A 72,089-nucleotide genomic window follows, 5' to 3' on the forward strand; every position below is an offset into this window, starting at 1 on the left:
CGGGCACAGCATTGGTTAAAGGCTAGAGCACAGGCCTGGGAGTCAGAAGTCATGGTTCTAATCCAGGATCCACCATTGTCAGAGATGTGGCCTTGGACAAGTCACTTCACTTCTCTGTGCCTCAGTTACCTCATCTGTAAAATGGGGATAAAGACTGTGAGCCCCACGGCGACAACCTGATTACCTTATATGTACCCCAGCACTTATACGAGTGTTTGGCACATAGTAAGTGCCTAACAAATACCGCCATCATCATCGTCATCATCATTCCTGGCTCTGTCAGTCTGATCTGTGATCTTGGGCAAGTCATTCCATTTCCCTCTACCTCAGATACCTCATCTGTCATCTGTACAGGATTAAGGCTGTAAGCCTTACATGGGACAACCCGATTACCTCGTATTTACCCCAGCACTTAGAACAGTCCTTGACATCTAGTAAGTGCTTAACAAATACCAGTATTATAATAATAATAATTATTATTACCCCAGTGCAACGAACAGTCACTGGCACAGAGTAAGCACTCAACAAATACCATCATTAAATCATTATTAAATGCCTATCCACTGGGACAGATCCAAAAAATTATGTAGAGGGAAAACTGGAAATATTGAACAACTGGCTGGATGTGAGGAGTTGAATGAAAGTTAGGAATCAAAGATAATGTCGAAGGTGCTGACGCGGAGAATAGCAGGCCTCTAGATTTCTCTCTTATGGGTCTCCTGCTCCTGGAAAGTATAATAATCATAATAATTATCACACTTCTTACGCACTTACTATGTGCCAAGCATTGTTCTAAGTACTGTGGTAGATTCAAATTAATCAGGTTGGACAGAGTCTACTCTCCCACATAGGGCTCACACTCTTAAATCTCATTTTACAGATATTACAGATGAGGCAACTGAGGCACAGAGAAGTTAAGTGACTTGCCCAAAGTCACACAGCTGACAAGTGGTGGAACCAGAATTAGAATACAAAACCTCTGACTCCCAAGCCTGTGCTCTTTCCACAATGCCACGCAGCTTTTCATCCATCAAATCCTGCCTTGACTACTGTATGTCTCCTTGCCTGTCATTCTACTTCCCAAATATCTTCTCTCCAGTCTATACTTCTCTCTGCTGTTCAGAAAGTCCGCCTAAAATATTCTGTGTGATTCTCTTCAAACCTCAAAAACCTCCCAACTTCATCTTCACATCCAACAAAAGCCTCTCTCTTTCTATCTCTTTCAGTGGTATCCCGGGGTGTAGAACAATGCTTGACACTTAGTAAATGCCCAAGAAATGCTATAATTGCCGATTAATTATGTAGCTTTCCATTCTCTGTCTTCTTCTCTCTTCCTTTAGCGGATTGCATTAATTCAGGCTCTCTTTCCTGTTTCGCTTTTCAGTTAGAGTAGAATGATTGTGGTATTTGTTAAGTGCTTATTACTTGCCAAGCACTGTTCGAAGCACTGGTGTAGGTGTGAGATAGCCATGTCCCACACTGGGCTCACAGTCTAAGTAGGAAGGAGAACAGGTATTGAATCCCCATTTTGCCAATGAGGAAACCCAAGCACAGAGGAGTTAAGAGACATGCTCAAGGTCACACAGCAGGTAAGTGGAAGAGTTGGGATAAGAACCCAGGTGATTAGAACCCAGGGCCTCTGACTCCCAGTTCCATGCAATGGAACATTCTATTATGCAATGTTGCTTTGGAGATGTAGGGACTGCCTCATATTCAGGCCCTTAGCTTCCACAGTTTGCCAGAAATTTCCATCACAATGTAACATCTTTGAATACAGCTTGCACCTAATCATTATAATATGTAAGGCAGTTTTTAGAAATAATTGTAAGGATTAAAAGAGCCAGTGATTTCCGGTCCACCACCGCACACTCAATCAGCTCTCTCCATTGCAACAAACCTCTCTGCTATCCCATTACCACACAGCCTGCACACTTTGGTCATCTAAGGCCAATCTGCTCACTATAATTTGATCTCATCTATTTCACCTCTGATCTCATGCTTACATAATTATAACAATAATATTGATAATGATGGTATTTGTTAAGCACTCAATATGTATAAGTCTCCTTGCCTGTATTCCTTCTTCCTGAATCTCTTCTCTCCAATTTATACTTCTCTTGGCTACTCGGATCATCTTACTAAAGTATTCTGTTTGAATCTCTTCACACCTCAAAACCCTCTGATCTTCATCTTTACATCTAAGAGAAGCTTCCACCCATTGGTTTTAAGGTTCTCCACCCTCTCTCTCTCTCTCTCTCTCTCTCTCTCTCTCTGTCTGTCTGTCTGTCGGTCTGTCTGTCTGTCTCTCTCTCTCTCTTTCAGTGGTATCCCAGGGTGTATATCAGTGCTTGACACATAGTAAGTGCCCACCAAATGCCATAATTTTTCATTATTACTGTAGCTTTCTAGACTGTGAGCTTGTGGTAGGCAGGGAATGTGTCTGATGTTATATTGTTTTCTCCCAAGCACTAGTATAGTGCTTTACACTCAATCAGTACTAATTAATTAGGATTATTAATAATAATAGTAATAATAACGATAATATCTGCCAAACATTCATTCATTCATTCAATCGTATTTATTGAGCATTTACTGTGTGCAGAGCACTGTACTAAGCGCTTGGGAAGTACAAGTTGGCAACATATAGAGACGGTCCCTACCCAACAGTGGGCTCGCAGTCTAGAAACTGTTCTAGTGTTCTAGAAAGTGTTCTAGAACACTGTTCTAAGCACTAGGGTAGATACAATCTAATCAGGATGGACACAGAGGCTGACTGGTTGAGATGATAGGGTTGTTCAGCGTTTCAGGCTCCTCCCAGGATTTGTTCCACACACTGGTGCAATGTCTGGACGGAGATGGTCCTAACCCCAGGACGGCAAAGGGAGCGGGCGACGGGGCAGGTTTATAGGGATGTTTTTGCCTGATGCAAGAGTTACGGGTTCCACCTGGTGATTATGTGTAAGTCGCTGTGAATCGGGAAATGACTCGACAACACTAAATAATAATAATGTGAACTGAGAGTCCTCTTCCTCCCCACTCTCCTGATCCCCGTCCTGCTCCAAGAGAGGCCGTGATCACAGTCATTGAGGAATAATGGCCTTGTATGCTGAACCTGCATACTCATAATCACTGGACAAACAACTGTTGGTAACTGTTGGAGAACATTATACTCTCTCGGGTGCTTAGTATAGTGCTCTGCCCAGAGTAAACATTCAATAAATACCATTGTTTAACTAATTCCTCTGTTATTCCTCTGATTCACTGACTCTGCCACTTACCTGTTGCATGATCGTGGGCACGTGTCTCCAGTTCTCTGGGCCTCAGTTTCCTCGTCTATAAAATGGGGTGAAATATTTGTTCTCCTTCACCCTCAGACTCGGAGCTTCATGTGGGATATGGACTGTGTCTAACCTGATTTTCCTGTGTCCATACCAGAAGTTTTTCTCAGAAAGTAAAACCCAGCTTCTTGACTTCCAAACCCTCGTCAGATGTGGGTGGGAAATTTAGCTGGAGCTATTCCAGTTGAAAGCTGTGAATGACTTACCTGAATGGGACCCACAGTAGGAGTGAACTGTCCCGGATAGAGTTGTGAGTTGTACTCCAAAAATTGTTATTTTTAGTAGTAGTAGTAGTAGCATTGGTAGTATTAACATTATTAGTGCTTGTTACTCACTATGTGCTTGGTATTTTACTAAGCACTTGGGTGGATAAAAGCAAACTGGGTGGGGCACAGTCCCTGCCCCTCCTACATCCTGATAGGTCTGCTGCTCCCCGGACATTATCACCTTAGACACTCTCGTTACCCGTTTAGAGACCAGTCCTGCATTCTGATACCTCCTCTGATTCCCGAACATTATCATTTTAGGTGCTCTCATCATTGGTGTAGAAGCCAGACCTATGCAGCCTGTCCTCGTGGATACAGCACGGGCCTGAGAGTCAGAAGGACCTGTATTCTAATCCAAGCTCTGCCACTTGTCTACTGTGTGACCTTCGGCAAGTCACTTCACTTCTCTGTGTCTCAATTAACTAACTCTTTTGTAAAATGGGGATTAGGACTGTGAGCCCAATGTGGGACACAGACTGTGTTCAACCCAATTACCTTGTATCTACCCCGGTGCTTGGTATAGTGCCTGACATATAGTGAGTGCTTAACAAATACCACAATAATAATAATAATAATAATAATAATAATTATTATTATTATTATTATTATTGATTATTAATTATTATTATTATCCCTGACTATTAATGGCTTAGACTCTCTTTTTCTCAGGATATAGACCGGTTCTCATTCTGACAGGTCCTCTGATTCTCGGGCATTATCTGCTTAGACATGCTCGCTATTAATGTATAGACAAATCTTACATTTTGAGCATTTGCTATCCACTCCCCTCCCCTCCCCCACAGCATTTATGTACCTATCTTTAGATTAGGCATTAGAACTTAATTCATATTAATGTCTATTTCCCACTCTGGACTGTAAGTCCGTTATGTGGTGGGAACATATCTGTTAATTCTGTTGTATTGTGCTTTCCCAAGAGGTCAGTGCACTGCTCTACACATGATAAAGGCTCAATAAATAGCACTGGTTGAAAAATCCTCTGTGTCTAGGACCTTACTGGTTTAAATCCTTCAAGGACGCAATTAATAGCATTTATAGAGCACTGAACTAAGAGCCTTGGGGAATACAATATAGTAGATTAGGTAGACGTGATCCTTGACCAAATCTGTGCAATATTACTCTTTTATGCTTTCCGAAGTGTTTAGTTTAGAGTGCTGGACATGGTCAGCATATATTAAATGTCATTGAATCTGGTCTGATCTGATCGCCCTGAAGTGCAGCATGGCCTGGTCAAAGGAGCAGGAGCCTGGGACTCAGAGGACCTGGATTCTAAGCCCAGCTCTCCCAGGTGCCTGATATGGGACCCTGGGCAAGTCATTTAACCTCTCTCAGCCTTGGTTTCCTCATCTTAAAATGGAAATTCAATGCCTGTTTCCCCTCCTACCTAGACTCTGATAAAGGACTGTAGTGACCTGATGAACGTGCATCTTCCCCAGAGCTACAAACAGTACTTGAGCCAAAATAAGCACTTAAGCAAAATACTAATAATAACTGTCCCCTCTCTGGTTCAGTGCTAAGTTCCTCTTTGATTAAAATCAATAATTCATATTTATTGAGCGTTTACTACGTGCAGAACACTGTACTGAGCACTCAGTAGAGTATAGTCCAACAGAGTTGTAAACACATAACCTGCCCACGTTGAGTTAAAGAGTCTAGAAGATCTTTAATGTAGATTTCTTTGACAGGGAACCACGCTTCCCCACACACCTAGGACAACCTCCCCCTGATTTCCCCGCCCAAATAAAGGATAATAAAAAATGTGATGTATTTTCTAATGGTTTTTAAGCTCTGCGCACTGTGGTATGGCTCTTCTCCCCTCCTGTTCTCACTGTCCCTGGGAGAGGGGGCCTGAGACAGACTTTCCTCACATGGGGAAGGCAGTCAAGTGATGGAATAGGGGTCTCGGGAACATATGGCTTGGGAGCCAGGGCCACGACAAATCCGGGCTCCCCACGTACCCAGAAACAGCAGAATAGGCAGCTGGGAAGAGACAGTGACAGTTATGCCATCTATCCCCAGTGACTGAGGTTAGGAAGGGTGAGGAGACTGAGGCTGGTGGACACCTGTGCGACAGAGGGGACCATGCATCTCACGGCCCTAGGTCTCTTTATTTTGTCATGGGATCTCTTCGGTGCTTACTCTGGGTCAGGAACTGTTCTAAGGGTTAGGGTTCATACAAAATCATCACCGGGACCTAGTCATTTTCCCACCTAGGGCTCACAGTCTTAACCCTCATTTTATAGACGAGGAAACTGAGACCCAGAGAAGTAAAGCGACTTGTCCGAGCTCAAATGATGGGTAAGGGGAGGAGCCAGGATTAGTACCCGAGTCTTGTGGCTCCCAGGCCCGTGCCCTGCCCACTAGATCACACCACTTCTGATTAGGTCACACTGCTTCTCATGGTATGGGCTCTCACTGTGGGGAGTGAGGAGGGAGTTAGGATCCCAGCCCCAGCCCCAGGGTTGCGAGTCCAGAGTCCACTGCCCACATCAATTGAACTCTGCCTCTGGACTCCCAGATGGGAAGTTTGGGAAAGGGAGGACCAAGGCAGGAAGCTCCTTTCCCAAGAGCTTAGTAAAGTGTTCTGTGCTCAGCAAGTGCTCAGTCAATATGATTGAATGAATGATTGATCAGGGCAGGGCCTGTGGGAAGCAGGAAACTCAGGAAAGAAGCGAGAGGGCTGGAGTGCAGGCTGCAGTAATGGGTGGAGGGGTGCAAAGGAGAGGAACATACAACGATTAGGTACATGGTCATACTTTATTGGAAGTAATATCTGCCTCCCCCTCTTGACTATAAGCTCAATGTGGGTAGGGAATGTGTCTGTTATGTTATTATAGCGATAATAATAATAGTATTTGTTAAGTGCCTACTATGTGTCAGGTTATTCTCCCTGGAAACTGTAGAGTGTTCTGCACACCGTAAGTGCTCATTTAATGCGACAGAGCGATTGGTTGGATGAGGGAGTTAGGAAGAGGGCAGAGCTGGGAGGAAAGGGATCAGAGACCTAGAATGGGGACTGGTTCAGGTTTGATGTGCAACATCCCACTGATCTAGGGCTTTACCAAAGACCAGGGTGGACTAGTAAGGATTGGCTTCTTTCTCCCTCAGTCTGAGGGAGATGCTGCCCTCGGCCTCGTCCTGGGGACAGAGATTGGTACACCGCCCATCTGAGCTCAGACCTTCAGGACCGATGATTGACTGGAGGTCGGGGATAAAAGGAAGGTAAAATGTGGAAGATTTGGGAGCCAAAGTGGGAAATCACCTCAGGTCTTCTAGGGGTCACCATGGGGTCGCGTGTCGGTGGGAAAGGGCTGCATTTGAAACCTTGCTTTTGAGGGCCCACCCCCCTGAGCCTGGCCGCAAGCATCTCACGCAATGGTGCCCTGTTCAAAGATTGCCCTGCCGCCAAAGAAGCCTCCCTCTTGTGTTCCTCTCCGGCCTCAGGAGGATCACGTAGACCATGGGCCCGAAGATGCAGCCAAAGAGCCCAGCGCCAGAGGCCAGGATGGAGAAGACCTCCACGACCGCCATGGTCTTGCCCCTGGTCCTCAGGTCAGTGGGCAGGAAGGAGACCCAGAAGCTGCAAAACATCACAGTGCTGAACGTGATGAACCTGGTCTCGTTGAAGCTGTCCTGCTGATTCCGGTCCAGAAAGGCCACTCTGATTCTGACCAAGGCCAGGAGCCCCATGTAACCCAGGATGCAGTAGAAGGTGACGGCTGAGCCCTCGTTGCACCGGACAATGATGACTCTGGGATCAGGTGCCACGTTTATGTCGGTGAACGGTGGGGAGGTCCCCAGCCAGACCATGCAGATGCCCACTTGGACCAGGGAGCAGATGCAGATGATGGAGGAAGGCGTCCTGGGCTCCAGCCACGTGCTCATTCTGCCCCCCAGTCCAGTGATCCTGAAGGCCAGGACCACGGGGATCATTTTGGCCAGTGCCGTGGAAACGGCCACAGAGAAGGTAACTCTGAAGACTATCTGTCGCAGGGTGCAGGTGGCCGGGCTAGGATGCCCGACGAATGTCATGGAGGACAGAAAGCAAAGCAGGAGGGCCATGAGGAGGGTTTAACTGAGACCGCAGTTGTTAGCTTTCACGAGATAAAGACTCCCAAAACCAGGGTGGTGAGGAGAGAGATTCAGAGGGGTAGAGACACCAGAACCATTCCCAAAGGCTACTTGTAGGAAAGGAAGACCACAGCTTTCGGGAAACACCGAACTCTTTAAGGATTTGGAAATTCATCTTTGGAGCGCTTAGTGCAAAGATCCACATCTGAAAAGAATGAATGGAATTTTGGTAGAGGCATGAAATTCTGGTCACTGGGAGAGGGAAGTCTATGATACAGGTTTACAGAACACAGAGAAGAGTAACCCGAAGAATCAGATGGATGGAGGAGCTGCTTCTGAAAGACTGAAACATGTTCACTGACTCCATTGTATAGTACTCTCCCAAGTGCTTGGTACAGTTCTCTGCACAAAGCAAGTGCTCTAGAATTACCATTGATTGATCAGAAAGATGGTTTTGGTTCAGTCTTCCCGGTCGCCCTTATATTTGAATTTGTCCTATGTGCTGCCCTCCACCCCACTCAACCCCATAGTCCTCCTGTCCGTGTCTGTATTGTATTTTAGTGTCTATCTCCCCCTCTAGAAGGTAAGTTCCTTGTGGGCAGGGTACATACCCACCACATGATATACTCTCCCAAGCACTCAGTACAGTGCTCTGCACACAGTAAGTGCTCCAATAATACAGTTGATCGATTGATTGTGAACAGGGAACATGTCTACCAAATCTGCTGTATTGTACTCTCCCAAGCACTGAATATAGTGCTGTGCATACAGTAGGTGCTCAATTAATAGCATTGATTGATAAATGACAGGGACATAAAAGAAGCCTTCCAAATAGCAAAGGCTGTGGGCCTGTCAGAGTCCCACCAAGGGAATGTGTCTGTTCATTGCTGCATTGTACTCTCCCAAGCGATTAGTACAGTGCTCTGCACTCAGTAAGTATTCAATAAATACAATGGAATGAATAACTGAATGATTAAATGAATGAACCACAACGAGACAGTAGGGTGAGGAGGAGGATGGGGGTTTTAAGTACCCCACGACCCCCACCTCCCACCTGGCCTAGTGGATGGAAGTGGGGCCTGGGAGCCAGAAGGACCTGGGTTCTAATCCTGGCTCCGCCACTTTTCTGTGGGTTAATTTGGGCAAGTCACTTCACTTCTCTTTACCTCATTTGCCTTATCTGTAAAATGGGATAAAGTGAGCCCCATTTGTGTTAGGGACTGTGCCCAAGCTGCTCACCTTGTATCTCCCCTAACAGTTAGTACAGTGCCTGGCACATAGTAGACACTTAGAAAATGTAATGATAGCAATAGTAGTAGTAATATTAATAATAATGATAAAAATAATGATAATATTAAAACCTCCAAGCATCTTGGGGCTTCTGTCAGATTCTGAGTCTCAGATCAGAGTTATTGTGGCATTTGTTAATATTAAGTGCTTACTATATGCCAAGAAGTGTACTAAGTGCTGAAGTAGATACAAAATCATTAGTTCCCAAACTAGGCTCACAGCCTAAGTAGGAGGGAGAATAGGGGTTGAATCCCAATTTTGCAGATGAAGGAACTGAGGCACAGAGAAGCAAAATGACTTGTCCAAGGACACTAGGCTGATAAATGGTGGAGCCCGCATTTGAACCTGGGTCCTCAGACTCCCTGGCTCGGGTCTCCTTTCCCTAGGCCTCAGTGGCTGCTACAGGTATATTACAGTGTGGTGTACAGGAAGAACTGCACTCCTGCAAATCAGAGAACCGGGGTTCAAGTCCCCGCTCTGCAAATTGCCTGCTGTATAACCTGGGGTAAGTCACTTCACTTCTCTGGGCCTTAGTTTCCTTAACTGTAATTTGGGGACTCAATTCCTGTTATCCCTCCTACATAAACTGTGAGTCCCACGTGGGGCAAAACTGTCCAACATGTTTACTGCAGTACTTAGAAACATGTTCGGTTTTTTTTCTTCTTCTGGTATTTGTAAGTGCTTACTATGTGCCAGGAGCTCTACTAAGCACTAGGGTAATTGCAAGTCAATCAAGTGGGAAACAGGTCCTGTCTCACCTGGGCCAGACAGTCTCAATCCCCATTTTACAGGTGAGAGAATAGAGGCCCAGAGAAGCAAAGGGACTTGCCCAAGCTAACAAAGCAGACAAGTGAAGGAGCCGGGAATGGAACCCAAGTCCTTCTGACTCCCAGCCCTGTGCTCTATCCACTAGGTCATGCTGCTTCTCAAAACAGCTAATAAACGCTTAACAAATATCACAATCATTATTGTTCTTATCGTTGTTATTTCATGCTCTCAGAAAGCTCACCTGGAATGCCCTGTCCAGCCCACAGCTGTTTGAGCAAGAATCACGATTTCAGTGGACTCCTATCGGTCTGATTTCTGATCTCACCCTCGGCACAGGTCACGTAGTCATAGCAGCAGGTGGCTTTGCCTTCGCAAGCTTTTTCCTGATTCCTGGCCCCCAGCTCTCGTGGACCAGTGGTATAGTCGAAGGAGCAGAGGCCTTGAGTTAGAAGGATCCAGGTTCTAATCTCACTACTGTCACTTGTCTGCTGGGGGACCTTGGGTAGGTCACTTAACTTCTCTATTCCTCAGTTCCCTCATCTCTAAAATGGGGATTAAGACAGTGAGGCTTATGTGGAACGTACACTAACACTTATTACAGTGCATTGCACATAGTAAGCACTTTACATTGACCATTAATAATGATAATGATAATAAGGATAAGAAAAATATTTTTATAGATTACAGCCCATAACTGTGACCTGGGCAGTTCCTTCCCAAACGAGTTCCCATTCGGTAGACTCATTTCCAACGCTCACCTGGAATAGCTATGGCCAACATACCGACTACAAAGCAGGCAAGCGACAGAGTTGGGATTAGAACATGAGAAGAAGCAGTGTGGCCGAAAGGGGAGAAAACGGACCTGGGAGTCAGAGGACCTGGGTTCTATACCCGGCTCCACCGCGAAGCTGCTGTGTCACCTTGGGCAGGTCAATTCACTTTTCAGGGCTTCGGTTCCTTCAACTGCAAAAATTGGGATTCAATTCCTCTTCTCCTATGACTGTGAAACTCATATGGGAAAGGGACTGTGTCCCATCTGATGATCTTGTATCTACCCCAGCGCTTAGTACAGTGCTTGGCACCTAGTAAGTGCTTAACAAATACCACCACAATCATTACTCACAGGTTCTCTGACTTGCAGGCTTGTGCACTTTCCACTAGGGCAGAGTGTTTCATCCCCAACACTGGAGATTCTCCAGAGGGCACAAGGGCTTGTTGACAAAGGGACACATAGCTTGAGGACACTTCGTGGAGTTGTGTTTGAAGGAGTGCCTGACCTTTTCTAGAGACTGCTTCGTCTCCCTGTTCAAAACTGTCGAGTAGCCAACACTCCCTTCTCTGCATGGAGTAAGCACTCCATACTTACCAGCATTGCTTGGTTGATTGATTAGTGTTGTATTGTATGAGAAGGAGCCTTACCCAGACTAGGAATACTCAGACCTATTTTTGGCAAGATAGTCTGTTTCGTTTAATTTATTTCATGCCAGGTCTCGCTGTCAATCCTATTTTCTTTCTGCTTTGTTAGCATCACTAATACTACCTATCTATCATCTATCTATATATGTAACCAAGTATATGGTATCTATGATATGATATGATATATCCCACATATCATAGATACCATATACTTGGTTACATATACATATATATATATATATATACACATATATATATACATATACATATATGTGCGTATGTGTTGCTATCATATATCACTATATAAAGGGCAAATATGTATATAAATACGCATATACATATGTAGTGATAGATATGGTAAGTAATATATCAATCTATCTAACATTGTCTTCCATATTCAAATAAGACACCACCAACAGTGAGTTTTATTATGGTATTTCTCAAGTGCTTATTATATGCCATGAACTGTACTAAGCACTGAGGTAGACACAAGCTCATCAGGTTGGACACAGTCCGTATACCACATGGGGCTCACAGTTCAGAGACTTGTCCGTGGTCCCTCAGGAGAACAAGTGCAGAAACCTGAATAAGAACCCACCCCTCTGATTCTCATGCCCGGGCTCTCTCCACTAGGCCATGCTACTTCTCTTTGGAGTCATGGGACCAATCAGACTTGTTGTCAAGAGAAATAATTTTGGAACTTTCATCTGATGTTGAACTTGTCAGAGATGGATTTTTTCCCAAGGCACCCCACCCCCACAACCCAGACCAATGCCCTGCTCCCAACTTTGCTGACACAGAATCCCCAGAAGGGATGAGACAGGGAATGATAAATGTCTGAGCCAGGTGGACGCAGGAGCACATCCTAAGAGCAATGATTCTTCTAGGATTGGGAGCTCGCTCTACTCAGGGGAAGGACCAGGGTCTGAGGAGAGGGAGAGGAGCGATCAGAACCTGGGGCACCCACGTGAACCGTAACAAGGGGGACCCTCACTGCAAGAGTCAGGGATTCTTCCATCAGGACTCGGACAATTTAATTATACCTTCTAGACCTCTCTCCACCACCAATCAGGAGGAGCCAAAATTACACACAAAATTAATGCCACTGTCGAGGAAACCTAGAATCTGTAGCCCTGAGGCCAATCACTGGAAATGGCAAACATCTTCCTGAGCGGGCATCATCCTCAGTGCCAATTCTCAGCCGGACATTTGCCAAGCTATGACAGTGATAAGCAACGTGGCCTAGTGGAAAAAACCAGGACTGAAGAGTCAGAGGATTAAGGTACATATACCTGCTCAGCCAATGGTCTGTGGTGTGACTTGGACAACTCACTTCCATTAGCTATGCCTCAGTTTCCTCATCTGTAATGTGGTAATAGAATATCTGTTCTTCCTCCTAGTTAGAATGTGAGCCTCATATAGGACAGGGGCTGTGCCTGACCTGATTAACTTGTATCTCCCCGAAACATGGAACAGGGCAATGATATAAGTATTTACACACACATCAGGAACACCATCACTGTCCCACATGGAGCTCACAGTCTTAATCCTCATTTGACAGATGAGGTAACTGAGGCACAGACAAGTGAAATGATTTGCCCAAGATCATTCAATGAGATATATATATATATGGATATATAGATATACAGATGTACAGATGTATCTGTATATCTATATATCCATATATATTTGATAGATTTAGATATATATACTCATATATACATCACTAATTATTTTTATCACTATACATATGTGTGCATATGTATACACATACCTATATATGAAAGTATATATGGCTACATACATATATATAAATACATATAATGATAAAAATAAATGCATCTAATATTGTCTTCCAAATTCTAGTAAGACTCCACTGACAGTGGGTTTTTTAAGGTACTTGTTAACTGCTTACTATATGCCAGGCACTGTGCTAAGTGCTGGGATTGGTACCCAGCACATCAGGTTGGGCACCATTCCTGTCCACATCGGGCTCACAGTCCTAATTCTCATTTGACAGATGAGGTAACTGAGGCACTGGGAAGTTAAGTGATTTGTCCAGGATCACTCAACAGACAGGTGGTGGAGCTGGAATTAGAACCCAAGTCCTCTGACTCTCAGGCCAGACTCTCTCCACTAGGTCGTGCTGCTTCTGTACAGTTTCATGGGACCAATCGGGCTTGTTGCCAAGAGAAAGGATTTTGGAGCATTCCTCTGGTGTCGAACTTCTCAGAGATGAACTTTCTCCCTAGGCACCCGGCCCCCACTAGCAAAACAAACGTTCTGCTCTGAACTTTGCTGACCCAGAATCCCCAGAAGGGTTGCGACAGGGAATGAGAAATCTCTGAGCCCATGGACGCAGGTGCATGTCCTGAGGGCAGCGATTCTTCTAGGTCTGGGAACTCACTCGAATCAGGGAAAGGAATGGAGGCTGAGGGAGAGATGGAGAGGAGAGGTCAGAAACCAGGGGCGCCCACGTGGCCAGTAACAAGGGAGACCCACACAGTAAGAGCCAGGGATTCTTGCATCAGGACTTGGTCAACTTTTAATTATGACTTCTAGTACCTGAAACCAGACCTCTTTCCTCCAGCAATCAGTGGGAGCTGCGAAATCCCACAGCACAAAATAAATGCTGTTCTCAAATAAATACAGAAACTGGAGCCTCGAGGCCAATCAATGGATATGGCAAACATCTTCCTGAGCAGACATCAACATTAGTGAACCTTTGCCAAGCTGTGAAAGAGAGAAGCAGTGTGGTTTAGTGGAAACAGGGGCCTGGAAGTCAGAATACTTGGGTTTGAATCCCTCCTGCGCCACTTGTCTGTGATGACACCTCGAACAAGTCATTTCTCTTCTTTGTGCCTCAGTTTCTTCAACTGTAAAATGGAGATCGAATACCTGTTCTTCCCCCTAGTTAGAATGCTAGCTCCGTGTGCCACAGAAACGGTGCCCTACCTGATTTACTTGTATCTACCCAGGCACTTAATACAGTGTATTGCACCTAGTGAGCGCCTAACACCATTAATACTGATAACGATAATGATGATAATACAAAACAGATTGCTTTGGATTACAACCCGTTACTGTGTCCTAGGCAGTTCATTCCTAACTTGGTTCCCATTCAATGGACTCATTCCTACCGTTCATCTGCAATAGCGATAGCCAATGTACCGACTCCACAGCCGGCAAACTGCAGAGTGGGATTAGAATGGAATGAGAAGCAACGTAGTCCTAATGGAAAGAGCTCGGACCTGGGAGGCCGAGGACCTAGGTTCGAATCCCAGTTCAGCCACATAGCTGCTATGTGACCTTGGGCAAGTAACCTCACTTCTCTGTGCCTCAGTTTCCTCAACTGCAAAAATGGGATTCTATACCTTAATACGTTGATCTGAGCACTTACACTATCTTACCTTGATTACTTATTGCCTTCCTTGACTCAGCTCTCTTGTTCATACCACATATTCACTTCATCACTAAATCCTGTCAGTTCCACCTTCAAAACATCGCTAAAATCCACCCTTTTCTCTCAGAACAAGCTGCTATCCCTTTAATCCAAGCACATATTCTGTTCTGCCTTCATTACTGTATCAACCTCCTTGCAGACCTCCTTGTCTCCTGTCTCTCCCCACTCCAGTCCATATGTCACTCTGTTGCCCTGACCACTTTTCTACGAGAACATTAATTCCCCACTCCTCAAGAACCTCCAGTGGTTACCCCTCTACCTCCACATCCACAGAACCTCTTGACCATGAGCTTTAAAGCACTCAGCACCATGCCCACTCCTACCTCACCTTATTACTCTCCTACTGTGGCCCAGCCCTTACACTCCCCGCCTCTAATTCTAACCTTATCACTGTACCTCGATCTCATCTATTTCACCGTTGTTCTCTCGCCCACACCATACCTCTGGCCTGGAATGCTCCCCATCTCCATATACGACGGACATCTACTTTCCCTCTCTTCAAAACCTTACTGAAGGCACAATTCTTCCAAGAGGCCTTCCCTGACTAAGCCCTCTTTTCTTTTTCTTCCTCTCCCTTCTCCTCATCCTGACTTGATCCCTTTATTCATCCCCGCCCATTAAGTTCCACAACCCTTATGTTCATATCTATAATTTCTTTATTGATATTCAGCTCGTTGTGGTAAGGGAATGTATCTATTGTACCATTCCATTGTACTCTCCCAAGTGTGTAGTATACTGCTCGGTACCAGTAAATCCTCAATAAATACCGCTCAATAAATACATTCGACTGACTGATTGACTGACTCCCTGTTCTTCCCTTTCAGACTGGAGCACCTTGTGGGATATGGGCCGTGTCCAACCTGTTAAGCCCGCATCTGCCCCAGCACTTAGTAAAATGTCTGGTACATAGGAAGCACTTAATAAATATCATTCAAAATATAATCACTGGAGATGCAAATCTTTCAGACCAAAAGGGAGAGATAAGAATAGGATGGGAATGGAAAAGATGGATCCATAGATGAGGTGTGCTGAGGAAAGTCTAGGAGAGAAATGAGTTCAGGAAACAGGAGTTTCTCAGTCCAGTCTTAGTGTTCAGGAATTGCAGGTCAAAAAGCAGAGAGAAGATCATAATAAAAGGAATAATAAAGAAGCAGCGTGTCCTAGTGGATAGAGCATGAGCCTAGAAGTCAGACGACAAGGGTTTCAATCCTGGTCTCCTGTGTGACCTTGGGGAAGCCACGTAACTTCTCTGGGCCTCAGGTACCCCATCTGTTAAGTGCGGATTATCAATCAATCAATCAATCAATCGTATTTATTGAGCGCTTACTATGTGCAGAGCACTGTACTAAGCGCTTGGGAAGTACAAATTGGCATCACATAGAGACAGTCCCTACCCAACAGTGGGCTCACAGTCTAAAAGGGGGAGACAGAGAACAGAACCAAACATACCAACAAAATAAAATAAGTAGGATAGAAATGTACAAGTAAAATAAATAAATAAATAGATAAATAGAGCAATAAATATGTACAACCATATATACATATATACAGGTGCTGTGGGGAAGGGAAGGAGGTAAGACGGGAGGATGGAGAGGGGGACGAGGGGGAGAGGAAAGAAGGGGCTCAGTCTGGGAAGGCCTCCTGGAGGAGGTGAGCTCTCAGCAGGGCCTTGAAGGGAGGAAGAGAGCTAGCTTGGCGGATGGGCAGAGGGAGGGCATTCCAGGCCCGGGGGATGACGTGGGCCGGGGGTCGATGGCGGGACAGGCGAGAGCGAGGTACAGTGAGGAGATTAGTGGTGGAGGAGCGGAGGGTGCGGGCTGGGCAGTAGAAGGAGAGAAGGGAGGTGAGGTAGGAGGGGGCGAGGTGATGGAGAGCCTTGAAGCCCAGGGTGAGGAGTTTCTGCTTGATGCGCAGATTGATCGGTAGCCATTGGAGGTTTTTGAGGAGGGGAGTAATATGTCCAGAGCGTTTCTGGACAAAGATAATCCGGGCAGCAGCATGAAGTATGGATTGAAGTGGAGAGAGACACGAGGATGGGAGATCAGAGAGAAGGCTAGTGCAGTAGTCCAGACGGGATTATGACTGTGAATCCCAAGAGGGGCAGGGCCTGTGTCCAAACTGATTTGCTTGTATCTATCCAAGCACTTAGTGCAGTGCCTGGCACATAGTGAGTCTCTATCAAATACTAACAATGCTAATACTACCAATACTATCACTATTACTACAACTACTACTAATGATAATAATGATTTAATCCTTTTATGGAGTAAAACACATAACTCTATCCTGAAGTGGGTCCCATTCAGAGGAATCATTCCCACCGTTCATCTGGAATAGTTCCAGCCAAATTCCCCACTACACCTGACTAGGATGCGGAAGTCAAGAGGCTGGGTTTTACTATCTGAGGACAACTTCTGGAATGGACACAGAAAAATCAGTCAGACACAGTGCACGTCCCACATGAAGCTCGCAGTCTGAGGGAGAAAGAGAAAAGTTATTTCATTCCCATTTTACTGATGAGGAAACTGAGGCCTAATGAAGTGAAGTAACGTGCCCACGATTACACAGCAAGTAAGCGGCAGAATCAGTCCATCAGAGGAATAATAGAGGAATTAATCCAACAGTGGTATTTATTGAATGCTTACTCGGTGCAGCACACTGTATGTGGAACTCAGGGAAATACAACACAACGAAGCTGGAAGACACGTTTGCAACAGTTGTTTGTCCAGTGATCATGGGTACGCAGGAGCAGTTTACAAGGCCGTAATTCCTCAGTGACGATGATCACGGCCTCTCTGGGATCAGGGTGGGGGCCAGAAAAGAGAGGAGGAAGAGGAGTCTCAGGTCACTTACGCCACTGAAAACAAAGATGATCAGGTGGAACCAGTAACTCTTGCATCAGACAAAAGCAACTCTATAAATATCCCCCTTTGTCTGTTCCCTCTTCCATCCTGAATTGAGGATCGTCTCCATCCAGACACTGCACCAGTGAGTGGAACGAATCCTCAGGGGAACCAGAAGCACTGAACGGCTCTCTCATCTCAACCGATCAGCCTCTAGATCAACCTGTCCCTTGGTGAGTAGTTTCCTCTTTGTGTTTTAGGGCTGTGGCCATGAGGTTTAATATTCTTTGGACCACCCTATTCTCCCAGCTGTGTGGTGTCCAGTGCAGGATGATCAACAGTCCCTGCACCTTGGAAAGAAATTATTCTAGCGGCTACTACCAGGATGGAGATGTGGTGATTGGAGGACTCTTCTCTCTGGATGTGATTTCAAGTAATTTTGGTAACTCTGAGAAATTCACAGGAGAGCTGCCTGTCTTAGCCGAGTCCACAGAGTAAGTGTCTGTGTTCCCCGTTAAGTAGGATGGGCAGGAGCGGAGAGGGAGTTGGGACCATTGGATGGAGAAGAATGGAAGGGCAGTGGGCACAAGGGCTGGGACATAGATGGTATTAGCGTCCACAGCCAGGAGTCAAGAAGCAGATCTCTAATGATGTTGTTCAGGAAACTCAAATTCAATCAATCAGGATGTTTATTGAGCATTTACTGTTTGACAGAACATTGTACAAAGAACCTGGAAGAGTACAATACAACGAAGGTAGCAGGCATTTTCCCTGCCCATAAGCACGTCATATTAAGCATTTAGTTCAGTGCTCTGTATACAGTAAATGCTCAAAGAATACCATTGATTGATTGAGTATCCTGTGCAGAACAATGAACTAGGTTTTGGGAGTAAGAGAGTATAACAGAGTTTGGAGATACATTCCCTGCCCAAAAGGAGCTTACAGTCTAGAGGACTCAGAAAGTCTGTAGAATTTGTTGGAGTCAGAAAGAGATTTCAAAACTCTCAATTCCTTTCTTTACTTTCTTTGCTCCTCTAGTCTGTAATCTCTGTGTGGGCAGTGGACATGCCTACCATTTCTGTTGTATTGTAATAATAATCATAATAATGATGTTATTCATTAAGTGCTTACTATGTGCAAAGCACTGTTCTAAGCGCTGGAGAGGTTACAAGGTAATCAGGTTGTCCCACGGGGGGCTCACAGTCTTAATCCCCATTTTACAGCTGAGGTAACTGAGGCCCATAGAAGTTGAGTGACTTGCCCAAAGTCACACAGCTGACAAGAGGAGGAGCTGGGATTTAACCCCCTGATCTCTGACTCCAAAGCCCATGCTCTTCCCACTGAGCCACGCGGCTTCTGCAATTGTACTCTCCCAACCGCTTAGTGCAGTGATCTGCACTCGGTATGTGCTCAATGAATATCACTGATTGACTGATCCATAAGTCAGTTGTTATTTAGCGAAGCAGCATGGGGGTAGTGCCCAGAACACGGGCCTGGGAGTCAGGAAGTCATGGGTTCTAACCCTGTCTCCGCCATTCATCTGCTGTGGGATCTTGGGCAAGTCATTTCACTTCTCCTTTCATTTCACTTCGATCTACACGCACTCACTTGGTGACCTCATTCGCTCCCACGGCTTCAACTATCATCTCTACGCTGACGACACCCAGATCTACATCTCTGCCCCTGCTCTCTCCCCCTCTCTCCAGGCTCGCATCTCCTCCTGCATTCAGGACATCTCCATCTGGATGTCTGCCCGCCACCTAAAACTCAACATGTCCAAGACGGAACTCCTTGTTTTCCTTCCCAAACCCTGCCCTCTTCCTGACTTTCCCATCTCTGTTGACGGCACTACCATCCTTCCCGTCTCACAAGCCCGCAACCTTGGTGTCATCCTCGACTCCTCTCTCTCATTCACCCCTCACATCCAAGCTGTCACCAAAACCTGCCGGTCTCAGCTCCGCAACATTGCCAAGATCCGCCCTTTCCTCTCCATCCATACCACTACCCAGCTCGTTCAAGCTCTCATCCTATCTCATCTGGACTACTTGCATCAGCCTTCTCTCTGATCTCCCATCCTCGTGTCTCTCCCCACTTCAACCCATACTTCATGCTGCTGCCCGGATTGTCTTTGTCCAGAAACGCTCTGCGCATGTTACTCCCCTCCTCAAAAATCTCCAGTGGCTACCAATCAATCTGCGCATCAGGCAGAAACTCCTCACCCCGGGCTTCAAGGCTCTCCATCACTTCGCCCCCTCCTACCTCACATCCTTTCTCTCCTTCTACAGCCCACCCCGCACCCTCCGCTCCTCTGCTGCTAATCTCCTCACCGTACCTCGTTCTCACCTGTCCCGCCATCGACCCCCGGCCCACATCATCCCCCGGACCTGGAATGCCCTCCCTCTGCCTATCCACCAAGTTAGCACTCTTCCTCCCTTCAAGGCCCTGCTGAGAGCTCACCTCCTCCAGGAGGCCTTCCCAGACTGAGCCCCTTCCTTCCTCTCCCCCCGTCCCCCTCTCCATGCCCTCATCTTACCTCCTTCCCTTCCCCACAGCACCTGAATATATGTATATATGTTTGTACATATTTATTCCTCTATTTATTTATTTATTTATTTTACTTGTACATATCTATTCTATTTTATTTTGTTAGTATGTTTGGTTTTGTTCTCTGTCTCCCCATTTTAGACTGTGAGCCCACTGTTGGGTAGGGACTATCTCTATGTGTTGCCAACTTGTACTTCCCAAGCGCTTAGTACACCACTCTGCATACAGTAAGCGCTCAATAAATACGATTGATTGATTGATTGATTCTCCTGGCCTCAGGTACACCATCTGTAAAATGGAGATAGAGACTGTGAGCCCCAGCTGGGACAGGGAGTGTGTCCAACCCGATTTGCTTGTATCTACTCCTGTGTTTAGTACAGTTTCTGGTACATAGCCAGCTTTTAACAAATACCATAATTATTCATTGTCATTGTTATTACCATTATACATTCTATAGCTCTTCCTTTTGTTTCTTTCCCTTATGGCATCACCACCCAAGGTCACTTTTGGCATCAAGCACGCACCAGACTGCACCCAAAACCATTCTCATCTCATAGATGTCGTAATGCCATCTCCCAAGAGTTTAGTACAGTGTTCAGCACAATGAAAGTGCTCAATCACAATAACTGATTGATCGACTGACCCACGTAGATGATTTTGCAGTCTTCTTGCAGCATTCTCTAGCAGAGCCATGGGGAAGGTTTGGACTCACTTCCCACTTCCCTCATAGTGCCTGGGTTATTTATCCTCTGTGCCCTCGTCTCATTTCTGTGTGACAATTTAACACACTTTTTTCCCTGCTGGTACTTGTTAAACACTTCCTGGGTTCCAGGCACTGACGAAAACACAAGCTCATCAGGTTGGATACAATCCCTGTCGCACAAGAAATACACTGTCTTCATCCCCATTTCACAGATGAGGTCACTGAAGTTACTGAGTCCTAGAGAAGTGAGGTGACTCACCCAGGGGCCCCGGGCATGTACGTGGTGGATCTGGGATCGGAACCCAGGTCTTCTGACTCCTAGGCCTGAGCTCATATCGGTACAGCCAGAAAATTCAGTGCCATCTCCCATCCTTCACTTACAGATACTTCACCAAACACTACCAGCATCTCGTGGCTCTGGTGTTTGCTGTGGAGGAAATTAACAAGGACCCCAGCCTGTTACCCAATATCTCTCTGGGCTTCCATCTCTTCAACGTCCACTTCCTGGGGCCGATTGCGGCCGAGAGTTCCATGGCTCTGCTCTCGGGGAGAGCCGGGATGGTTCCCAACTACAACTGTGAGCCGGAGCAGTTGGACAAACTGCTGGCTGTCATAGGAGGGATGTCGCCAGCCGTGTCCATGACCAGCTCCTGGCTGCTGGGACTCCACAAACTCCCCCAGGTAAGGAATCCCGATGGCTAGGGGCTGACCAGCGTTGGGGTGTTTTTGTTGTTGTTGTTTTCATTTTGTGGTATTGGTTAAGCCATTAGTTTGTGCCAGCCACTGCACTTAGTGCTGTCCTATAAACAAATTCAGACAGGGAATTACGTTGAAGTAACCAAAGTCAATGAAGTGAACCTACACCTTTGCTCAGAAGTAAAAAGGCAGATCCCCTGTAGAGATCCCCTATAGACTATAAGCCACATGTGGGCAGGGAGACTGTCTACCAGCTCTGCTGGACTCTTCCAAATACAACTAATGCATACGGTTCCCAAGTTACAAATTAATCAGGTTGGACACTGTCCATGTCCCACATAGGGAATACCACCTTGATCCCCATTTAACAGATGAGGGAACTGAGGCACGGGAAGGTGACCTGACTTGCCCAAGGTCACACAGCAGGCACGTGGAAAAGCTGGGATCAGAACCCAGATCCTCTACTTGCCAGGCCCGTGTGCTTTCCACTAGACCCAGCTGTACCCTTCAGTTGGGACTTCCTCCCTCCCACATCGATCGTACAGCTCTTCTCATATTCAAATCCCTCCTAAAATCCCACCTCATACAAGAATCCTTCCTTGGTTGATTTGCCAGCCCCCTGAGTGTTATCACACATCTACCCAACTCTAGCACTCATGAATCTTTTTAATAATTAGTAATTATGGTATTTGTTAAGCCTTTACTAGGTGCCAGTCACTGTTTTAAGCACCAGGGTAGATACAAGATCATCACATTGGACACAGTCCCTGCATGACATGTGGCTCACAGTCTTAATCCCCATTTTACAGTTGAAGTATCTGAGGCACAGAAAAGTTAAATGACTTGCCCGAGGTCACATAGCAGACAGGCTGCAGAGACGGTATTAGAACCCAGGGCTTCCGTACTCCCAAGCCTGGGTTCTATCTACTAGGTCATATTACTCAAACTAACAGACATAGATGCACAGAATCATTTATTTGGAACACCCAGCTTTTAAACGATTTTTAGGTCACTTCCCCTGTTACACTGTAAGACCTGGGAACTGGTCACTTTCTTAAAAATTAGGGTATTTGTTAAGGGCTTTCTATGTGTCAAGCAGTGTTGAAGTCTGTGGAAAGATGCAAGGTGATTAGATTCAAACCTCAATAGGCTCCCAGTTGAAAAAGGAGGCAGAATAGGTATTGGAGCCCCATTTTTCAAATGAAGAATTGAAGCAACTTGCCCAAGATCTTTGAATAAGCAGGTGGCTCGTTTCGTTTCCACTGGACTACACTGCTCATCAGCTTCTCTGGGGTATTCTATGCTTCATAAGTGCCTAATACAATTCATCGCACGAAGGGAAGCAGAACTGAACTAGTAGAAAAAGAAGACGACAGACTCCCTGTAGACTATAAGCCCCCTGTGGGCAGGGAACTTGTCTGCCAGTTCTGTTGTAGTCTCACAAGCATGTAGTACAGGTTTCTACACCTAGAAGGGCTCAGTAAATCCAAAGATAGATCGATTTGGGAAAACGGAGTGATGATGTCTGCCTTTCTGTATGTCCACTCCAGAGTCTCCTCTTCCCTCCACTGTGTCTCCCATGTAGATCTGCTATGGCCCAGAGGACCCCACTTTCAGAGATAAGGCCCTGTTCCCGTCTCTCTATCAGATCTCTGCGCGTTCCCCAGCTCTGTCCTCGGGGATGATCCGTCTCATGAAACAGTTTCACTGGGCCTGGATCGGCATACTGGTCACCGATGACATTAGAGGGGAGACGTTCGCTACGGTCTTAATGGAGGAGATGGCCAAGAATGCCATCTGTGTGGCTTATGTTAAAAGAGTCAATGACTACTTTAGCAATAGTGTATTCAGTTTGGAGTATAACCACAGACAAATGATTACATCTTCGGCGAATGTGGTTGCTGCCTATGGGGATACATTTTCTTTGCTGGCAATTGTATATGGTATGGACCATCACCCCGTTTTTGGCAAAGTCTGGGTCACCACATCCGATTGGGATTTGACAACAAACACGTATATGAGAAATAACACCTTTTTCCAAGGCTCCTTGTTATTTTCACTCCATAGGAAGGAGATCCCGGACTTCAGGCATTTCGAACTGATCCTGAACCCTCGCAAATATCCAATGGATGTGTTTATACCGATGTTCTGGCAGTGGGCCTTTGATTGTCAAGATCTGGATAGTTTTGATTCCCTGAAAATGTGTCATTTAAATGAAACGTTGGAAAGCAGGCCCTTGGACTTTTGGGACATGAAAATATCTGCCCAGAGTTACAGTGTATACAGCGCTGTGTACGCCATAGCTCACGCCCTCCACCAAGAGACCTGGGTTGCGAAGGACATGGAGACCTCGGGAGATGGTCCAAATCATGGAACCCCTCGTCCATGGCAGGTAATTCTCCCCTCCCTCCCATGAAGCCCAGCCTAAGGAGGCTGATGTTCACCCGTGGCCCCTGGCAGGAAGAGCCCAGTTGTGGCGTTGCTGGGTATCTTCCATGTGGGCTGGGTCGAGTATGGCCATCTCAGGTTCAGAGGATCATTCACCATATTGTGTTAAATAATATTTTTTAAGCACTTACTGTGTCTGAACACAGTTCTCATTGCTGGGGAACATACAAACTAATCAGGTGGGACTCAATTTCACATCCCACCTGGGACTCCCAATTTTAATCTCCCTTGGACAGATGATGGAACTGAGGGCCAGAGAAGTGAAGTGACTTGACTAAGATCGCACAACAGAAGAGTGGCAGAACTGTGATGTGAAATCAGGTCCTTGTGACTCTCAAGCCTGGGCTCTATCCCCAGGGAACACTACTTCTTCACTGGCTTCAGTCACCGATGTCTTCCTCTCCCTCCAGCTCCATTCATCCCTGGAGAATGTTCGGCACCACACCCGCACCGGTGAGCAGATCCATTTGGATGACCCCAGCTGGGTGACCACTACGTTCGAAATCCTTAACTATCAGATTTTAAAGAATGGCACCAAAGGCTACATCAAAGTGGGAGAGTTTAAGCCCCTGGCCCCAGCTGGCCAAGATTTCATCATCAGTGAGGAGAGGATAATGTGGAACGAGCTGTTTTCCGAGGTAATGAAGGAAGAAGAGGGAGGAGGAGGAGCAAAAGCAGGGGGGTGGGATGACCTACATCCTGGAATAAGCGGCTTCTGGAGTCTTCTTCTCTGTGGCCATTTCCACTATGCCGTGGAGACTGTCACCGTGGTCTTGGCCTTCAGGGTCACCGGACCGGGGAGCAGAATGCGGATGTGGCTGGACCCAGGGCACCTTCCTCCATCATCTGCAACTGCTTTCTGTTCCAAGTGGCCATCTGCTCTTAGCCGACGTGGATGTGGCTACTGAGGCCCGGGTCATCATCGTCCAGTGCAACAAGGGCTCTGCCAGCGCCTTCTGCTACATCGTAGGCTACCTGGTGCTCTTGACACCGGTCAACCTCATGAAGGTCTTCCTGGCCAAAAGCTGGTGGACAGCTTCAATAAGGCCAGGTCATATTGGTACAGCCCTCCTGTCCATATCTGTAATTTATTACAATGTCTGTCTCCCCCTCTGGCCTGGAAGCTTCATGTGGGCGGGGAGCGGGCCTTCCAAATCTGTTCTATTGTAATGCTCTTCCAAGTGTTCAGTACGGTGCTCTGCACACAAGAAGTGCTCAATGAATACCATTGATTGATGAGTTAATTGAGGAGGAGTTACTGGGAGAGAGCTGAGATTTTTATCTGGGACCAGAAGCCGGTGGTCCTGTAGAAATGGATGAAATGAAATGAGGAAACTCCTTATCACGGGCATTAAAGCACCCAGTCAGCTCATCCCCTCCTACTTTACCTCACTGATCTCCTACTGCAGTCCAGCCCTCACACTTGGCTCCTGTAGGGTCGGCTTAATCTCCGTGCCCAGGATCATCTTTCATGCCACCTACCCCTATCTGCTGTCCTCCCCTGGCCCTCTGGCCCCTTACATATGACTAGACGGCCACTGTACCAACCTTCAAAGTCTTTTTAAGGTCACATTTCCTCCAAGAGGCCTTCCCTGATTAAGGCCTCTTTCCCCAGCATCCTCTTCCTTTGGTTTCGTCTATGTACTTGGATCTGTGCCCTGTGGTCGTTTGTAATTCGTCCCAAGGCACATATATACATAGCTCTGTATTCCATATGAGAAATATATTTTTTATATTAATGTCTGTCTCGCCCTGTAGACTGTAAAATAGTTGTGCACAGGGAACGTGTCCACGAATTCTGCTGCATTGTACTATCCTAAGCGCAATGTGGGCCAGTAATGTGTCAATTTCTTGTTATGTTGTACTTTCCCAAGTGCATAGTGTAGTGCTTTACACGCAGTTAGTGCTAAATGCTAGAGAAGCAGCGTGGCTCAGTGGAAAGAGCACGGGCTTTGGAGTCAGAGGTCATGGGTTCGAATTCCGGCTCCGCCACGTCTGCTGTGTGACATTGGGCAAGTCACTTAACTTCTCTGAGCCTCAGGTATCTCATCTGTAAAATGGGGATTAAGACTGTGAGCCCCACGTGGGACACCCTGATCACCTTGAATTCCTCCCAGCGCTTAGAACAGTGTTCTGCACATAGTAAGCACTTAACAAATGCCATTATTATTATTATTATTATTATTATTATCAAATGAATATGAATGAATGGATGAACGAAGCTGTTAATACAGTCCTCTGTACACAGTAAGTGCTCAATAAATGCCATCGATCAGTCAGTCAGTTGTAGTTTTTGAGAGCTTGCTGAATGCAGAGCACTGTATCAAGTGCTTGGGAGATTACAAAATAGAAATGCCAAACTTACAGGAGAGAGGGGGACACAGACGTTAATATAAATAAATGAATGGCAGATGTATATATGACTGCCGTGGGTCTGTGAGCGGGGATGAATCCAGGGAGCACTACCTGTTTCCCTCTTCCCTTCTCTCACAGACCCCCTGCTCCGTGTGTAGCGAAAGCTGCCAGCTGGGATTCAGGAACACAGCTCGGGAAGGGAAAGCCGCCTGCTGCTACGACTGCGTGCCATGTGCAGAGGGCGAGATCAGCAATCAGACCGGTACGTATCCGCCGAGAATCGTGCTTACTACTCAGACAGCAGGGGGGCAGCAGAGCATAACTGAGACCTTTGGAGAGTGTGAAATAATAACGATAGTAACAAAAATGATTATGTTATGTTAAGCATTTACAAGGTGTCCACAGTAGCAGCGTCACTTAGTAGATAGAGCGCGGGCCTGTGAGTCAGGAGGACTTGGGTTCCAATCCCAGCTCCTCCACCTTTCTGCTGTGTGACCTTGGGCAGGTCCCTTTGCCTCTCTGGGCTTCAACTCCCTCATCTCTAAAATGGGGATTAAGACTGTGAGGCCCAGGTGGGACAGGGACTTTATCCCATTTGATTAACTTGTATTTACCCCAGTGCTTAGCACAGTGCCTGGCACATAGTAAGCACGGAACAAATACCAGACAGAAGAAGAAGAAAAAAAACACTGTTCTAAGTTCAGGGTAAACATGGTGGACACAGTTTCTGCTTCACGTGGTACTCACAGTCTAAGTAGGAAGGAGAACAGGAATGAAATCCCCAATTTACAGTTGAGGAAGCTGAGGCCCAGAGAAGTGAAGTGACTTGCCCCAGATTATAAAGCAGGAAAGTGTCAGAGCAGGGACTTCAACCCAGGACCTCTGATTCGTGGGAGTGTAGTCCTTCCTCTTCACCACACTGTAATAACCCTGTAGCAGCCCCTGAGGCCTAGTAAAAGGAGCCCCGGACCTGTGATTTAGAAAACCAGAGTTCAAATCCAGGCTCCACCACTTGGCTGCTGTGTGACCTTGGACAAGTCACTTCACTTCTCCGTTCCTCAGTATCTTCATTGATAAAACGAGGATGCAATCGCTGTTCTCCCACCTACTTAGGCTGTGAGCTGCATTTGGGACCTAATGATATGATATCTACTCCAGCACTTAGTACACGTCCTGGCACATAGTAAGTGCTTAATATTAACAAATGCCACAACAATTCTGATCTGAGTCACAGTCCCTGACAGAAGTACCAAGATGCTTGGAGGCTTATCATTATTATTATTATTACCATTATAGTTTCCATTAAGTGTCTACTACGTGCCAGGCCCTGTACTAACTGCTAGGGCAGACAAAAGTTTAGCAAGTTGGACACAGCCCCCGTTAAAAATGCGGCTCACTATTTTAATCCCCATTTTGCAGATGAGGTTAATGAGGTAATAAGAAGTAAAATGACTTGCCCAAATTCATCCAGAGAAAAGTGGTGGGTCAATAAGTAGAACCCATGTCCTTCTGACTCATAGGCGCCGGCTTTATCCACTAGGCCAGGCAGGACGTGGGAGGCGTGGGACACATGGAATCCCCAGCCTCCTCCTCACCTTATTGTCTTCTTGGGCTTCATTCATCCAATCATTCAGTCATTCATCCATTACATCCTATTTGTTGAGCACTTACTATGTGCAGAGCATGAACTAAACACTTGGAAAAGTACAATACAGCAAAAAAGTCACATTTCCTGGGTTGTATTCTGCCTCGTCCACAGCTTTTGCAATCAGGGTGGATTTCTTCGTGTACCCATCAGTCAATAAATCGATGTTATTGACTGAGCACCTACTGTGTGTGGAGCACTGTACTGAGTGCTTGGGAGAATACAATACAGCAGAGTTGGTAGATGTATTACCTGCCCACAATCATTAGATAAACGGGACTAATGGAGCGCTTACTCTGTGCAGAGCACTGAACCTGGGGCTTGGGAGAGTATGATATAACAGTTGGCAGGCACCTACCCTGCAAACAAGGAGCTTACCTTTGGGAGGGGGAGACAGACATCAAAATAAATTACAGATAGGGATGGTAGGGCTGTGGGGTTAAGGATATGGAGGTCAACACACGGGATAAATCCAAATGAAAGGGCGACTGGGCAGAGTGAACGAAATTCATCGTTCCGATTGATCAATGGTACTTCTTGAGAGCTTACTGTGGACAGAGCACTGTCCCAAGCACTTAGGAGAGTACTATACAGTGGAGTCATTAGACACGTTCCAGTCTTTCAGGAGCAGTTCATCCATTCATCCGATTTTTGTAGTTGCTCTTCTCTGCATTTCCTTTGCACCTGTATCATCAAGTTCCCTCGTCCAGGGTCCCAAATTTCATGCCTCGATCCAGACGACTTAAATTCCATTTATTCCTTTCAGATGTGGATCAATGCATTAAGTGCCCCCAAGATGAATTTCCAAGTCCTCAAAAAGATCAGTGTGTCCCGAAAGCTGTGGTCTTTCTTTCCTACAAGGAGCCGTTGGGAATGGTTCTGGCATCTTCAGCCCTCTTTTTCTGTCTCGTCACAACCCTGGTTTTGGGGGTCTTCATCCACCACCGGGACACCCCTGTAGTGAAAGCTAACAACCGCAGTCTCAGTTATACCCTCCTCAGGGCCCTCCTGCTCTGCTTCTTGTCCTCCTTGACCTTCGTTGGCTGTCCCGGCATGGTCACCTGTCTCTTGCGACAGACGGCCTTCGGAGTCAGTTTCTCAGTGGCAGTTTCCACCGTCTTGGCCAAGACGGTCACCGTGGTCCTAGCCTTCAGGGCCACTAGGCCAGGGAACAGAATGAGGATGTGGCTGGGGCCCAGGGCGCCATCCTCCATCGTCTGCACCTGCTCCCTGGTCCAGGTGGGCATCTGTACGGTCTGGCTGGGGACCTTCCCCCCTTTCCCTGATGTGGACATGGCATCCGAGGCCGGGGTCATCATCGTCCAGTGCAACGAGGGCTCCACCATCGCCGTCTACTGCGTCCTGGGCTACATGTGGCTTCTGGCCCTGGTCAGTCTCATGGTGGCCTTCCTGGCCAGAAAGCTGCCGGACAGCTTCAATGAGGCCAAGTTCATCACATTTAGCATGCTGGTGTTCTGCAGCGTCTGGGTCTCTTTTCTGCCCACCTACCTGAGCACCAAGGGCAGGGCCACGGTGGCCCTGGAGGTCTTCTCCATCTTGGCCTCCGGCGCCGGACTCCTCGGCTGCATCTTTGGGCCCAAGGTCTACGTGATCCTTCTGAGGCCAGACAGAAACATCAGAGGCCAGTTTCTGGGGTGGCAGGGGAATCGTTGAAAGGGTCATCATAGGCTGAAATCTGAGGGCCAGGTTCGGGGGCCTGGGCCGTCAAAGGCAGGTTTCAAATGCAGCCCCTCCCCACTGACCCGTGACTCCACGGGTGATGCCTAGAAGGCTCAATTTCATATGAGGTGATTTCTCACTTTGGCTCCCATATCCTCCAGGTTCTTCCCTTCCCTTCGGCCCCTGACCACTGGTCAGTGGTAAGTCCCAAGGTCCTGAGCTCCGACGAGCAGATTGCAAATCTCCTTCCCCAGGAGGAGGTCGAGCATAGCGCCTCCTATAAGCTGGGGGGAAAAGAGGCCGATCCCTACAGGTCCACCCTGAGTCTCTCAGAGAGCCCCAGTTGAGTGGGTTGGGTTACAGCAAACCTGAACCAATCCCACTCTGGGCCTAAAAATCCCATCCCTTCCAGCTCTGCCCTATTTCCCCCTCCCTTGTTCAACCAATCACTCTGTCACATTGATTGAGCACTTATGATGTGCAGAGCACTCTCCAAGTGCCTGGGAGAGTATCCTGCCACATAGTAAGTGCTTAACGAATGCTCTATTATCATTACTCTATAACTGTTTAACTGACATATTCCCTGCTCTCAATGAACTTATGGTATGGATGTGGAGGCAGATATTACTTTCAATAAATTATGACTATGTACCTAATCTCTGTATATCTCTCTTCTTTGCACCCCTCCACCCACCATTGCCGCCTACAGTCCACTCCTCTCCATTTCTTTCCTGGGCTTCCCACTTCCCACAGGCCCTGCCCTGGTCAATCAGTCATTCAGGCGTAATGTTTGAGCACTTGCTGTGTGCAGAGCACTATACTATGTGTTTGGGAGAGATGCTTCCTGCCCCAGTCCTCCCTTTCCCAAACCTCCCGTCCAGGAGCCTGGAGGGCCAGAGGCATAGTTCAATGTATGCAGACAGTGGAGAGTGGACTCAGAACACTAGGGCCGTAGCTGAGGTACTGGCTGCCCCCTCACTCACCTCCTTGGGAGCCTACACCGTGAGAAGCAATGTGACCTAATCGGAGGCGATGTGGTCTAGTAGACAGAGCACAGGCCTGGAAGCCACAAGGCCTGGGTCCTAATCCTGTCTCAATCATGTGAGCTTGGGCAAGCCACTTCACTTCTTTGGGTCTCGGTTGCCTCGTCTTCCTTACAGGCTAAGCTTAGACTGTAAACTTACAGTCTAGAGGCACAGAGCATGCTTTCACTGTGTAGAAATAGAGAGTGGATGGAGGCTTCAATAGCCTGCATTGTGGCTATGGGCCTGTTGTAAGGTGAAACACTTTCAAATCCCATGTTGTTATTTCTGGATTTTCCAAGTGATAGCTGAAAATTTATCTAAAGGATGAGTTCTCAATCATGTGAGCTCGGGCAAGCCACTTCACTTCTTTGGGTCTTGGTTGCCTTGTCGGTAAACTGGTGATTAAGACTGTGAATCCTCGGTGGGACAGGGAATGGGTCCCGCTGATGATCTTGTATGAACCCCAGCTCTTAGAACAGTTCCTGACCCAAATAAGCACCAAACAAATCCCATGACAAAATACAGCGAGACAGGGCCAGGAGATACACGGTCCCCTATGCCCCAAAGGTGCCCCCTGGCCTCAGTCCCCCCGCCTTTCTCAAGCCCACCACCGGGGCCAGACCAGGTAACTGTCACCCTCACTTCATGGGTGACTATTCCGCTGCTTCTGGGACCAGGCTTGTCGTGGACCTGGTTCCCACGTGGTGTGTCCCTGAGGCCCCCATTCTACCACCCAGCTGCCTTCCCAGGGTGAGGATTGTCTGTCCCATATCCCCTCACCCAGGAACAGGGAGTAAATGAGGAGAGAAGGGCCATACCCGAGTTCTAAGAGCTTAAGAAAAGTAAGAAAATAAGTCTGTTTTGGTGGGGAAATGAGGGAGCAGTTGTCCTGGGAGTATGGGGAAGCTAAGGTTCCCTGCCTAAGAAATCTACACTGAAGATCTTCTAGACTCTATAGTTTGCTGCTATGGTCAGAGTACGTGTCTACCGAATCTGTTCGACTGTACTGAGAACAGTGCTCTGCACACAGTAAGCTCTCAATAAATATGATTGATTTTAGTCAAAGAGGAACTTAGCACTGAGGCAGAGAGATAACAGTCTTAAGTGCTTATTTTGGCTCAAGCAGTGTTTTAAGCATTGGGGCAGATGCAAGTTCATCAGGTCCAGTACTGTCCTGTATCACAGTGTAGGTAGTTGGGAAAACCGGTATTGAATCCCCATTTTCGGATGAGGAAAGTGAGGCACAGAGAGGTGAAGTGACTTGCCCGGTGTCACACAGCAGTCACCGGTTAGAGCTGGGATTAGAACCCGAGTCCTCTATGTCCCAGGCTCCTGCTCTTTCAACTAGGCCATGCTGCATCTCAGGGCAATCAGATGAGATCAGATTTAATGACATTTAATGAGTGCTGACCATGTCCAGCACACTGAACTAAGACCTTGGGAAAGCATGATACTGTAATATCTGGCAATTTTGGTCAAGGACTGCATCTGCCTACTCTACTGTATTGTATTCCCTGAGGCACTTAGTGCAGTGCTTGATAAATGCTATTATTTGCAACCTTGAAGGATTTAAGCCAATAATAATAGCGATGGTTTTTATTAAGAGCTTACTATGTGCCAAACACTGTACTAAGCGCTGAGCACTGTTCTAAGCTCTGTAGGTCCTAGACTGGGAGGATGCCAGCCAGTTCTATTTATTGAGCGCTTACCTTGTGCAGAGTGCTGTACTGACATCTTGGAAAAGTGTAATACAGAAGAATTGGCAGATATGTTCCCTCCCCATAACGGACTGACAGACCAGAGGGAGAGATAGACATCAATTTGAATAAATTTCTAATGCCGAATTTAAAGAGAGGTACATAAATGCTGTGGGGTAGGGGGTGGAGTGGATATCTAAAGCTCAAAGTGTAAGATTGGTCAATACACCACTTATGAGCGTGTCTAAGTTGATAAAGTCTGGGGATCAGTGGACCTGTAGAGTGTAGACCTGGACTATATCCCGAGAACAAGAGTATCCAAACCGTCAATGGTCAAGGATAACGATAGTAATAGTAATTGTGGTATTTTGTAAGAGCTTCCTATATGCCTTGCACTGTACTAAATGCTGGGGTAGATACCAGTTAATTAGGTTGGATGCAGTCCATGTCCCACGTTGAGGTCACAGTTTTAATCCCCATTTTACAGATGAATTAGTTTGGAGATGAGTAAGGAGATGAGGCACAGAGAAGTGAAGTGAATTGTCCAAGGTCACACAGCAGAGAAGTGGCAGAGCTTGGATTAGAGCCTGTCGTTGGGCAGGGATTGTCTCTATCTGTTGCTGAATTGTACTTTCCAAGCGCTTAGTAGAGTGCTCTGCACACAGTAAAAGCTCAATAAGTATGATTGAATGAATGAATGAATGAACCAGGTTCTTCTTACTCTCAGGCCCATGCTCTATCCTCGAGACCAGACTGCGCAGGTCTGGCCCCTGCACCAGTGATGAGAGCGTCTAAACTGGTAACGTTTGGGAATCAGAGGATTTATCAGAGTGTAGGTCTGGTTTCTAAGGAGGGTGATAATGTTCAGAAATCAGCGGACCTATCTGGGTGTAGAGATTAGACAATCTCTAATCTAATCATTGTTCTGTGGTGTGGTGTTCTGTGTGGTGTGTTCTGTGGTGTGTGGTCTGTGGTGTTACCTTGGGTGAGTTACTTCACTGCTCTGTGCCTCAGTTACCTCATCTGTAAATTAGACATTCAATAACTGTCGTTCCTCTCCTCTTCGATTATGAGCCCCATGAAGGATATAGACCCTGTCCAACCTGATTGTGAAGAAAGGAAATCAGGATTCCACCTCAAAATAGGGTCTAACTGAGCTAATGACACCAAAGAGATTTCACTTCAAAGCCTATCTAAAACAGAGAGAGATCAATTGACGTCTAGTGAATCCCCCCAAAAGGCGCTTCCGTTTCTTTGTAGATGCAGATAATGAAGAGTCATGGAAAAATAAAAGCAAGCTAGATTATGCAACCAAAATAACCAGTTTTATATAGTCCCCCAAATCCAATCTATACAGCCAAAATAATAATAATAATAATAATAATTGTATTTGTTAAGCACTTACAATGTGGCAAGCACAGTTCTAAGTGCTGGGGGAATACAAGGTGATGAGGTTGTCCCACGTGAGGCTCACAGTCTTAATCACCATTTTCAGATGAGATCATTGAGGCACAGAGAAGTGAAGTGACTTGCCCAAAGAGCCACACAGCTGACAATTGGCGGAGTCTGGATTTGAACCCATGACCTCTGATTGCAAAGGCTTGGCTCTTTCCACGGAGCCACGCTGTTTCTCTACCTCTACAACCACCTCTTTATAAATAGGGGCAGTATCAAAGATATGGGCAGCTATTCACGTAAGTAATAGAGTCTCCTGTGGGAAATGACAGGTGAAACTCAGTCTGGTCAAAAACATTTTGGATAAATGGATAAACTCACACTCTCTGTCCATACCAGTTGTGTTCTTCCTGGGACAGCGAGTGTGTCAGACAAGGGTACTGCACAGTGCTGAATATATGTAGGAGTTTTATATTTATGGCCAAAGTGACAGGGTATAGTGTCGAACACGTTTAGACTGTTAGATCAGTAGGCAATTGTCAGGATTATGATATTAGTAGATCTGCAGATTTGGGGGTGGTTTTGGGGAATAGCTTGAGTCGGGACATCGAAAACCCTTTTATTTTGCTTCCTTCATTGAGTGCCTCCAACTCAGCCCCACAGCATTTATGCAGTAAGAGGTGGGGCTTAGTGCAAAGCAGCATGGTTTACTGGAAAGGCCAAGGGTTTAGGAGTCAGAGGACGTAGGTTCTAATCCCAGTTTCACCACTTGTCTGCTGTGTGACCTTGGGCAAGCCGCTTAACCTCTCTGTACCTCAGTTACTTCATCTGCAAAGTAGGGATTAAGACTGTGAGTCTCACGTGGGGCAACCTGATTACCTTGTATCTACCCCAGCGTTTAGAACAGTGCTTGGCACATAGTAAGCGCTTAACAAATGCCATAATAATAATTAATATTGTTTATCTGCAATTTATTGCTTTATATTGATGCCCCTCTCCCCCTCTAGACTGCAAACTAATTTTGGGCAGGGAATGTGTCTACCAACTCAGTTATAGTGTACTCTTCCAAGTGCTTAGTAACACTACTACTACTAATTTTGGTATTTGTTGAGCACTTACTATGAGCCAAGCACTGTTCTAAGCACTGGACTGGATGCAAGGTAATCAAGTTGGACACATTCCCTGTCCCACATGGGGACAGCACATAGTACAGTGCACTGCACACAGTAAGCGCTCAATAAAGAGGATTGGCTGATTGAAAACCACTGAATGTAGAGATTAGAGGGTGAGTGTGTCATCTAAGATGAAGAATGGGGGAAGGATCAGGGGAGGCACAGAGGGGAGGGAAAGGAGGAATAGGGGACAGAAGGAGAAGGGGACTGGAAGGAGGAGACAAAAGGAGGGAAGATGGTTGGAGGGAGGAAGAACAGGACACCTGTGTTTGATGCTCTCCTCTCTTCTGCTCCCACCTCCAATGTGGCCACAAATACCCTTCTTGCTGCTATGGGGTCAAGGGATTGTTGCTGGTCAGTGGTGACTTGTTTCATGACTGAGAGGGGATAGGGACTGGTTTCTACCAGGCCACGGTCACTGCAGCCTCGCTCCTCCCGGAGAAAAACCTGCCGAAAGAGGGAGGGGGAACCGCGGGGCACAGGAAGATGTGTGCTGTTGAGAGAGAGCGAGAGAGAGAGCTCTGCCCCAGTCCTCCCTGCCAGTCACCACCGGGCTGCCACCTGGGAGCCATCTGAGCTGGCAGTGGTAATCTGAGGAGCAACACTTTGTCTCCTACCTATCAAGATTAAAACGAATTCTTTTCTGAGACCTCGGACAGGAGGGGATCCAACCAAATGCCGTGGGGCCTATGCTTCAAAGGTCCGGAGATTGGGAAGGTTGGAAGTCCTGGAAGAAGGCTCCTCAGAGGTGACCAGTCCTGGCTCCCAGGACAGGAGTTCCCTCAGAAAGCCTGAAACCACACTGACAAGGCAGTCGGCCTTATCCTACTCACAAATATCCATCGCTCCTGCTAGCAGGGAGGGCAGCTCGTGAGCAGTCGGACTCTGTCGGGACAAGCCTGATGCTACATTTTATCAGCTGCCTTCCTCTTCTCTGTCCTCCCTCAGGGAGTGGTTAGTGTGTGAATGAGTGACTCACTGAGCACTAATCCACTCTGAACCTCGAAATGGGGCATTTCTAGACATGTTCAATTTCCCTTCCCAGATCTTCCCCCACAATTACCCGGAGACAAATGACCGATCAGAGATGCCCATGGAGAAACATGGCGGCCTCAGTGCCTTATCCTGCAGCCCCCGGGAACATGCCACTTCCCACCCACAGCCCAGCTCTGCTAGGACCAAGCCTGGGTCTCGAGTATGTGTCTGAAACCCTCACTTTCACGGTCACACATGGCCACAGATGCTCCTGTTATAACTGCCTATCATCCCCCTCCCTATCTGTACATCTCTCCCTGCTAGCTTTCCACAAGGAGTGAGTGACATCACACAAAGGTCAGCGTGACAGGTGGCTTCTCCCTCCCTCCGGACCTGTTCCCCTTCCTTCTCCCCCCACTCCCTATCTTCAGCCATTCCACAAGCAGGCTTTGGGAGAAGGCAGGGACAGATAATTCACCCATCACAATCCTTGTTCACCCAAACTCGGGCCTCCTTTTTTTATGGCATTTGTTAAGAGTGTACTATGTGCCAGACACTTGTCTAAGCAGAAGATAATCAGGTTGGACACAGTCCGTGTGCCCCTGGGGCCTCAGCTTCAATCTCTATTTTACAGATAATAATCATGGTGTTTGTTACACGTTTACAATGTGTCAAGCACTATTCTAAGCGCTGAGGTAATAATAATAATAATAATAGCGTTTAGTAAGCGGTTACTATGTGCAAAGCACTGTTCTAAGCCCTGGAGAGTTTCCAAGATGATCAGGTTGTCCCACAGTGACAAGTTAAGTGACTTGCCCAAAGTCACACAGCTGACAAGTGGCAGAGCCGGGATTAGCACCCAAGACCTCTGACTCCCAAGCCTGGACTCTTTCCACTAAGCCACGCTCCTTCTTAGATGAGGTAACTGAGGCCAGAGAAGTGAAGTAACTTGTCCAAGGTCACCCAGTAGACAAGTGGTAGAGGCAGGATTAGAACCCGGGTCCTTTGACTCCCAGGCCCCATTCTCTTTCCACTAGGCCTCACTGCTTCCCTCATCCTTCCAGAATCAGGTGTGGGGAGGTCATGACCATTCCCCAGTCTTTGGGAGGTTACCCTGGTGATCACATCATCAGACCAGTCCTCTCTACCCCATAGCTCAGAACTCTGTTGTCAGGCATCGGGACAGGTCTACCCCGCCCACAATTTGGGAGCCCAGTGGACTGTAATTTTGTTGTGGGCAGGGAATATGTCTGTTCATTGTTATATTTACTCTCCCAAGCACTTAGTTCAGTGCTCTGCCCACAGTATGCGCTCAATCATCTTCATCATCAATCGTATTTATTGAGTGCTTACTGTGTGCAGAGCACTGTACTAAGCGCTTGGGAAGTACAAGTTGGCAACATATAGAGACAGTGCCTACCCAACAGTGGGCTCACAGTCTAAAAGGGGGAGACAGAGAACAAAACCAAACATACTAACAAAATAAAATAAATAGAATAGATATGTACAAGTCAAATAAATAAATAAACAGAGTAATAAATATGCACAAACATATATACATATATACAGGTGCTGTGGGGAAGCACCCAATAAATATGATTGAATGATTGAATGAAAATTGAGGTCAATGAAGCATAGGCACCTCACCAGTAACTCAGTAGCTGGGAGTGAGGAGCCATTAGTGATCTTGCTTGCCCTCCCTTTTTTAAAAAAATGATACTTGTTAGGTGCTTACTATGTGCCAGGCACTGTAATAACTGCTGGAGTAGATACAAGCTGATACCAGTCTCACCGAGAAGCAGCATGGCTCAGTGGAAAGAGCACAGGCTTTGGAGTCAGAGGTCATGGGTTCAAATCCTAGCTCTGCCAATTGTCAGCTGTGTGACTTTGGGCAAGTCACCTAACTTCTCTGGGCCTCAGTTCCCTCATCTGTAAAATGGGGATGAAGACTGTGAGCCCCCCTGGGGACAACCTGATCACCTTGTAACCTCCCCAGTACTTAGGACAGTGGTTTGCACATAGCAAGTGCTTAATAAATGTCATTATTATTATTATTATTATGAATATTAGGTTTTATGTGGTTCATGTCCCACATGGTGCACATTGTTTTCATCCCCATTCGAATCCCCATTTAATCCTCATTGAGATAAGTGAGGCACAGAGAAGTTAAATCAATCAATCAATCAATCAATCAATCAATCATATTTATTGAGTGCTTACTATGTGCAGAGCACTGTACTAAGTGCTTGGGAAGTACAAATTGGCAACACATAGAGACAGTCCCTACCCAACAGTGGGCTCCCAGTCTGAAAGGGGGAGGCAGAGAACAAAGCCAAACATACCAAAAAAAATAAAATAAATAGGATAGAAATGTACAAGTAAAATAAATAAATAAATAAATAAATAGAGTAATAAATATGTACAAACATATAAACATATATACAGGTGCTGTGGGGAAGGGAAGGAGGTAAGATGGGGGGATGGAGAGGGGGACGAGGGGGAGAGGAAGGAAGGGGCTCAGTCTGGGAAGGCCTCCTGGAGGAGGTGAGCTCTCAGCAGGGCCTTGAAGGGAGGAAGAGAGCTAGCTTGGCGGAGGGGCAGAGGGAGGGCATTCCAGGCCCGGGGGATGACGTGGGCCGGGGGTCGATGGCGGGACAGGAGAGAACGAGGTACAGTGAGGAGATTAGCGGTGGAGGAGCGGAGGGTGTGCGCTGGGCAGTAGAAGGAGAGAAGGGAGGTGAGGTAGGAGGGGGCGAGGTGATGGACAGCCTTGAAGCCCAGGGTGAGGAGTTTCTGCCTGATGCGCAGATTGATTGGTAGCCATTGGAGATTTTTGAGGAGGGGAGTAATATGCCCAGAGCGTTTCTGGACAAAGATAATCCGGGCAGCAGCATGAAGTATGGATTGAAGTGGAGAGAGACAAGAGGATGGGAGATCAGAGAGAAGGCTGGTGCAGTAGTCCAGACGGGATAGGATGAGAGCTTGAATGAGCAGGGTAGCGGTTGGGATGGAGAGGAAAGGGCGGATCTTGGCAATGTTGTGGAGCTGAGACCGGCAGGTTTTGGTGACGGCTTGGATGGAAGGGGTGAATGAGAGAGCGGGGTCGAGGATGACACCAAGGTTGCGGGCTTGTGAGACGGGAAGGATGGTAGTGCCGTCAACAGAGATGGGAAAGTCTGGGAGAGGACAAGGTTTGGGAGGGAAGACAAGGAGCTCAGTCTTCGACATGTTGAGCTTTAGGTGGCGAGCAGACATCCAGATGGAGATGTTCTGAAGGCTGGAGGAGATGCGAGCCTGGAGGGAGGGGGAGAGAGCAGGGGCAGAGTTGTAGATCTGGGTGTCATCAGCATAGAGATGATAGTTGAAGCCGTGGGAGCGAATGAGGTCACCAAGGGAGTGAGTGTATATTGAGAACAGAAGGGGACCAAGGACTGAACCTTGGGGAACCCCCACAGTAAGGGGATGGGAGGGGGAGGAGGAGCCTGCAAAAGAGACTGAGAAAGAACGACCGGAGATATAAGAGGAGAACCAGGAGAGGACGGAGTCTGTGAAGCCAAGGTCAGATAGCGTGTTGAGGAGAAGGGGGTGGTCCACAGTGTCGAAGACAGCCGAGAGGTCGAGGAGGATTAGGACAGAGTATAAATGACTTGCCCAGGGTCACCCAGTAGACAGTGGTGGAGCTGGAATTAGAACCCAGACCCTCTGAGTCCAGGCCTGTTCTCTTTCTGCTGTCATGCTGCTTCTCTCTCCTCACTTCCTCTTGTTCTCCTCTTCTCTTCTTCTCCTTTCCCTCTATCCTCCTCTTCTCCCCTAGAGACCTTAAGGCTTTCCAACCTCTGGTAGCACTATACTGAATCAATTAATAGTATTTACTGAGCACTTATTGGAAGCACAACAATGTAGTAAGCACTTGGGAGGGAACAAGAGAATTAAGTAGATCTTCCCTCTGCTCTCAAGGAGCATGCAAACTAGTGAAAAACATTGATACCGTTTTGGAGAAAACCCAGTGCCCAGGAATATCATCCCAAATTGACAAAAGCAACTATTTTGTGATATGACACCTTGATATTTCTGCACATGCAGTCTTCCACATTCTTCTACTTAATCCTTTACTCCCTCACATGTGCCACCTAGGGTTAGGGTTTGATTTGAGGTCTTTCATCTGTGTTTACCTTGGGTCTGTCTCCCTGCTTAGACTGCAAGCTCCTTAAGCTCAGAGATTAAGTTTTCTAAATCGACTGTACTCTCCCAAGTACTTAGTACACAGCTCTGCAAAAAAAGTATTCTCGGTCAATGCTATCTCTTGATTCATTCATTCATTTCCATTAGCAACCATGTCAGCTTCCCCATTCCCATCAGTGGCATCTCGCAGTTTGAACCCACACACCTCGCTCTTCTAATGTTAACTTTCTAACTGTACCTTGATCTTGTCTATCTAGCCTCCAACCTCCCGCTCATGTCCCGCCTCTGGCATGGAAAACTCTCCCTCCTCATGTAAGGCAGACAATGACTCGCCCTGGCTTCAAAGCCTTACTGAAGGCCCGTCTCCTCCAAGAGGCCTTCCCTGACTGCACCCTCCTTTACTCTTCTCCCACTCCCTTCTGTGTCACCCTGACTTGTTCCCTTTTTCATCCCCTGTCCCAGTCCCACAGTGCTTATGTACATATCTGTAATTTATTTATTTATATTAATGTCTGTCTCTCCTTGTACACTGTAAGATCTCCGTGGGCAGGGAATATTTCTATTATTCATTCATATACCTATGTAGATATATACCCCTGTACATATCTGTAATTTATTCATTTATATTAATTTTGGTCTCTCCCTGTAGACTGTACGCTCTCTGTGGGCAGGGAATATGTCTGTTATATTGCTAAATTGTACTCGCCTAAGCACTTAGTACAGTGTTCTGCACTCAGTAAGTGCTCAATAAATATTACTGAATGAGTGAATGATTTTCCAAGCTGGGGGAAGAAACCCCCCTGCACCACCAAGTCACTTTTAATCAGTCCTGCCTTAGGCATGTTGGGACTCGGGGCAGTGCACTGTCCTTCCATAACAGAGCCCTATAGTCACTCCAGTGGGACCCAGTGGGAGGGCGGTGGCCTCCCTGGAATCCGAGGAGGGATCTGCTTCAGACCCAGTAGATCCCCTTCTCCAGAACGTTCTCATCCGCCTGTCGCTAACGATCATCAGGAACAGGCGGATGACCGAGAAGGTAAACCCCAGGACCATGTGGCTGTTTATCAGCAGGAGAGAGGTTCCCTTCATATTAAACAAAATGCTCGGTGTGATCGTCTGCCGCCCATAGAGGAGGACGTAGAGGGTGACCAGGGCGATGACCCTGTTGGCTGCCGCGACCACGGGCATCGCCCTAGAGAAGCGGCTGGGCCCGTGGATGTGTCAGACTTGCCGATGGTGCCTGTAGAGGACGAGCACCATGTAGCCGCAGGCCATGGTCATAGGTCCCACGAAGAACAGATTGCACAGGGCCAAAACGACCACAATGGCCAGGATATTTGCCTCAGTGGCACTGATGGTCGAGCAGTATTTGAGGTCCAGTGTGAGTTGGACGCTGCTGTTGTTCTGGGGACCGGTCATGTACTACTGACCCCGTCGAGACTACTGTATCAGCCTGCTCTCCGATCTCCCATCTTCTTGTCTCTCCCCGCTTCAATACATACTTCACGCTGCTGCCCGGATTGTCTTTGTCCAGAAACGCTCTGGGCATGTTAATCCCCTCCTCAAAAATCTCCAGTGGCTACCAATCAACCTACGCATCAGGCAGAAACTCCTCACCCTCGGCTTCAAGGCTCTCCATCACCTCGCCCCCTCTTACCTCACCTCCCTTCTCTCCTTCTACAGCCCAGCCCGCACCCTCTGCTCCTCTGCCGCTAATCTCCTCACCGTGCCTCGTTCTCGCCTGTCCCGCCGTCGACGCCCGGCCCACGTCATTCCCCTGGCCTGGAATGCCCTCCCTCCCCACGTCCGCCAAGCTAGCTCTCGTCCTCCCTTCAAGACCCTACTGAGAGCTCACCTCCTCCAGGAGGCCTTCCCAGACTGAGCCCCCTCCTTCCTCTTCCCACCCTCCCCCCTCCATCCACCTCGCCTTACCTCCTTCCCTTCCCCACAGCACCTGTATATATGTATATATGTTTGTACGTATTTATTACTCTATTTCTTCATTTATTTTACTTGTACATATCTATTCTATTTATTTTATTTTGTTAAAATGCTTTGTTTTGTTCTCTGTCTCCCCCTTCTAGACTGTGAGTCCACTGTTGGGTAGGGACCATCTCTACATGTTGCCAACTTGTACTTCCCAAGCGCTTTGTACAGTGCTCTGCACACAGTAAGCGCTCAATAAATACTATTGATTGATTGATTGATTGATATATTTGTACATATTTATTACTCTATTTATTTTATTTTGTTAATAAGTTTGGTTTTGTTGTCTGTCTCCCCCTTCTAGACTGTGAGCCCGCTGTTGGGTAGGGAACCGTCTCTAATATGTTGCCAAATTGTACTTCCCAAGCGCTTAGTACAGTGCTCTGCACGCAGTAAGCGCTCAATAAATACGATTGAATGAATGAATGAATGAATGCATATCAGGACAGTAACGCTAATCAACATGTTGAGGACCCAGGAGAGGGCACAGAAGGGAACGATGTACTGGGGTAACTTGGCTTTGGCTCCTGCCCACCGGGTGTTGCCGGGGCTGATGGTGACGGCCTGGAAGATGCTCAGGAGGCAGGTTGTGCAGATGGCAAGACCCCGGGCCATCCGGTACAGGTAAATGAGGACTTTACATCCAACCGCATCCAGGATGTTTCTCCAGCCCCAAACTGACAAGACTTCCAGGATTCAATTGGTGAGGAGGATAATGGTGTTGGCCAAGACCAGGTGGGCGAGGATCAGGTCGGAGAAGCTGGGCTTGTGGCTGGTGGAGATAACACTTGCATAGAACAAGAGGAGGAAGACGTTCACTAAGACTCCAATGCTGATCTGCCACAGAATCGCAGTGCCATAGGAGAGCTCCGTGCCATCCATCCTCTCCACACCTCAGTTAGAAGAAGAGGAGGGCTCCAGCAGAGTGACCTGGTATGGGGAACGAGATAGAGAGAATGTGAGAAAGCAGAGAAAGCACTAAAGCACTCCGAACATGCTTAGTCCCTGGAGCCCGGCCCTCCTTGGTGACATGGTGAAGCCACGTAATAACAGTGTGGCCTACTAGTAATGATAGTAATTGTATTTGTTAAGCACTTACTATACTGAGAAGCAGTATGGCTCAGTGGAAAGGGCGCGGGCCTGGGAGTCTGAGGTCATGGGTTCGAATCCCGGCTCCATCAGTTGTCAGCTGTGTGACCTTGGGCAAGCCACTTAACTTCTCTAAGCCTCAGTTCCTTCTTCTGTAAAATGGGGATGAAGACTGTGAGCCCCACATGGGACAACCTGATTACCTTGTATTCCCCCAGCGCTTAGAACAGTGCTTTGCACATAGTAACTGCTTAACAAATGCCATTATTATTATTATTATATGCCAGGCACTGTTCTAAGCACTGAGGTAGACACAAGATAATTGGGTTGGATAAAGTCCCTGTCCCAAATCGGGCTCACGGTCTTAATCCCCATTTTACAGATGAGGTAAATGTGGTCCAGAGAAGATAAGCGACTTGCCCAAGGTCACACAGCAGACAAATGGTTGAGCCGGCTCTAAAACCCATGACCTTCTGACTTTTAGGCCCATGTTTTATCCACTGGAAAGAGCATGGGCCTGGGATTCATTGTATTCTCCCAAGTGCTTAGTACACAGCTCTACACACAGTCAGCGCTCAATAAATAGGATTGACTGATTGAATGACTGACTCATAGAGGACCTGTAATCTTAACAAATACCATTATTATTATTATTATTATTATTATTATTATTATTATTATTATTATTATCCAGATTCTGTCAATTACCTGCTGTGTGACCTTGGGCACGTCACTTAATTTCTCTGTGCCTCAATATTCTCAACTTTAAAATGGAGATTCAATACCTGTTCTCCCTCCTATCTAGATTGGGAGCCCCATGCGGGACAGAGACTGTGTCCAACCTAATTAACATGTAACTACCCCACTGCTTAGAACAGTGTTTGAGGCTTAGTAAACACTTCTCAAATACCATAAAAAACCCAACCTGGCCCAGCTGGACAAGGAGACTTGGCATGTGACAGGCTAAAGGCCCAAAGATCAAAACATCTCTAGAATCTGCCCTTTCCTTTCCATCCAAACTGCTACTATGCTGATCCACCCACTTATCATATCCCAATTTGATTGCTGAGTCAGCTTCCTTGCTGGTCTACTTGCCTACAGACACTTCCCAATCCAGTCCTTTCTTCATTCTGCTGCCCATGTCGTTTTTCTAAAATAACTCATTCAGTCCACATCTCCCGACTCTTCAAGAGCCTCCAGGGATTGCTCATCCACCTCCACATCAAACAGTAACTCCTTACCATCGGCTTTAAAGCTGTCAGTCAGCTATCCTACCTACCTCACTGTTCTTCTGCTATAAACCATCCCATATTCTATCATCAACCTACTCACTGTACCTCTATTTTGTCCTCCTTGATGGAGACCCCTCGTCCATGTCCCCGATCTGGCCTGAAACTCTTTCCTTCATAGTTGATGCAACACCAGTCTTCCCACTGAAAGCCCTCCTTTTTTTAAAAAAAATATATTATTTGTTAAGGGCTTACTCTGCAAGCACTATTCTGAGCACTGAGATCGATACAAGAAAATTAGTTTGGAAACAGTCCATGTTCCCCAGAGGGCTTACAGTCGTAATCAGCATATTACACATGGATAACTAAGGCAAAGGGAAGTTAGGTGATTTGCCCAAAGTCACCCAGCAGACAAGTGGCAGACTGGGACCCAGATCCTTTGGACTTCCAGACCCAAGCTCTATCCACTAGACCACACTGCTCCTCCATTACAAAGGATAGCATTCTTATGTGCACAATGTCGTCAGGACTATGGGTTCTGCATTGATGTTTTTGGACAAACACACTCATAGGTGAATTTCACCATCAGAGGTGTCCTCAAATATCAAGGATGTGTGTGTCTATGTGTGTGTGTGTGTGTGTGCGTGTGTGTGTGTGTGTGTGTGCCCACTTCGTGGGAGCCATGGGGGAAATGGTTTCCTTAGCTTGTGGGAACTGGTCTCCTAGCCATGCTCATTCCAAATCTCTTGTAGACCTGAGAGTTTCCAGTCAGAGTTGGAAAGATACAGAATGGTGGCTTCCTGGTATGTTCGCTCTTTGAAGTCTGTTCTTTTCAGCCACGATTCTCCCTTAAATTCCTCTCCTGTTTTTGCTCTAAAGCACCAAGGGAAAAGTTGGGAGGGAAGGCCAAAGGACGACTTTGGAAATGAGAAGAAACCTGATGGAAAAATAGAGGACCATGGTCTTTTTCACCAAGAACAGCAGTATGGAATTCTATCAATCAATAAATCAATTTATTGAGCACTTGCTGTGTGCAGTGAACCGTACTAAGTGCCCAGGAGAGTACAATAAAACAGTAGGTGCCCACAATGAGCCTATAGTCTAGAGGATTCCTCCTGGGACATTTTAAGAAAATGTTAATTGTCAAAAATCTCCAGTGGCTATCAATCAACCTACGCATCAGGCAGAAACTCCTCACCCTTGGCTTCAAGGCTGTCCATCACCTCGCCCCCTCCTACCTCACCTCCCTTTTCTCCTTCTACAGCCCAACCAGCATCCTCCGCTCCTCTGCCGCTAATCTCCTCACCGTGCCTCGTTCTCGCCTGTTCCACCATTGACCCCCGGCCCATGTCATCCCCCTGACCTGGAATGCCCTCCCTCCCCACATCCACCAAGCTAGCTCTCGTCCTCCCTTCAAGGCCCTACTGAGAGCTCACCAGGAGGCCTTCCCAGACTGAGCCCCCTCTTTCCTCTCCCCCTCCTCCCCCTCTCCATCCCCCTACCTTACCTCCTTCCCTTCCCCCAGCACCTTGTATATACGTATATATGTTTGTATGTATTTATTACCCTATTTATTTATTTATTTATTTTACCTGCACATATTTATTCTACATATTTTATTTTGTTAATATGTTTTGTTTTGTTCTCTGTCTCCCCCTTCTAGACTGTGAGCCCACTGTTGGGTAGGGACCGTCTTATATGTTGCCAACTTGTACTTTCTAAGCGCTTAGTACAGTGCTCTGCACACAGTAAGTGCTCAATAAAGACGATTGAATGAATGAATGAAAGTAAATGTTAATTGACAATCAATAGTATTTATTGAGCAACTATGGTGTTCACAGCTCTGTATTAAGTAGAAATTGAAAATAGAGTTCTTAAATGTGATCCCCTTCCTCAAGGAGTTTTTAATCTACTATTAATGCTTGAGTGTCTATTGGGTGCAGAGAGCATTGTACCAATACCTTGGGAGGGGACAAGCGAATTAGTTGACAGAATCCTTGCCATCAAACATTTTACAACAAATAGAACTGCCTCAGCACTGTAGTAACCATCTAGGTGCATACAGTAGAATCAGTAGCTCTCAAGAACCTTACAATCTAGTAAGACATAGACACATTAAGATAACAGATTTGTCTGATTATTTTTCCTCCCATTACAACATTGATCATCATAAACCTTGAAGACACTTAAAGAACTAGTGCTATTCTATCTTGTCTCAATTAAGCTCTTAAAGCTTACATGGGTCATATTTATTGCATATTGCCTATTTTTCCTTTAATATTTTTGAATGTTGTTCTGGTGCATTTAGCTTGGGCAACTTGGAGAAACAGCATGGCTCAGTGGAAAGAGCACGGGCTTTGGAGTCAGAGGTAGTGGGTTCAAACCCCGGCTCCGTCAATTGTCATCTGTGTGACTTTGGGCAAGTCACAACTTCTCTGTGCCATGATTACCTCACCTGTAAAATGAGGACGAAGACTGTGAGCCACGTGGGACAACCTGATCACTTTGTAACCTCCCCAGCGCTTAGAACAGTGCTTTGCACATAGTAAGCGCTTAATAAATGCCATAATTATCATTCTTATTAACAAAAGGTTCACTCTCCTGCACCACAACATCTGTGAGATTGTCTCTCTCTCTGCATCGTGCTCCAAGAGAAGGAGATAAGTCTCAGATGGGATATGAGAATGAGGGGGAAAGGGTGTAGGGTCATCTACGTCTGCACTGAAAGAACAGTAGTGAGGGGAGGAATAGGGCAAGAGGACAAGGAAGAAGTTTGTCCTTGTGTAAACAGCAAGGGCTTGGGGGTCACAGGGCCTGTGTTCTAATCCCAGCTCTGCTACTTGTCTGCTGTGTGACCTTGGGCAAGTCACATAACTTCTCAGTGCCATAGTTTTCAGAACTCTATAAAAGAGATTCAATACCTGTTCTCCCTCCTGATTAAACTGTGAGCCCTATGTGGGACAAGAACTGCGTCTGACCTGATTGATTGGTACATGTCTACTGACTCTGTTCCATTGTACAGTTCTCTGCACACACTAAGTGCTCAGTGAAAACAATGATTGATTGATTAGCAATGGAATCCATGCCAGCACTTAGAATGGTGCTCTACACACAGCAAAGATTTAACAAATACCACAAAAAAGAGAATGGAGGGAAGTAAGGAGACCGACAGTGGGAAGCTAGAAAGAAGACTAGAGGGAGGTGGATGCAGTCAAGAAGAATTGGACCACTAACCTCTGTTGCTCTACTCTGTGCCGTCCCCACCCCCATTGTGGACCCCAGGGCTTAGTGGAGATCTCTGTGGTCCTGCCATCTCTGCCCACCACCCATCCTATTCCTCTAAGACTGTGGAAATACTTCTGTGTCAGTGATATCTCGAATGGTGGCTGAGAGGGACGGGAACTGTCTTCAACTAGACCATGGTCACTGTAGCCCTGCTTCTCTGAGAGATAAGGCTGTGGAATAATAATAATAACGTTGACATTTGTTAAGCGCTTACTATGTGCCAAGCACTGTTCTAAGCGCTGGGAGAGATACAAGGTAATCAGGTTGTCCCAAGTGGGGCTCACATTCTTAATCCCCATTTTTCAGATGAGGTAACTGAGGCACAGAGAAGCTAAGTGACTTGCCCAAAGTCACACAGCTGACAAGTGGCAGAGCCGGGATTAGAACGCACGACCTCTGATTCCCAAGCCCCGGCTCTTACCACTGAGCCACGTTGGAAGGAGGGAAGGGGAGCAGGGTGAGACACAGGGAGATGTGTGCTTTGCAATCCCCTCTCTCTGTCCCAGTCCCCCCCCCCCGCCCACCAGCCGACACCTGAGGGCTATCTGGGAACCATTCTGAGCTCTTAGTGGCCACCTTAGTGGCAACACTTTGTCTCCTACACAATGAGATAAGAACTGATTCTTTTCTGAGTCCTTGGATAGGTGGCGATCCAGTCTATTATTAAGAGAACCTTTGCAACAGAGATTCTGGGAATGGGAAGGTGGAAGCCCTGGGAAAAGGCTCTTCAGGGATGACCAGCCCTGATTCCCATCCCGGAGCTCCAGTCTGAAGCTGCGGAGTTCCATTGGAAAGACCGGAAACCGCCCTGACAGAGAAACGGGTTCATCCTACTCACCCAACTCCATTGTTCGTGCTGGCTGGGAGGGCAGCTCACGGGTAGTCAGACTCTTGCAGGACAGGGTTGAGGCAGCATTTATCAGCCACTTTCCTCACCTCTTCCCTTTCTCAGCGAGTGATTAGTGTGTGTTGTGAATGAGTGACTCTCTGAGCACTAATTCGCTCTGACACTCAAACTGAGACATTTCTGCAAATGCCCAGACTCCCCTCCCTGCTGCCCACCAGTCAAGGAGAAGATGAGCCCAGCTCTCTCCATGCAATTACCTGCTAATAATTGAGCAACAGAGATACCCATGGAGAGACATGGTGGCATCAGTTCTATATCCTGCAGCCCCGGTGACATCCCAACTCTCACCCACAGCCCATCTCTGCCAGGAGCCAAGCCTGCGTCTGTATTGGGTGTCTGACAGTCTCACTGGCGGGGTCGCACAGGGCCACAGGTGCTACTGTGCCCCAGCCCCCCATTACCCGCACCCCCATCTTTGTGTCTCAACAACATCGATCTGCTAAGCCAGAAGGAGGGAAAATTTGGAGGGGAGAGCGGGTGGACTGATTGGAAGCTGCTCAGCCTTATTCCAGATTCCTGGGCCCAGCAATGAGTCCTTCCCTGCGGGAACCCAAGGAGCATCCTCTCAAAGATCTCTCACAGTGCAAACCTTCACCTATCAACAGGCCTAGGACGAATCATTCAGTCAGTTAGTAGTACTGATTGAATGTCTATTGAATGCTCATTGTGGGAATGTATCTACCAACTGTTATATCGTACTCTCCCAAGTGCTTAGTACAGTGTTCTGCACACAGTAAGTGTTTAAAAAATATGATGGATGGATTGATTGAGAACTAAGACAGATGTCACAGGGGAGAGACTGGAGGCAGGAAGACCAGTTAGAAGGCTGAGGCACCTGTCCAGATGGGAGGTGATGAAGGCTTGCAACTTGGTGGTCATTGTTTGGGTCAATCAGTCAGTCACTCAGTCATATTTATTGACCACTTGTTGTGTGCAGAGCACTGTACCAAGCACTTGGGAGAGTACAATATGAGGAGCAGCATGACTTAGTGGAAAGAGCCCGGGCTTGGGAGTCAGAGGTCATGGGTTCTAACCTGGCTCTGCCACTTGTCAGCTGTGTGACTTTGGGCAAGTCACTTCACTTCTCTCTGCCTCAGTTACTTCATCTGTAAAGTGGGGATTAAGACTGTGAGCCCCACGTGGGACGACTTGATTACCTTGTATCTACCACAGAGCTTAGGACAGTGCTTGGCACATAGTAAGCACATAACAAATACCAACGTCATTATTATTACAGTATAGCTATGGAACAGACCCATTCCCTGCTCACAACGAGTTTATTATCTAGAGGGGGAGATAAACATTAATATAAATAAATAAAATGACAAATATGTGCATAAGTGCTGTGGGGCTGGGAGGGGGAATGAATAAATGGACCAGTCAGAACGATATAGAAGGGAGTGGGAAAATAGAAAAGGAGAGCTTGGTCAGGAAAGTTCTCTTGAAGGAGATGTGACTTTATTAAGCTTGAAGGGCGGGGGGAGTAATTGTCTGTTTGGGAGGAGAGTGCTCAATAAAGAAGATTGAACGAATGAAGGATCCCTCCCCTCAAGAAAGTTTCAATCTTAGGTGGGGGAGGACTGACACTAAGAGAAAAATGGAGTTGTGGAAATGAGTTCGTACTTCAAAAACAGACTGTATAGGCTCTGTATAGAGGTATTCCCAGAGACTGCGTGCACACGACCCAGAGTCTCAGAGTCCTCTCCACGCCACCCAGGACTCCTTAGGACAGTTAAGCCAGTTTGGTGACGCTTTGGATAAAGTTCCTGCCCTTTCCTGTGACTTAGTTCCCCCATACATTCTGGTAATAAAAGAGAAGAAAAAAATGCAATTGTCCACCTGCCATGACTCAGACTCAAACCAAGGTTTCTGTGGCCATAACACAGCCCACTAACCACTATATGATCACGGCATGCCCCTATTAAACTACTTGAACCCTTTTCCTCAGATAGATTTATAAATCGCTGCATTCTGCTACTTCCACTTGCTATCGTTCTCTCTGAAGATTTTCAATTCCAAGTTCCTGCCCTAGAACGTCTCCACCTCTTAGCTCATCTCCCTTTTATCAATCAATCAATCAATTGATTGGATTTATTGAGCACTTAAAGTGTGCATAGCACCGCACTAAAGGCTTGGGAAAATACAATATAACAGAGTTGGAAGACCAGTTCCCTGCCCACAACCAGCTTACAGTCTAGATGGGGGACATACATTAATATGAATAAATTGATTACAGATATGGACATTAGTGCTATTGGGTCTCTGGAGAATTTCAACAACACTGTCTGTAGTTCATTGGCTTGCCGAGTGGTTTTTGGTGTGCATTAACGTGCACGTGCATGAGTTTGATGTTTGTAGTCTGAGGAAAGGGGAGAAGCTCTACTTCTCTCCAGCCAAGATCAGGCTGAGGTTCTGGCAGACCCAAACTCAAAAAGGCCAGTTAGTCAACCTCCCTCACCAATCTACCCAGTAGAGTGGGGAATGAGGCCCAGAAAAGGGGACAAGATTTATTATTATTATTATTATTGCATTTGTTAAACACATACTATATGCCAGACACTGTTCTAAGAGCTGGGGTCGATACAAGACAATCAAATTAGACAGGGCACCTTTCCCACATGAAGCTCACTGTCTTAATCCCCACTTTACAGTTCAAGTAACTGAGGCATTGGGTCCCATTTTAGGACTTCCTTACCCTTGCAAGGGCCTGAAAGTTAACAGGCACCAAGCATTCTCCCATCTCTGTCTGCTCTTCCAAACAAGCAATCAATCAGTCATATATCAATATATGAGCATCTACTGGATGCCAAGCACAGTACTAAGCACTTGGGAGAGTAAAATAGAATTAGTAGATATGCTCCTTAGCCTCAGATCGCTTACAATCTGTCAGAGAAACAGACATCTGCACTCCTATTTACTAAAATCACAATAATCAAACCAAAAAAAGTCATCATTTTCTCAACTCAAAAAAACTATTCACACCCGAATGGAACTCGAAGCCACAATCCCTGGCTTAATAATAATAACAATTGTGGAATTTGTTAAGTGCTTAATATGTGCCAGGCACTGTGCTAAGCACTGGGGTGGATACAAGCAAATTGAGTTGGACATATTCCCTGTCCCACATCGGGCTCGCAGTCTCAATCCCCATTTTACAGATTAGATAGGTGAGGCAAAGAGAAGTGAAATGATTTGCCCAAGGTCACACAGTAGACAATTGGCAGAGATGGGATTAGAACCCATGACCAGTTCTGCGCTCTATCCACTCTGTCACACTTCCTCACGAGGCTGAGAAAGGCTATCCTTATCCATCAGGCCACCGGGGCCCTGTAGGAAGAGTTTATATTCCCAAAATGTTAATAGATCAATTGATAGATAGATTGTTAGATCAATAAGTGCCATGGGGCTGGGAAAGGGAATGAATAAAAGTAATAAGTCGGGAATGCAGGAGGGAATGGGAGAAGATGAAAGGAGGGCTTAGTCAGTGAAGGCCTCTTGGAGTACCTTCAGTGAGGCTTTGAAGGTAAGGAGGAAGATTGGGTGGAGAGAAAGAGGCTGAAATACCTGTTCTTTTACTTAGACTGTGACCCCATGCAGGACACAGACAGAGCTCAATCTTATTATCCTGTAGCTACTTTAGGGCTTAGTACAGTGCTTGACACAGAGTAACCACTAAACAGGTACCACAGTTATTATTACATTAATTAAATCCATCAGATCATAGCTCTTCCTACCTTCAAAGCCTCCTAAAATCCCACCTCCTCCTGGAAGCTGCCTCCCATTTTTTATGAACTTATTTGAATCTTCCTCAGCTCTCATGTATATATGTGTACTAATTTATTCCTTTTGACTGTTCTAGTTGTAAATGTTTTTGTTTACCTCTCCCATTATAGTATAAGCTCCTTTTAGACAGGAAAAATGTCAGTTCTTTACCTTGGGGAGGCCACTTCACTTCTTTGTGCTTCAGTTAACTCATCTGTACAAAGGGGGTGAAGGCTCTGAGCCCCATGTGGGACAGAGGCTGTGTCCAATCGATTTCCTTGAATTCATCCCAGTGCTTAGTATAGTGCCTTGCACTTTTTGAGAACTTAACAAATGCCATTATTATTATTATTATTATTATTATTATTATTATTATTATTACTGTGGGTTTAGGAGAGTATAGTAGAGTTAATAGTAAGGGTATAGACTGCAAACTCATTGTGGGCAGGGAGTGAGTTGTATTATACTCAAGTGCTTAGTAACTGATCTGCACAAGGTAAGCACTCAATAAATATGATGGAATAATTGAAGGATCCCTCTCCTCAAGAAGCTTTCAATCTAAGGTGGGAAAGAACTGATACTAACAGAAAAAAGAAAAGGGGGTTGCAGAAATGAGCTTATAAGTAAATAACAGGCTTCATAATCTATGCTACTCTCGGAGTTTGAGTGCACAAGAGTTTAGATGACTTTATGGCCCTGAGGCTCAGAGTCTTCTCTTACCCAACCCTGTATTACTTACGGGGATCCAGGCAGTCTGGTGACTATTTGGAAAAAAATGTCTGCCCTTTCCCTTTGTCCCTCATTTCAATTAGACAGATAACTACAACTATTAGTGAATACAGCAGACCTGGAATCTTGTTCTATTGAGTGTTCCCATAAAGCAATAAGTGTGTCGGGGAATTAGCTCAGATTGTAGAGTGCTTGCTTAGCATGCGAGAGGTAGGGGGATCGATGCCTGCATTCTCCAATTTTTTTGAAACCCTTGTTTTTTGGTTAGCTAATGGTCCCAGGAAGGCATGGCGGGATCTGAGCCAATTAATCAGTGGTATTCCTTCAATGCTTACCATTTGCAGAGCCATGTACCCCGCACTTGGGAGTGTACACTACAATAGAGTTGGTAGATCCATTTTCTCCCCACCAACATTCAAGTGATGCTATTTATTGGGCGCTTACAGTGTGCAGAGCACTGTACTAAGTGCTAGGGATAGAACAATATAACAAGACTTGGTTAGACACGTTCCCTGCCCACAGTAAGCTTACAGTCTCAAGGTGGAGGTTTCCACATTATTTCATTCCCTCTGGTGGCAGAAGAAACTGAGATGGGATTTTTCTCTTATGTGTAATCAATCTCAGAGCCTTGTCCAGTATAGCTTCACAGAAAGGTGGGCATTAAATATTGTGGCTTAGTTCCCCCATACATTACAGGCATAAAAAAAAGAAGAAAATGATTCATGTGCCCAGATGCCATGACATAGATTCGAACCGAGGCTGCTGTGGTCACAACACAGAGTACTAACCACTATAGCATCACAACATAACACTGGGACACTTTTTACACTAACAGACTCCTCTTCTTCAGATTGCTGTATAAATCGCTGAATGCTGCACCTTTTGGTTACTGTCATTCTCTCCGAAGTTTTTCAGTTTCATGTTCCTGCCCCAGAATCTCTCACCTCTTAGCACATCCCACTCTAATCAATCAATCAATCAATCAATCAATCGTATTTATTGAGTCCTTACTGTGTGCAGAGCGCTCTACTAATTGTTTGGGAGAGTACAACTACAACAAAGTTGATAGACACATTCCCTGTCCACAAACGAGCTTACAATCTAGAATGGGACACAGACATTAAGATAAAAAATGAATTATGGTAGGAATATAAGTGCTGTGGGGTCTCTGGAGGATTTCAACAGCACTGTTTGTGGTCCATTACCTTGGCACGTGGTTTCTGGTTTGCATGAGCATGGTGTACATGCGTTTGACATCTGTTGTTTGGAAAGCGGGGCAAACCTCTCCTCCCCAGCCAAAATCAGGCTGAGATTCTGGTGGACACGAATTCAAGCAATCCAGTTAGTCCCCTCCCTTGCCAATCTACCCGGTAAAGAGGGGAATGAGCCCCATAAGAGGGGAGAGGGTTTATTATCATTATTATAGTATTTGTTAAACACTTACTACATGCCAGAAACGGTTCTAAACTCTGGGGTAGATACAAAATAATCAGGTTGGACACAGTCCCTGTCTCACATGGGCCTCACAGTCTTAGTCCCCATTTTACAGACGAAGGAATTGAGGTGTTGGGTCCCACTCGGTTCCTCCCCTCACCCTCTTCAAAAGTCCTGAATGTTGGCAGCCTCCAAACACTCTTCCATCTCTCTCTGCTCTTTCAATCAATCAATCAATCAATCAATCCATCAATCAATCAGCTGTATTAATGAGCACCTATTGAGTGAAGAGCACTGTATTGAGCACTTGGAAGAGTCAAATAGAATTATCAGACATGCTCCTTAACCGCAAATTGCTTACAATCTGTGGGGTAACAGCCATCTGCACTCCTATTTATTAAGATCACAAAAATCGAACAAAAAAATTTCATTTTTTTCTCAATTCAGAAAAACCTTTTCTCACCCTGAATGGGACTCAAAGCCAAAATCCCTGGCTTAGGAGGGCAATCCTTATCCATTAAACCACTAGGGCCCTGTAGGAGAAGTTTATAGTCAAAGTTTATAGTCCCAAAATTTTGATAGACCAATTGATAGATTGCTAGAACAGTAAGTGCTGTGGGGCTGGAAAGGAGAATGAATAAAAGGAGCAAGTCAGGGCAATGCAGATGGGAGTGGGAGTAGAGGAAAGGAGGGCTTAGTCAGGAAAGGCCTCTAGGAGGAAATGTGCCTTCAAAGAGGCTTTGAACATGGGGAGAATCATGTCTTGTTGGGTGGAGAGGAAGGAACTGAAATACCTGTTCTCCTTCCTACTTAGATGGTGACCCCATCTAGGATAGGGACAGAGCCCAATCTGATTATCCTGTAGCTACCCTAGGGCTTAGTACAGTGCCTGACACATAGTAAACTCTTAACTAATTTCCCACCTCTACCTGGAAGCTTTCCTCCATCTCTTATGAACTAATCTAATCCACCTCAGCTCTCATGGGTGTATGGGTGTGCATTCATTTCTTTTGACTGTACTAGTTGTAAATGTTTTGGTTTGCCTCCCTCATTATAGTGTAAACTCCTTTTAGGCAGGAAACACGTCACTTCTTTATTCTATTTATTTATTCTTTATTTTCCAGGCATCTGGTACAGTGCTGCTTCAGGTGGGCACCTAATATATACTACTCATACTACTACCCTAATTAATTTCCAACATCCCAAATTAAGCCAACCAGATTTATAGCGTTATTCATTCAAATAGTAGTGATGGCAGGGAATTCAGAAGGGCAGGGATTCTAATCCTAGCTCCACCATTTGTTTTGTCTGCTGTGTGACCGTGGGCAAGGAACTTCATTTCTCTGTGCCTCAATTACCTTATCTGTATAAAGGGGGTAAAGACTTTGAGCCCCAGTTGGGACAGGGACTGTGTCCAACCTAATTTGCTTTTACTCACCCCAGCGTTTAGTACAGTGCTTTGCACATAGTAAGAATTTAACAAATGCTATTATTATTATAATTATTATTACTATATGCCTAGCTGAGTATATTAGAATTAATAAGCATTCATAAGCTAGTTGTGGTCAGGGAATTAGTGTGTTTATTGTTGTATTGTACTCTCTCAAGTGCTTAGTAATTGCTCTGCACAAGGTAAGCACTCAGTAAATATAATTGAGTGAATGAAGAATCCCTCCCCTAAAGAAGATTTCGATCTAAGGCTGGGGAGGATTTATACTAAGAGAAAAAAGGGAAAGGGGTTGCAGAAATGAGTTCATACTTAAATAATAGACTGTATAAGCTATGTACAGAAGTATTCTCAGAGATTTAGTGCACAGGTATTTAGGTGACAAAACAGTTCCGAGGCTCAGAGCCGTTTCCTATCCCACCTTGTATTACTTACGAAGACCCAAGCAGTCAGGTGACTCTTTGAAAGAGTGTCCACCCTTTCCCCCCTCCCTTATTTCGATTGGACAGATAACTGCAAATATTAGTGAATACGGCAGACCTGAAATCTTGTTCTATTGAGTGTGCCCCTAAAGTAATAAGTGTGTTGGGGAATTAGCTCAGATAGTAGTGTGCTCGCTTAGCATGTGAGAGGTAGCAGGATCGATGCCCGTGTTCTCCACTTTTCTTGAAACCCCTGTTTTTTGGATAGATGAGGGTCCCAGGAAGGCATGGCAGGATCTGGGCCACAGTATTTATTCAGTGCTTACCATGGACAGTGCTTACTGTGTGCAGAGCACTGTACCAAGCGCTTGTACAGTACACTACAACAGAGTTGGTAGCTATGTTTCCTCCCCACAGACATTCAAAAGATAGTACTTATTGGGTGCTTATAGCGTGCAGAGCACTGTACTAAGCACTTGGGAGATTACCATCTAACAAGCGTTGGTAAACAGGCTCCCTGCTGACAACGAGTTTACAATCTGGAGGCGGAGGTTGCTGCTTCATTTCATTTCCTCTCTGGTGGCAGGAGGAATTGAGCTGGGCTTTTTCTCTTATGTGTAATCAAGATCAGTTTTGTCAAGTATAGGCTCCCATAGCGGGGGACATTAAATACTGTGGCTTAGTTCCCACATACACTCTGTGGATAAAAGCAAAGGAAAAAGAAAACGATTCGAGTGTCTGCCATGAGTCAGACTCAAACCGAGGTTGCTGCAGCCACAACAGAGTACTAACCACTCCACGATCACGGTGCGCCACAGGCTATCCTATCCCTACCATCTTCTTCAGATCGCTTTATAATTTGCTGAATTATGCTGCTATTATGTTTACTATCGTTCTCTCCGAAGTTTTTCACTTCTGAGTTTCTGCCCCAGAACTTTTCCACCTCAATCAATCAATCAATCGATCAGTCAACTATATTTATTGAGTGCTTACTGTGTACAGAGCACTGTATTAAGCGCTTGAGAGAATACCATACTACAGAGTTGATAGACACATTCCCTGATCACATTCTAGAAGGGTAGACATATTAACATAAATAAATGAATTATAGGTATGGACATATCTGCTGTGGAATCTCTGGAGAGTTTTGACAATGCTGTTTGTCTTTCATTAGCTCCGCAAATGTTTTTTGGTGAGTTTGTGCAGCTGAATGCATGGGTTTGGTGTTAGTTGTTTGGGGGAATGGTGGGAACCCCTTCTTCTCCTCAGGAAGATTAGATGGACCCAAACTCAAAAAGCCCAGATAGGTCCCCTCCCTCACTAAACTGCCCAGAAAAGAGGAGATTGAAGCCCAGAAGAGGGGAGAGGGATTATTATTATTATTATTATTATTATTATCATTGTTGTTCTATTTGTTAAGCACTTACTATATGCCAGATACTTTTCTAAGCAGTGGGGTAGATACATGATAATCAGGATGGACACAGTCCCTGTCCCCTAGGGGGCTCACAGTCTTAATCCCCATTTTACAGATCAGGTAACTGAGGTGTTGAGTCCCACTTCAGGCCTTCCCTCTCCCTCCAAGGGCCTGGAAGTTGGCAGGCACCGAGCACTCTCCTGTCTCTCTCTGCTCTTCCAATCAATCAGTCAATTAGCCAATCAATCAGTCATATTGATGAGCACCTATTGAATGCTGAACACTGTACTAAGCACTTGGGAGAGTAAAATACAATTAGTAGACATCCTCCTTAACCTCAAAGTGCTTACAATCTGTCAGGGAAATGAACATCTGCATCTCATTTTATTAAAATACTAAAATCAAACAAAAATATCATCATTTTCTCAATTAAAAGAAAGCCACTTGTACCCCAAATGAGACTTGAACCCACAATTCATGGTTGAGAAGGCTGGTGTTTTATCCATTAGGGAACAAGGACTGTGTAAGGGGATGTGTTTAAAACTTCTCCCGACATTGATAGATCATTCCAGGACACTAATCTGTATTATCAATCAATCAATTGCAGAACCTAATACTCTATTGCTTCCTCCTATTGGTAATTTCTTTTAGCACCTGCATCGCTAGACTGTAAACTCATCATCTAAGTTCACTGTGGGCAAGAAACGTTTTTTATCAACTCTGTTATGTTGTACTCTCCCAATTGCTAAGTACTGTTTTCTGCTCTCAGAAGTGTCCAATAAATATCATTGATTGATTGATTGATTGATATCTCCTGCTACATTACAAAGCCCTTGAGGACAGGGACCATGTTCATTAATATCATTGTATTCATCAAGGGCTTAGTTGAGTGCCCTACACTCATGCCATGTTCAATAACTTATTTGCTTACATTTATATTTTATATTATTATTTGTCTGTCTCCCCCTCTGGACTGTAAGCTCACTGTGGGCAGGGAATGTGTTTATTGCTATATTGTACTCTCCCCAGAGCTTTGCACACAGTAAGCGCTCAATAAATACGATTGAATGAATGAATCACTTCTACTGTTTGATTGACTGGTTTGAAGATCTGATGGGGAGAGGGAAAGAGACTCTTTGAAAATCAGAGGTGGCACAATCCAAGAGATCTCTGCACGTGGAGCCATTTTAACCTCTACCATTGTTCTTTATATCTGAGAAGCCGGAATAGACAAACTCTTGAGTGGATTCTGTAATCCCTGGGGCAACAAATGCAGAAGCATTACCTCATTAGTCTAGGGGGGTCTGAATCAGGAGGAGCTCTGAAGCTTAGGGGTTAGCATGCTGACCTTGTAAACCAGTGGTTATGACTTCAAAGTGCAGAGGGGCCTAATTTTTTTTCTTTCCCGGAAGCGAATGTGAAAACAACTTTTTCTTTTCCTCATCTCGGGGATCCCCAGTGAATAGAGGAAAGGCTACTCCCTTCCGGTCTCAGCAGCTCTGACCAGAGTCCTTGAGGTTCTCTCTGTCTCTCTGCTCCATCTCCCAACACCTTTCCCTCCTCAGATTGTCCAGAGGAGGAAGCTGCAAGAATCCAGACCTCAGGGCAGACAATGGAAAGGGAGAGCAAAAGCCAAGTGTTCTATACACAGTAAACCCTCAGTAATTACAACTGATTGGGATAAAATTAGGTTTGGGACTTTAGTGAAGGCAATAAAATTGTCAGGGGTGGGGCTTGAACCACCAACTTTTCAGTAGTTAACCAAATGCACTAACTCATTGCTCCACAGAGACATCAACAGCACTTCCTCCAAGCTTAGTCCACTCCAAGTTCTCATGACTTGACCCTATCTGCCAAATGGAGCCTAGTATTATGGTATTTATTAAGTGCTTATTAAGTGTCAAGCACTGTTCTAAGTGCTGGGGTAGATGGAAGATAACCAGGTTGGACACACTCCCTGCCCCTCACAGAGCTCACAGTCTAAGTAGGAGGGAGAGCAGGGTATGAATCTCCACTTTACAGATGAGGAAACGAAGTCACAGAGAAGTTGCCCAAGGTCACTCAGCACGCAACTGATGGAGGCAGGATTAGAACCCAGATCTCCTCACTCCCAAGCCCTCACCTTTTCTACTAGGTCATGCTCCTTCTACTCTTCACACAGCAAGTGCCCAATAAATACGTCAATTGATTGAATAGATCCAAGATAATCATCCAGTAATCATCTCTTAGCATCTAAGAGAAAAGGAGAGCAGATATGTTAATCCCCATTTGAGAGATGAGGAAACTGAAGTTCAGAAAGGTAATGATTTCTTGTCTACCCCATTAGAAGTGTCCGGCAGTTAGATGTCACTCAGTCGTACGTATGTGAATGTATGACTGAATGACATCTGAGGATAGCTATAAATGCATTCAGAATTGCTTGCAAAGGCCGATACACTGCAATGAGTGCCTGAGATTGGTTGATTGATTCTTTGGAAGAGGACAACAGAGGAAGTGAGTAAAAAGAACCCCTGTTTTTAGGGAATTTATTATCTAGTGTTGGATGCAGATGTGTACAGACATACAGACACAAAAGTAACATGCAGGTAAGATGAAGAAAGTGAATAGTACAGTGCTCTGCACATAGTAAGCGCTCAATAAATACGATTGAATGAATTTATAGGTGAGAGAGTACATAGTCAGCATAGGTAGCATCTTTTCTACCAACTCCATTGCATTGGTCCTTGCTCAAGCGCTTAGTACAGGGCTTTTTCTTATGATAGTGGTTAAGTGCTTACTACGTGTCAAACACTGTTTTAAGCACTTAGGTAGGTGCAAAGGTCTGACACAGTACCTGTCCCACACGGGGCTCACAGACCTCACAGTGATAGATACCGCCGATCGATTGATAGATAATAGGGCCTGTGGCTCTGCTGAGAAACGCTATCAGTGGATGTGAGTATTTAAGGCCACAGTTGATGTAGAAGGGAGGAGGAGGTGGTAGAAAGTCGTAAAGTCCTAAAGTGACCCCCATCAGAGCCCAGCCCTCAGGCGCTGGCACGAGGATCAGCTATTCCCGAGAGAAGATAATGGGAGCTGGATGCAGTGCCCTTGAGTTTAAAGACTATATAGACACCTGTGAGCAAAGGGGGTATTGTATTCTGTAGGCGATCCAAGGGCAAATTGGGTGTGTGTGGGAGAGAGAGGGAATTCTAGGGGGGAGGGGAGTCGCATTATCTGTAAATTCTGCAGCGTCTGAAAACATGAGTTCCTCCAATAGAGCAGATACACTTTTCTGGACCTCCTCTGCCAACACAATCAATGAACAGTGTTACTGAGTGCCAATTTATTTATATTAATGTCTGTCTTCCCCCCTACACTGTAGGTTCGTTGGGGGTAGGGAATGTGTCTGTTATATTGTTATAGTGTACCCTCCTATTGCTTAGCATAGTGCTCTGCACACAGTAAGCGCTCAATGAATATGATTGACTAACTGATTTCCTGCTTTGTGCACTATAAATCTCCCTGCATTCTCTAGGGTTCGTCGGAGTCAACTCGACCTACCCTGGCCTTGGGTTTTAACTCTTCTGCCCCCCCACCCCCACCAGCCCCAGGCGTGTTTCTTTTTCCATGTAGCATTGTGATACCCAAAAGGTCAGGAGTGCAATAACAGAGGCAAGGGATGGGGCAAGAATAAAAATATAAAAATGCAGGGCAGGGTAATATAAGTTCGTTGTAGGCAGGGAAAGTGTCAATCAACTCTGTTATATTGTACTCTCCCAAGCGCTTAGTACAGTGGTCTGCACACAGTAAGCACTCAATAAGTACAATTGATTGACTGATGGAGTTAAGGGTCATCCCAAAGCAACAGAGATAGAGCCATTCATTTGAAGGTGGGCTCGGTATTGGGGACGAGGAGAGAGCTTGGCAAATAGAGAGGGAGGGTGGAAGAGGAGCATGGAGAAGGGAGGGGAGGAAGAGGGGAGAAGGAAATGTCCAAGCAAGAAGGGGAGGGGAGGAAGGGAAGGGGTGAAGAAAAAAGAAGGAGAGGAAGGAAAGGGAGACAGGATTGTGTCTGTTAATACAATGCTTGACATGCAGTAAATGCTTAACTATTATCATCATTATTAGTATTATTTTTGCAGAGACCTTGAAACCATCACACATTGTACAACCTTAAGACACCTAATGGTAGAGGCGTGACTGGGGAGGGTTCGGGTAAAAGAAGAAAAATGCATCTCTATATGCAACTATAAACCTCCAGATGGAACTTTTGATAGCTCAGTTGTTAAAGAGGACAACCGTAAGGGCCTTTGTTCCTGTGCATTTTTAGTTTTCTTGTTTGAACAGTTTCATTTTTTTTTTGGTTTCCTCCCAATAGTAATTCAATTTCTCTTGATTGATTGATTGTTTGTTTGAGGGTCTCTGCAACCTCACTCCTTTAGCCAAGAGCCAAGGGGTGCCTGAAAATCGTAAAGGAGGCAGGCATCCTCAGTGGGGAGGAGGCAAATTTCAACTGGCAGTTCCAGTAGCAGGCAGTGTTTCCGTGTGACTCTGGGTCATCCGTGGGAGCTGTGCTCCCTGTGGCTGAGGCCGGCCCGGCCCAACAAGGAGCGCATCCTGGAGCTGATGGGGCTGGACAAGTTCCTCATCATCCTGCCCCCCGACAACGAGGCCAGGATGCGAATCCAGTGCCCAGAGAGCGAAGAAGAGGAGGTAGGTGCGGTGGAGAGTCGGAGAGGGAGCAGGATGGGCCGGGAAAGCAGATCAGCCCGTTAATCGGTCACATTTCTAGACTGTGATCCCACTGTTGGGTAGGGACCGTCTCTATATGTCACCAACTTGTACTTCCCAAGCGCTTAGTACAGTGCTGTGCACACAGTAAGCGCTCAATAAATACGATTGAATGAATGAATGAATTTATGTAGCACCTACTGTGTGCAGAGCACTGTAGTAAGCTCTTGGGAGAGTGCAATATAGCAATAAACTGACACAATGGGGAGAGCCAGTGACTAGAACCTGAGTCTCTCAACTCCTGATGCCGAGCTCTCCCCACTAGGTTATAATAATAATAATAATGGCATTTGTTAATCACTTACTGTGTGCCACTCACTGTACTAAGCGCTGGGTTCGTTATGAGTTAAACAGGTTGGACACAGTCCCTGTCCCACATGGGGCTCACAGTCTTAATCCCCATTTTCCAGATGAGGGTAACTGAGACCCAGGGAAGTTAAGTGACTTGTCCAAAGTCACACAGCAGATATGTGGCAGAGCCAGGATTAGATCCAAGATCCTTCTGACTCACAGGCCGTGCTCTATCCACTAAGCCATGCTGCTTTGCTACTCAGGAAGTAGAGGGGAACCCTGTGGTGGGGGGAGGGTGGGCTGGGTGCCAGGCAAGGGGAACAATTCCTGGTCATCCTGTGCCGCCTTTGTGCATCTGGCCAGTCTGCTCTGACCTCCCTGGACTTGCTCCTCCTGCAGAAAGGATTGGCTCGAGGGTTGGGGACCGTCGAGGGGTTGGGGGGCGGCTCATATTCTGGCGTGTTTCTCTGAGCATATTTTTATGGTATTTGGTAAGCTCTTACTATGTACCAGGCACTCTACTAAGTGCTTGGGGAGATAAAAGATCATCATGTTGGACACAGTTGGTGTCCCACATGGGGGTCACAGTCTTAAACCCCATTAACAATGAGGGAACTGAGGCACAGAGAAGTGAAGTGATTTACCCGAGGTCAAACAGTAGAGTTATGGTGGAGTCAGGATTAGAATACAGGTCCTTTAGACTCCCATGCCCATGATCTATCCACTGGGCCCCTCTGCTTCTCTGATTTGGCACGTATTGGCAGTTGGTACACATTCATTCAGTGGTATTTATTAAGCGCTTACTGTGTGCAGAGCACTGACTAAGCGCTTGGGAAGTACAAGTTGGCAACATAAGAAGCAATGTGGTCTAGTGGACAGAGCATGGGCCCGGGACTCAGAAGGATCTGGGTTCTAATCCCAACTCTGCCACTTGTCTGCTGAGTGGCCTTGAGCAAATCACTTTTCTTCTCGGGGGCTCAGTTACCTCATCTGTAAAATGGGGATCAAGATTGTGAGCCCCATGTGGGACGTGGACTATAAAGAAGCTGATTTTCTGTCTCGGCACTTAGTACAGTGCCTGGCACATAGAAAGCGCTTAACAAGTACCATAAAAGTAATATGAAGGCCTCTTTTTATGTGCCTAATGCAGTCCTAGATAAAAGATAATCAGATTGAGCTCATTCCCCTTCTTTCAAGGGAGTCACAAGAGGGGAGAACCCAAATTTTATTCTGATTATGCAAATGAAAAAACTGCTCAGATAGATCAAATGACTTGCCCAGGGTCCCATAACAGGCTAGAGGTAATGCTGATAGTAGATCCCAGGCCAAAGCTACTTCCTCAATCAGTACTATTGCTTGAGCGCCTACTATACACCTGGGAGAATACAAAAGCATAAGACAAGCAGCTTGCCCTCAAGGAGACAGTCCGTCGGTAATATTTATTGAGCGCTTACAGTGTGCAAAGCATTTCACTAATCACTTGGGGGACTAAAGCACAGGCCTGGGACTCAGCAGGACCTGGGTTTTCATCCCATCTCTGCCACATGTCTGCTGTGTGACCTTGGGCAATTCACTTAATTTCTCTGGGCCTCAGTTACTTCATCTGTAAAATGGGGATTAAGACTGTGAGCCCCATGAGGGACAGGGACCGTGTCCAACCTGATTAACTTGCATCTGCCCCGATGCTTAGAACAATGCTTGGCACATAGTAACCACTTAAGAACTTTAATTATTATTATTATTATTACAATACAACAACATACAGACACACTCCCTGCCCACAGTGAGCTAGAGGAGCTTATAATATAATTATATTTACTGAGTGCCTATTCTCCCACTCCCTTCTGCGGTCATCCTGACTTGCCCACTTTTCTCTTCTCCCCCCCATCCGCCCACCCCAAAGCACTTATTCATTCATTCATTCATTCAATCGTATTTATTGAGCGCTTACTGTGTACAGAGCACTGTACTAAGCGCTTGGGAAGTACAAGTTGGCAACATCTTGAGATGGTCCCTACCCAACAGCGGGTTCACAGTCTAGAAGGGGGAGACAGACAACAAAACAAAACATATTAGCAAAATAAAATAAATAGAATAAATATGTACAAGTAAAATAAATTAGTAAATAGAATAATAAATATGTACAAACATATGCATACATACAGGTGCTGTGGGGAGGGGAAGGAGGTAAGGCTGGGGGGAAATACAGTTAAACAGGTTGGACACAGTCCCTTGCCCATATGGGGCTCACAGTCTAAACAGGAGGGAGAACAGGTATTAAATCGCCATTTTACAGATGAAAAAACTGAAGCATAGAGAAGATAAGTGACTTGCCCAAGGTCACAAAGCAGACTAGTGGCAAAGCCAGGACTAGAACTTATGTAGATATCTATAATTTTATTCATTCGTATTGATATCTGTTCATTTGTATTGATGTCATCTCCCTCTGCCCCTGCCCCCCAGACTGTGATCTTGTTGTGAGTGGGGATTGTCACAGTTCATTGTTGTATTGTACTTTCCCAAGCACTTAGCACAGTGCTCTGCACACAGTAAGCGCTTAATATATATGATTGATTGAATGAATGAATGCAGAGCACTGTATTAGGCACATGGGAGAGTGTGAAGGAGTGGAGAAGCAGCGTGGCTCAGTGGAAAGAGCCCGGACTTTGGAGTCAGAGATCAGGTGATCAAATCCCGGCTCTGCCACTTGTCAGCTGTGTGACTCTGGGCAAGTCACTTCACTTCTCTGGGCCTCAGTTCCCTCATCTGGAAAATGGGGATTAAGATTGTGATTTTTTTTTCTTCTAGACTGTGAGCCCACTGTTGGGTAGGGGCTGTCTCTATATGTTGCCAACTTGTACTTCCCAAGCGCTTGGTACAGTGCTCTGCACACAGTAAGTGCTCAATAAATACAATTGATTGATCGATTGAGTGAGTAGACAAGATCCCTGCCATCGAGGATCATATAATCTAGTGGAGGGGAGATGGGCAGCTAACCCTGCACCCATTGCTGCTGTGCTATTTCCACTGGAGTCTGTAGTTAATGATGATATTTGTTAACTGCTTATTATGTGTCAAGCACTGTTCTAAACTCTGGGGTGTCTACAAGCTAATCACGTTCAGGACATGTCACCCCCCTCCTCAAAAATCTCCAGTGGTTGCCTGTCCACCTCTGTGTCGATCAAATGCTCCTCACCATTGGCTTTAAAGGTCTCCATCACCTTGCCCCCACTTGCCTCACCTCGCTTCTCTCCTTCTACAACCCAGCCCGCATACTTCGCTCCTCTGGTGCTAACCTTCTCCTTGTGCCTTGCTCTCTCCTGTCTCACCGCCCACCCCTGGCTCACGTCCTACCTCTGGCCTGGAATGCTCCCCCTCCTCAAATCCTCCAGACAATTACTCTCCTGCCCTTCAAAGCCTTACTGAAGTCATATCTCCTCCAGAGGCCTTCTTAGATTAAGCCCCAATTTTTTATCTGCCACTCCCTCCAGCGTCACCCTGATTTGCTGTCTTTGCTTTTCCCCATCTCCCAGCCCCACATCACTTATGTATAGATCTGTAATTTTATTTATTATATTGTTTGTCTCCCTGTCTCTAGACTGTGAGCTCATTGCGGGTAGCGATTGTCACTCTTTACCTTTGTATTATACCTTCCCAAGTGCTTAGTACAGTGTTCTGCACACAGGAAGCGCTTAATAAAGGTGATTGAATGAATGAATGAATGAAGTTTAGACAGTCCATGTCCCATATTGGGCTCACAGTCTTAATCCCCATTTACAAATGAGGTAATGGAGATACAGAAAAGTTAAGGGACTTGCCCAAAGTCATGTAGCAGACAAATAGTTGATCCGGGAGTAGAAGCCTAGTCTTTCTGGCTTTCAGGCCCTTGGTCTTTCCACTAGGCCGTGCTGCTTCCCTTTTTGTCAGGTCACAAAGGTGAATTCCATATCGATCATCTTGGAGGAGAAGGGACTCCTCGAGATGAAGGGATCCAGGATCTGTCCTTGTTGGTGAGGCGCCAACATGGGAAAGGGCAGGAAATGACTCTTGTCCTGCTCCCAGGGTCGCTGCGTCCTTCTCCGATGCTTCCTGTCTGACTGGGCAGGCTGGAACCCGGAGACAATTTAATCATCCCATCATAGAGGAGTCAGGATGGACACACAACACTCAGGAAGGCAAATAAAGCCCTCACAGAGGAGGACCACGGTGAATAACACTCAACGCAGGCCAGTGGGAGGAAGAACCAGACTCGACTCCTCCTGAGAGCAGGGCCCAATAGGACACATTAGGGTCACAGAGAGGTAACTGGGGACCAGAGACCGGGATCCCCCAAATCCTTGGAAATGTCTCTAGTTTCCACTGCAAATCTGCCCTTTACCTGCTCCCTCTCTTGATGATTGCTCAGCTGGTCATTTCTGACCAACGATTCCTCAATGATGCTGACATGAGAGGGGCCATGATGTGGGGAAACTGGGGACCCCGGAGGGAGATCCGGAGACAGAGGGGACCCAGACGGAGCATGGAGATCCCAGCACAGGAGGTGCCCAGGCACAGCCCAGAGGGAGGAACCTGAGTGGGCACCAAGCAGTAGGCCCCATTCACCTTCCCAGACCTGAGAACCCAATATTTCACCCACCACCCCATCTCCAAACTATGTCTGGCTTTTTCTGCCTCATCCTGGTCCGTCCGGCTCCTCTGTAAATCCTCCACCAATCACATGGCTTCCTCTCTGCTCTCCGGCCAATTTATCCACACCCAGCTTTGGATCTCCCTGGGCAGGATGGCCAGCAACTGGTCCAGCACCAGCAACTCCAGTATCTGCTCCTTCATGCGCCATTCTGGCATCAGCCACAGATAGCACAGCTCCCAACAGCCGCTCCAGGACCTCGAGGGGACCGGACACCTCCTGCTATTGGAACCACTGCCAGAAGCTCTCGCCACCCCCAAATTGACCAGACCCACCGACCCTCCCAAAACCCCTAGACCCAGTCTTAATAAAGAAACCTAAAAAAACAGCAACATAAAATGAAAAGCTAAACACGAAAGGCACATTTACTCAAAGAAGATACCACAGTATCATTATAGAGAACGATCACCTAAGCAGGAATATATAATCCTGTTTTCCTACACCAATTTGGTTCTGTAATTCACTGACTTGCAATGTTTACTTTTCTGTAGTGTACAAGCCGCAAAGAAAGTTAACAAAACAGAATTCCATTGGAAAGAGCTCGGGCTTGGGAGTCAGAGCTTGTTGGATCTCATCCGGCTTTGCCACTTACCAGCTGAGTGACTTTGGGCAAGTCACTTAACTTCTCTGCGCCTCAGTTACCTTATCTGTAAAATGGGGATTAAGAATGTGAGCCCCACATGGGACAATCTAATTACCTTGTATCTACCCCAGCGCCTAGAACAGTGCTTGGCATGTAGTAAGCATTTAACAAATACCACTATCTTCATCATCATTCATTCATTCATTCAATCGTATTTATTGAGCACTTACTGTGTGCACAGCACTCTACTAAGCGCTTGGGAAATACAAGTTGGCAGCATATAGAGACGGTCCCTACCCAACAGTGGGCTCACATCATGTTACAGTCATTGTTACCGGACAATGGATGGGGTCATTCCAGTTTGGCTGGCTCTGTGTAGAGCGGATATCTCTCTGCTCCGTAGATCCCTGTTGTGTTGGTTTCCAAGGTGTTCAGGAGATAATAATAATAATAATAATAATAATAATAATAATAATAACAATTATGGTATTTAAGCGCTTACTGTGTGCTAAACATTGGAGTATATGGAAGAAAATCAGGTCCCACGTGGGGCTTACAGTCTGAGTAGTAGGAAGAACAGGTATCAAATCCCCATTTTGTAGATGCGGGAACTGAAGCATAGAGAAGTTGTGACTTGTCCAATGTCATGCAGCAGACATCCGGTAATAATAATAATAATAATAATAATAATAATAATAATAATAATAACAATAATAATGGCATTTATTAAGTGCTTACTATGTGCAAAGCACTGTTCTAAGCGCTGGGGGGATACAAGGTGATTAGGTTGTCCCACGTGGGGCTCACAGACTTAATCTCCATTTTACAGATGAGGTAACTGCGGCATAGAGAAGTTAAGTGACTTGCCCAAGTTGCACAGTTGACAATTGGTGGAGCCGGGATTTGAACCCATGACCTCTGGCTCCAAAGCCCCTGCTCTTTCCACTGAGCCACGCTGCTCCTCTCCCCCTGGTAGAGGGAGGGGGCTTTAAACTGTGAGCTCGTTGTGAGCAGGGATTGTCTCTCTTTATTGCTGCATTGTACTTACCAAGTGCTTGGCACAGTGCTCTTGACATAGTAAATGCTCAATAAATATGATTGATTGAATGAATGAATAATGGTAATAATAATAATGAGAGTGGTATTTGTTAAGCGCTTACTATGTATCAAGCACTGTAATAATCAGTGGGGTCGATAAAGCTAAATCATATCTAGACTGTAAGCTTACTGTGGGAGAGGAATGTGCCTGTTTAAGTGTTATATTGTACTCTGTCAAGCACTTAGTACAGTACTCCGCTACTAGTAAGCACTCAAAAAATAAGATTAATTGATTGATTGAAATCTGACCCAGTCCCTGTCCTACATGGAGTTTACAGTCTATGGGGTGGGGGGGGGGGGAACATGTATTGAATCCCCATAGTATGAGTGAGGAAACTAAGATGTTATTTGACCTGCTCAAGGTCATAAAACAGGCAGATGGAAACACGGGGATTAGAATCCAGGTCCTTCTGGTTCCCAAGCCTGTGCTCTTTCCATCGGAAGTATTAATAGTCACAGCGGCAGAGAGAAGCAGTAAAGCCCAGTGGATAGAGCACCGGCCTGTGAGTCAGAAGCACCCGTCTCTACCACATGTCTGCTCTATGATCTGGGCAAGTCTCTTAACTTCTTTGTGCCTCAGTTACCTCATCTGTAAAATGGGGATTAAGACTGTGAGCCCCATGTGGGTAAGGGACTGTGTACTATCTGCTTATCTTGTATCTACCCCAGCGCTTAGAGTAGTGCTTGACACATAGTAAGCACACAACAAATGCTATTGTTATTATAATTATGGTGGCTCAGAGCTCACACATCTAACCTACCACATCCAGCTGGAGGGTGAGAGCTAAACAAGGACACAAAGCTAAGAAAAAGGGGGCAATTCAGACTGTCCGTGGAGGTAGCAGGGGCTGGGGAAAGGGGTCAGGAAAGGTGGAGGGCTCAAGGCCTTGAATGTCTGGGAGGGGGATGACTAGAATCTTTCATCCTCATCTCTCCCCACTTCAGTCTATGCTTCACGCTGCTGCCCGGATCATCTTTCTACAGCAACGTTCTGGACATGTTACTCCCCTCCTCAAAAATCTCCAGTGGCTGCCAGTCAACCTACGCATCAAGCAAAAACTCCTCACTCTCGGCTTCAAGTCTCTCCATCACCTCGCCCACTCCTACCTCACCTCCCTTCTCTCCTTCTCCAGCCCAGACCATACCCTTCGCTTCTCTGCCACTAACCTCCTCACCGTGCCTCGTTCTCGCCTGTCCCACCACCGACCCCGCGGCCCACGTCCTCCCCTTGGCCTGGAATGCCCTCCCTCCGCACATCCGCCAAGCTAGCTCTCTTCCTCCCTTCAAAGCCCTACTGAGAGCTCAGCTCCTCCAAGAGGCCTCCCCAGACTGAGCCCCCTTTTTCCTCTCCTTCCCATCATCCCTGCCCTACCTCCTTCCCCTCCCCACAGCACTTGTATATATATTTGTACAGAATTATTACTCTATTTATTTTGCTTGTACATATTCACTATTCTATATATTTTGTTAATGATGTGCATATAGCTTTAATTCTATTTGTTCCGACGACTTTGACAACTGTCTACTTGTTTCGTTTTGTTGCCTGACTCCCCCTTCTAGACTGTGAGCCCGTTGTTGGATAGGGACCATCTTTACATGTTGCCAACTTGTACTTCCCAAGCGTTTAGTACAGTGATCTGCACACAATAAGCGCTCAATAAATACGATGGAATGAATGAAAGAATGAGAGATGGAGCCTTAGCTCCAGGCAGTGCTGGGTTGTGGGAGAGAGCTGGGATGTCCCCGGTGCTGCAGGATACGAAACCGATGTCTCTCTGTGGGCACCTCAGAGGGTCAATTAGCAGCAGGTAATTATGGGGCACAGACTTGTGCTCATCTTGTCTCAGTCTGATGGGCAGCGGGGGGCAGAGTCTGAGCATTTCCAGTGATGTCCCAGTCCAAGTGTTAGAGCAGATTAGTGATTCTCTCTCTCTCTCTCTCTCTCTCTCTCTCTCTCACACACACACACACACACACACACACACATGCACACACACACACACACCACTCCCTGAGGGTGGGAAAAGATGAGGAAAGTGGCTGATAAAATGCTGCCTCAACTTTGTCCTGCCTGAGTCGGACTTCCTGCGAGCTGCCCTCCCAGCAGGAACGAGTGATGGAAATGGGTGAGCAGGATAAAGCCATCTTTCTCCAAAGGCGTGGTTTCTGGCTTTCCATAGGACCTCTTGAGCTTTTGACCCGAGCTCTGAGGTGGGGGTCAGGGCTGGTCACCCCTAAAGAACCTTCTCCCAGGGCTCCCTCTTTCCTATTGCCAGGACCTATGGAGCAGGGGATCCCTCCTAGAAGCCTCCGCGGGTGCAGTCCCCGGCCCACCCCAGAGCCAGGGCTGATTCACCGCTCCCCAGGACGGACTTGTGGATTTGGTTCAACCCATAGTGGCCGGAATTGGGTCCTGTCAACTTCTGTGTTTTCTCTGGGTTGCCGGAGACTTCTCTGTCTCAGTGGCCCCTCGCTCCTGCGCTCCAGGAAGAGGTAGGGGCAGGGGTAGGCCTGGACTGAGCCCGCAGGAGGCCCAGTCGGCTTCTCCCTTAGGGTGGATGGACACACCAGGGGGCCTAATGTTTCCTTAAGCCCACCACCTCTCTTTATGACATCTCTGGCAGGTCCCGCCTCCAAGGTCCCGAAAACTCTGTTCTAAGAGCTGGAGTAAATACAAGTCAATCAGACTGGACACAGTCCCTGTCGAACATCGGGGTCACACTCAATCCCCATTTTTACAGGTGAGGAAACTGAGTCCCAGGCAAGTTAAGTGACTTGCCCAAGGTCACACGGCAGACATGTGGAGGAGCTGGGATTGGAATCCAGGTCTGGAGCCTGGAGAGGGTCCCGGCGCTGGGCTGAGGTTATTCTCCCTAACCCGCTCCTGGGCGTTTCCCAGGAGACGGGGGTCAGGGGGTCGGGGGGATCTTCCCCCTCCCGCTTCTGGGTGTTTCCATGGA

The 72,089-nt window shown here is 46.4% G+C and overlaps 1 protein-coding gene and 1 pseudogene across 1 annotated transcript; one reads left to right on the forward strand and one right to left on the reverse strand.

The window, feature by feature from the left end:
• The first annotated feature begins 17,292 nt into the window (after window positions 1-17,292).
• On the forward strand, window positions 17,293-29,891 carry LOC119924123 (vomeronasal type-2 receptor 26-like). Its single transcript, XM_038743164.1, has 10 exons — window positions 17,293-17,349; window positions 17,436-17,516; window positions 17,608-17,618; window positions 17,734-17,967; window positions 21,104-21,401; window positions 23,002-23,808; window positions 24,275-24,502; window positions 26,358-26,481; window positions 28,631-29,506; window positions 29,653-29,891. The coding sequence occupies exons 1-10, from the start codon at window positions 17,293-17,295 to the stop codon at window positions 29,889-29,891; spliced, it is 2,955 nt and encodes a 984-aa protein (XP_038599092.1).
• A 10,933-nt stretch (window positions 29,892-40,824) lies between these two features.
• On the reverse strand, window positions 40,825-42,858 carry LOC119924124 (annotated as a pseudogene).
• Window positions 42,859-72,089: the final 29,231 nt, after the last annotated feature.

The sequence above is a fragment of the Tachyglossus aculeatus genome, unplaced genomic scaffold, assembly GCF_015852505.1.
Source record: "Tachyglossus aculeatus isolate mTacAcu1 unplaced genomic scaffold, mTacAcu1.pri scaffold_82_arrow_ctg1, whole genome shotgun sequence".
NCBI lineage: Eukaryota > Metazoa > Chordata > Mammalia > Monotremata > Tachyglossidae > Tachyglossus > Tachyglossus aculeatus.

Bases quoted from the DNA above. Each gene is read 5' to 3' on its own strand.
- LOC119924123 (XM_038743164.1), top strand. From the start codon at position 17,293: ATGTGGAACTCAGGGAAATACAACACAACGAAGCTGGAAGACACGTTT. The intron at 23,809-24,274 runs GTAATTCTCCCC...CTCTCCCTCCAG, and splicing joins GAACCCCTCGTCCATGGCAG to CTCCATTCATCCCTGGAGAA. The intron at 26,482-28,630 runs GTACGTATCCGC...TATTCCTTTCAG, and splicing joins CGAGATCAGCAATCAGACCG to ATGTGGATCAATGCATTAAG.